Source organism: Python bivittatus, unplaced genomic scaffold (assembly GCF_059951505.1).
Source record: "Python bivittatus isolate LINGU-HERP-01145 unplaced genomic scaffold, Pbiv_v1 ctg000410_np1212, whole genome shotgun sequence".
NCBI lineage: Eukaryota > Metazoa > Chordata > Lepidosauria > Squamata > Pythonidae > Python > Python bivittatus.
The window spans coordinates 4484242-4556330 of record NW_028277067.1 but is presented as its reverse complement, the minus strand read 5'-3'; the positions used below and the strand labels follow the sequence as shown (position 1 = coordinate 4556330).

The following is a 72089-nucleotide window of genomic DNA, read 5'->3' as shown; positions in this document are numbered from 1 at the left end:
CTTCTTTGCTGACAGTATCTTGTAGCAGATTTATCCTCTTCTGGAATAGATGCTCTGCAGTCAGGAGAAAATGAAGCAAATAAATAAGTCAAGGGAAGCGACACTTTGGTTGGGGGTGAAGGTCCTTGAGAAAGAGAGAGAGATGTTGGGGCAGGGATCCAGGACACCAAGGGTGCTCCTCGTTTGCCAAGGCGGACAGGGTGCTAAGAAGCCGTTTTGTAGCACTTCTTCCTACGCAGCTTTCTGACTAAGGAGGTTTAGCAAAGGCCATGAAGCTAGGAGAGCTCTAAGATGTGTGAGTCATAAATGCTGCCATACATAGCTTTGGCAGTATACAACTGTCCTATTATTTTGTTTGGACAAAAAGGATGATCTTGGACTCCAGATGAAGAGGATGGATGATTTCACTTCCTATGACTTTGCACATATGAAATATGCTATTCTGGTGACAGCTAGATACAGCAGAGTTTAAAATAAAGCTTCGGGTTTCTAGGCCTCCAATCATTCACAACCACACAAGAGGATTTGGTGATTCAAGGACAGAGCTGTGTTTTGCTTCAAGATTTCGTGGCCTCTTTCAGGGAAACTCCATCCTGAGAACAAATGGGGCTGTGCCCCACTTGGGTCCAGTCAGTGCCCACCTGTTGGTCTCCTTCCTCACAACCAGTCCATATGTGGTATAACAGTCAGACCCACCTTAGTCATCCTCTTGATCTTCCCTTTGTGAAGTTCAGCAAACAAACCCTTCCTTACAAAGATGCAGCCTCGAAGAGTGTTTCTTTCATCCCCTCCCCTTGAAAGAAACTAGAAGGACAGTGGTACTTTTGGCTCACAAAGAAGCCACAGAGCAACAGGAACAGCAGCAGCGTGGAAGCCTGTGTTGAAAAGAGCAATGCTTGAAACTGTTGGCCACCAGGCCATCATGGTTGCAGAAGAGGAGTTGGTGCGTCCTTCTCTGGGTAATAAGCCCTCATGCCAGGGCTGGACAGAATGCCTTGGCCTAAGCCAGGGTTTTCAACCTTGGCAACTTTAAGATGCGTGGACTTCAACTCCCAGAATTCCCCAGCCAGCCATGCTGGCTGGGGTATTCTGGAAGTTGAAGTCCACACAACTTAAAGTTGCCAAGGTTGAAAAACACCGGCCTAAGCTAACCGCTGAGGAGTTCTGCTTTTCTTTTGGTTTTGATTTCTGTGAAAGGAACAGCTTCCTTCTGCTCGAAAGACTCCATTTCAGGGCATAGTGCTCTCTGCTGAAGAGGCTAACGCCTTTTTATTTATTTTGCTGTGCAGTTCAGGGATGCAAATCGAAAGAAACCTGCCTTGAATCGTTTTTCATTTATTTTTGGGGGAGGCGAGAAAGGAAGCAGAGGAGAGAGTTTTGTGTGTGTGTGTGTGTGTGTCTGGGCAACAGAGACATTGTGTTCTTAATTGCGAGCAGTAAACTTGCAGAAAGGCAGTGCTGAATTTCAAAAAGGAAAGGAGAAGGAAGGAGCGGAGAGGAGGAAATCTTGCAATCTGTTTTTGCATTTCATGCTGAGCTCAGGGTGTGTGAGGGAGAGGGAGCTTGGGGTCCACACATCATGCTAGGTTTTAATGTACATCGCTTCATTTAGCATGCTGGTTTAGCAGTCACTGTGAGGTGTAAATGATTACCATGAGCAGTCCCAACTGACTGTGGTTTCTTTACTATATCATGGTTAAGTAAACCAAGTCAAAAAGGCGGGGGGAGGGAAAAGGAGATGAGGTGATGCTGACTGTACTTTCTAGTCAGCTGGGAACCCAGAAAAGATGAATGAAACCATTTCTAGACTATCAGCCCTGAATCAAGCTTGGGCCAGCAGTAACAGCTGCCTGAGCTAGCACTACCCAAGTGCAGCTGCAAATATCTGGGTAGCCGCTATATTGCAACAAAGAGGGGTTGTATGCTTCTGCTGCCCTCTAGTGCAGTGTTTCTCAACCTCTGCAACATTAAGATGTGTGGACTTCAACTCCCAGAAATCCCCTAGCCAGCATGGAATTCTGGGAGGTGAAGTCTGACACATCTTAATGTTGCTGAGGTTGAGAAACACTGCTTGAGTGGCCATCCACACCTTTGCAGCCAGAACTGCCAGTCTTATGCAAGTGCGGCGTTCTCAAAGTCAGTTTTAATTTTCCCCTCATGGCCATACAGCCAACCCCTCCTGGGTTCTCCATGGCCCATGCCCATCTCTCCCATGAACTGGATCCTGATAAAGACCTTTTCCTTCAGGGAACGCTGGCTTCCAGCTTTCCTCTCCTCCAAACTGAGAGGAGAGGACGTCAAGCGCTGCAGTCTTCCAGCGCTACTGACCCATTTATCTCCATTGTGGAGCTGAGCACAGAGAACACCGCAAATCCATCCCCCGTTTTTCTTTATTACACTTGTAAAAGGAAAGAAAATGTGCGTGCAGATGCAAACCTCAATCAGTTATAAGTGGTAAATGAAATATGACATAAATGAAAACATCCACAAGTTCAGTACCTAACAAATCAGGTTTAAACAAATCATCCCTCTCTATTTGTTCTTTGTACAGTATACAAAATTATAGATTGCACTTGAAAGTCTTCCAGCCTGCCTCACCATCAGTCTATAGCCAATTCCAGTATCGAGAGGGATTACATATCAGCTATTCGCTGTCAGAGATCAGATTTCTGTTGAGATGCTGTGTAATTATTTGTTTAGCTGGTTCTCCCACTCAGGGGCTGACAACCCTTAATATGAGCGTAGATTCTCTACGTTAGGGAACGTTTCTAAGAGAACTGACGTACGAGCAAACAGCAATAATTGGCCTTAGCAATTCTTAATACCAAATGAAACAGTAATAAACTATATGTGTGACTATTTTCCCAAATTACAGATGGGGGTTCATTACCAGTATTAAACAAACTCAGATGTGCTCTATAAATATGAAATAAATGAAACAGTAATTAACTATACGAGTAACTATTCTCTCAAATTACAGGTGGGGGTTCATTAACAGTTATGCTCTATAAATATGAAATAAATGTTCTTGTTGTTGTTGTGATAATCTTATTTTAAGAAAGTAGAACATCAAGTATGATGGTGCATAAGCCTGCTGAACCAAGCTAAGAGATTGTCTTTATGCTTAATGAGATGTTAAGCCTTAAGGAATTGGCCTGTTGTGTTTATATGTACTTGCAGTCATTGCAAGAGGGGAGGGCAGACCAGAACTAGGTCCTCCTATTGCTGGCCATCTTTTCCTCTGCTCAACTACTTTCAGAGGGCATCAAGCCCATTGCCTGTAACTTGTCTAGCCTATATCCCTTCTGCCTGTTCCTCTCCTGTGGCCACTGCTGCAGCTTGCCATTAAAACTAAAATCTGATTTTTGCAGAAGTTGAGAACTACAGCTGGAATAAGCCATGCCAAGTCTCTACAAAGAAAAAAAAACAGAACAACTACTGATTTACATCAGAATTTAAGGAAGGATTTGGGTATTACAGAATATGATACACTAATTGCCCCTGGAGAGACTTAACCATTATTCAACAGCAAGGTGTACTTGTAATATGAGGCTTTTTGACATGGCAACACCCCATGCAGCTGGCTGTGCATTTTAACCATCAACGTAAAAAAAAAAAAAAAAGATATACAACACAGTGCAACAAAAACCTGACTTCACATTTGTAGGTGCAATTGCCAAGCAGAATTCAGAAGTGTACTGAGCAAATGGCAACCACTGTCAACTTTGGCAGCAGCAACTCATTTATTTGAGGAGTTTCCAGAAGGGTGGTCCTACTCATCTGTTGCAACAGTGTCTTGATTTCTATGGATTGTGTGTGATCCTGATATACAGAATGTTGCTGGATTAGATCAAGAGTCCATGTGATAGAGCTTTCTGTAGTAGTAGCTTGCCAGAAATGCCTGCAAGAAGAATCTGTGAAGGTTGTGGTGCCATCAGGGGAGGATTTTAGGGCAGAAGACCAGGGTCTCCCTCAGTAGAGCAAGCAGGACCAGTCTACCAGCATACTGTACATTATTTCAGTATACACTGAATTGTCTAATACAATATTACAGTAATGAGATTAAGTGATCTAAAGGTGCCTTCCCAATCTCAAACTCTCCAGAAGTATTGGAATACAGTGCCTTTAATTCCCAGCAATAGGTGTTATAATCCAACACATCAAGAATGCTAGGTTCAGGGAAGTTGATCTATAACCATGTTTCTGTAAACTGTTATTTTAGAATTTACAATGATCTAACTGCAGCTCTGCATGCAATCAGCAATCCTCCCTGGTAGTAGTCAGAGCTTCACTTGCAGAGAGTTGGACTAGATGATCCTTCTGGATCCTTCCAACTCCACAATTCTATGATTCTATGATTTTGCCATCACAACTAACAGCTAAAACAGGATTGATGTTTGATTGATATGTGCCATCAGGTCATTTTCAACTCCTAGTGACCACATAGATTGATTTTCTCCATTACTATCTATCCCTAATCTGATATTTCAGTCTTCCAATGGTGCACTTATTGCCACTGTAACTGAATCCATCCACTGGTCATCCTCTTCTCTTACCTTCCATTTTTCTCAGCATTAGAGCCTTTTCCAGAGAGTTGGATCTTCACATAATGTGTACGAAATAGGATAATTTGAGCTTGGTCATTTGTGCCTCGAGTAAGAATTCTGAGTTGTTTTGATGATCCATTGGTTTGTTTTCTTGGCTGTCCACAGTATTCTCAGGAGTCTTCTCCAACACCAAAATTCAAAGGCTTCAATATTCTTCTTATGCTGCTTCTTCAAAGTCCAACTTCTGCTTCCATAGAGTGTCACAGGGATTACCCTGGCTCGCATGATTCAAAGCAGGATTTTATGGGCTAATTTCAACATTGATGTCATTGCTCTTACTATACCCAGATATCGGGGTCTGGCTGTAGTTATTTAGGGGTTGACCAGAGGATCCTTTGGAATAAAGGTGAGTCTATTCATTCTCTCTTCTTTCATCAGGTGTGGAGACTGAAGTTAGCTAGAAATGGAAGCCTTACCAAATGTAGTATTTGCAACAGCTCCTTTGTGCTTTCCTTCCATTGTAACTTTCTTCTTTGCTTTTCCTCAGTAATGAGTTCAAAACAAGGTGAAGGAAGGAAGGGAAGAAGGGAATTTTACTTATTGGGTTTATAAGAATCATTTTTGAAAAAGAGGATGTGGGATGGGCAAAATTGGGCAACGAGGCAGAAAACATCCATTAGCCTGAGTTTCCATTGTACTGAAGATGGTTGGTATCTCCCCAAACAAGAGAGGTCAAAGCAGTGTCTAACTAGAACCCTTTTTTCCATGGACAAAAGACGACTATGCATTCTCCTTCCACTAACTGCCTTACAATAAGGTCGATTCTATCTAGGTCTTTGTGAAGACCACATTCCAAACAGTAGGAAGGTAGAGCAAAAAATGGGGCAGGACCAGCCAAAAATGTAATTGAAACGTAATTAAAGCTGGTAATTCAATTCATGATTGCTCCCTCTGTACTTAATGTCTTTTTTTCCTGTTAAATTAGAAACTATAGTTCTGTAGTAACTTTTGGAAGAGCTTGGAAGCTACATCTAAGACTTTCAGGGAATGGAAGTAGTCCTGGGGCCTTAAATTAAGCATCCTTGGTCAATTTAATGATGGCAGTTGACTGTCCTAGAAAGAAAACTTCCCCAGCACTACAAACACCTTCCTTCCCCACCCACAGTGTAGAATGCCATAAGAAAAAAATGTGGGGCTGTGGGAATATGTATGGGGTGACTGTCAATTCATAAGGAGAGACAATACGGCCCAGTGAACTGCACAAACACTTGAATATGACACTAAATCCTTGCAACATGTATGGGTCTTACTGTGCACACACCTTGACAGGGCCACCTGGATATGTAAAGTTTCAAGCATTCTAGTCTGTAGCCATAAAAGAAGGGTTCATGAGAAAGCAAGATGGCCGTCTTTGTCCTGGCCCAGCGGGGATGCAGGGACTGGAACTAGATTAGTGGCTGTTGTGAACACATATTCAACATACCTCCAACTCATTTAAAATCTAAATCTGTCTTTTGCAAAAGTACTCTTCTTCCGTATATTTTGTCCAGCTTGCTTAAGGAAGTGTAAGTTCTGAAATGTTGTTGATTTATAGGATAAAAACCTGCCTTGGGAATTTTATATTGGAGGGTGTCTCATAAATTATCTCATTTAAATAAACAATACAGCAGAAGGGTTCGACTTGAACATGTGAACAAAATGTATTTTTAAAGATGTTTTTGGACTTTGTAACTATTTTACACAGCACTGATCACCCCATCCTCTAGGAATTAGCCTTTGAGTGAAAGAGCCCATCCTATAGTTGAGGTTTAGATCTGTGCCCCCTTTCTCCCCGAGGGAGTTTTTGGCACTTTCCCATCTGTCTCTGCTGAAGTTTATCTGTAAACAAATAAGCAAAGGGTGTCTGGCATAAGTTGTACCTCTCTCCCTACTTTTAAACCCCCAGCCCCTATTTCTCTTGTTTATACAGTATACATCCCAGAGGCTCTCACGCTGTCCTCGAAACTGGGCATGTGTTTGATGTCAAAACATACAGAGATCAAAGGCCTAAAGGAGAACAGTAGAGAGAGGAATTCATATCCGAAGTTGAGATGCTTGGATTCCAGCTGTAATGCCCTGGGTAATACAGTATTGCTGCTGATTCATTGCAAAGAGAGGAAGAGTGTGTATCACAGTAAAAAGGAAATAAACAGGTACAGATTGGCATAACATTTCAGTTTGATATATATGCAACATTAGAAATCATTATCTACATTTAGTAAAAATCTCACTATAGTCATCTGTCTATCTGCTCAATCTGCAGTCTAAGCCGCCCAGAGCGGTCCTTTAAGGCGGGCAGCCATACAAATCTTTTAAATACATTAAATACATAAAAACAAATAAATAAGTGTACCGTCTAAGTGTTCGCAGATGACGGTCAACTTCTTGACCGCTGCCACTGCTGTCCCTTCTGATACTTTTTGATCTTTAAACAGGACTTGAGTTGGAGATGCTTTCACAGAGAGAAACGAACTCAGTGAACATCACTGAAGAAGCCAGATGCAAAGTAAAAAGCGTACACAAAGATAAGTTCATTCTGGATTCCCCTCCCCCACCCATCTGTGTCTGCTTCTTCATTTACTTTTCATGCTTTTTCCCTCTGCTTTCAATGTGAGACACAGTGCAGTCTTCTGCTAACTCTGATTTCCCCATTTCCTACTCAAATGGATAGGTTGACATTTTGCTGCTGCCTCTCTCCAGGTGACTTTCAGGTAAATTGAACAAAATAATTCTCATTGCATAGGCGTTTTTTAAATGGAAGGACTTTCTATTACCATACCATTATGGCCCATCCATATTTCTTTATAGATACTCTTATATAGTAGTTACTGTTTTGCCTCTGCAAAACATGTGACATTTCAGGTAAATAAGATAAAAGGCACTTATTTTATAGGCAATTAGAGAGTTCACTATTCTAAACTGCCAGTTTTGATATACTCTAGCTTCTCCTACTTGGTAACCCTTCTGTGATGTGTACAGATCTTTTAACAGAGATTTATACTTTGTCAATGCTCTCTCTCTCTCTCTCTCTCTCTCACACACACACACACACACACAGAGTCCCTGCTCCCCGTGACCTTTCTGTAAACCACACATAGCTTCCTAGTCAAGTGTGTTTCTTCCATGCAAAGCAATTAAAATAAAATTTCACTTTTATCCCCAGTGTTTCTATTGTTATTATAGCAGCACCAGCATGTACTCAGTTGTGTAGGCAGTGCAAATATCAATTTGCACACTGCTGCATCTAAGACTTTGTTTCTTTTCAGCTGAAGTCAGAGAATCTGTGGTCCTCCTGACATTGCTAAACGACAGCTCCCAATACTTTCAGAAACTGTGGCGAGGAATCCTGGGAGTTCATAGAATCATAAAGTTAGAAATGATTGTAGAATTTACCTAGTCCAAACTCCTGCTCAGTGCAAGATCCACTACAGCAGCATTTCCCAACCTGGTCGACTTTGTGTGGACTTCCATTCCCAGAATTCTTAGAAATGGTTATGCTGCCTGGGAAATTCTGGGAGTTAAAGTCCACACATCTTGAAGTTACCCTGCTTGAGAAACACTGGCAGTAGAGCTCTGGCAAATGACTACAACTTCTGGTTTGAAGACATCCAATCAAGGAGAACCTGCTGCTTCATGTGGCAGCTTGTTCCACTGGCAGACAGCTCATAAAGTCAGGAAATTCCTCCCGACATGTATCTTGGACCTCCTTCCTTGTAGTTTTAAACCACTGCTGAACCTGGCTTATATGCCTCTTCTATGTAACAACCCTTCACATATTTGAAGACTGTTATATCCCCTCTCAACCATCTCTTCTCTTGGCCAAAACATGTCCAGATCCTTTCTTTGTTCTTCATAGGTCTTGATTTCAAAGACCCTTCACCATCTTGGTAGCTCTTCTCTGAACTTGCAGTGAAATTTTCAGTTTGGGGTTTTTTTTCAACTGTGGTGGCCAGAACTGGAGACAGTACTTCACATGAGGTCTGACCAGGGTAAAATAATTACTTCCTGTGCTCCAAACTCTCTGCTTCTCATAATGCACCCCAAGATAGCATTTGCTTTTTTTAGCAGCTATATCAGGCTGCTGGGTCACGTCAACTTTATGATTGCTAAGGACACCCAGATCCTTTTCACATGTTCTCCTGGCAAATCTGATCTTCCCCATCCTATACTTATGCCTTTTGTTTTCCCTGCTCACACATAAAACCTTACAGTCCCATACTATTGATTTCAGCCCTTTGCTTGTCCCCATCTAGATCTTTTTGAATCTTTTCTCTTTTCATCTAAAGCATTGGCCACTCCTCCCAATCCTCTGTAAACTTTATAGGTGTCCTCTCAACCTCTCCTATCCAAGTCACTGATAAAAATATTCAATTGAGCCCTGTGGCACTCTGCAGGTTACTTCCCCCATGCTAAAGTGGAGCTAGTAATGAGTTGTAGCTCAGTGACATCTAGCAGGCTACAGAGTCTCCATCTGTGCTTTTCTTGCAGGCTGAAATGGGCTGTGCGGCTGTATTTGCATAACACACTGACTCCACGGTTAAGTGATTTTGATCTAATTGCCTGGGTTCACAAGTACAAACTGTAAAGACGCCACATAATCTGGGTTCATGCTGAATGACAAACTAGCCAACTTAAGCCAACCACACTTCAGCTTAGCAAATTGTGTGAATTCAGTCCTTGTGTTTGGGCAAACATGCATTTCCCAGTCCCAAACTTCACTCAGCCCGTCTCCTGCCTCTCTCCAGTCCCCAAATGTTTGGAGTCAAAACCTAGCAACTGTGAGTAGAAGAAAGGTGAGGCAACAATTACAGGCCTTGGGTGTGGGGTGGGTAATTCTGTGCTTTGGATGTTTTCTATATACACATGCCCAAGTTTTCCTATCTGTTTTCAGTAAATACTGCTTCAGGTACAATGCTAGTAAAACTGCAAAGTCCTGCCTTTCTGTTAGGGAGGAGGAGGATTTTATGGATAGACACATAACATAAGAAAGACTGTTTTTTCTTTAACGGTTAACCCTTGACAGCCATTTTTCTTGGCCTGAAGCTGAACTACTTCCTAATTTGTAGGAAGCTCAGTCATTTTCACATGCAAGGCTAAAGCTGATCTTCACATATCTGTCACGCAGGTAGATCATTATGGCCGGTTGCTTCCTGCCATATTACTATTTCAACTGTGAAGCAGATTATTTTCTGTCTTTTCCTACTACCACCATTGCTACTCCAGTTTTACAACAGGTTCTACATTGATGATATTTGTTATTTGTTTTGGAGATTTGTATCTTGCCTTTCCTCTAAGAGCTCAAAGCAATATGCATAGTACTTCATCTTCCTTTTTTTTTTTAATCGGTAAAACAACAACTTGGTGAGGTAAGCAGGGGGAGAGGTGATGACTAATCCAAGGTAATGCTGACTCTCTCCAACACATATCCTGAGTGTTGGCCAACCTGATGTAGAAGCAGTTAATTGTGAACGTCCAGTTCATGTAAATCACAACTTCTGCAGAAATATAGGAATAGCATAGAGTCTTCTTCTGCCTGCTTCATGCTAAGTCCATTGGCTTAGAAATAAAGCCATTTTGTTGAAGAAAGGAACATATGGAGCTTAGGAGAAACAATATAAGGAACTCATTAGTTATATGTTTTAACTGTAAGAAGAAACAAGCATAAACTATCAGGGTTAGCTCCAGTGGGTCACAGAACACCCATGTCAGCCCGGAATTTAATGCCACATCTTGGTCTGCGGCTGGCATCATCTGCTACTGCAATCCTAGAACAGTTATATTAGCTGTTTGAGTGGGACTTCCCATTTTGATATCTGCATTTTAAATTCATTCTTGTTTGCCCAAAGTCTCACCAGGAAGATGGGCTTCTCAGAAAAGTTCCAGGTGGAAGGAGCTTCAAAGAATTGTAGTGCCCCCTGCAGCACAGGAAAAGAACAGCAGGTAAAGCACCACCTCTCACATCCAAATTTTTCACAGAGGGTGTTGATCGGATGCCTGTCCAGTACATTGTCCCCAGGATCTGTAGCCGAACACGGTTCTTACCTTGGCCATGGTGATTGGGGATTATGGGAACTGGAGTCTAGAACATCCATACGGGGAGATAAATCATCATGTTGCAGCCCTACTTTCTTTAACCAACCGCTGTCCAGATATTTGGGATTGTATTGGACATCCAGAGGGATTTGAGGCATTCCAGCTATGGGGACTTCTAGCTAATAAAAAATTAAAATGACAGCATGTGAAAACATAAGCAGTGTTTCTCAACCTTGGTAAGTTGAAAATGGGTGGACTTCAACTCCCAGAATTCCCTAGCTGGCTGGGGAATTCTGGGAACTGAAGTCCACCCGTCTTCAACTTGCCAAGGTTGAGAAACATTGTAATAAAGCATATACACAAACCCAAATGAGACATAATTTGAACATTTTTAAATTAAAAAAAAAAGAGCAAGTATCTAAAAATAGCAAACATCTAGGAACTTGATGCTCAGGCCAAATTGTCCTTCTGATTCCCCCCACTGGGCTTGCCTGATAAGAAGAGAGGGTTAACAAGACGGTGGGGTAGCAGAGATTTGCTCTATATGTTGGCCTCCTGTCCACAAATGTGCTGGTAGGGTGGCTGGCCACGAAAGCATTACAATGAGATTCAGCTGTCAATCCTGCTGGGCTTTGTATGTGAAATGGGGAGGGGGGTCCTGTTATTGTTCTTTCAGATAACAACATACCTTGGCCTGATTCTGGATAGTGATGGGCAAATCAGACAGTTTGGGTTTCTCTTATTTTTCCATTTGTACATATGTCTCTTCTCATTTACAGATGAGATGTTTTAAACATGCACACACACATGCACACACTCCATTTGTATTTTATCTAGTTTTCTCAAACATATTTTTGTTTACAATTATACCTAAAGTACAGTTTTTCCACCCAATGTTGCCTAATACAATGAATTTTCATATCATTTTCATGAATATATGTGCTATGCGTGCATGAACATCTTTACATAATTTAACATTGATTTTGTTCAGTTTTTTCCTAATTATTGAACTGCTTTGCATATCCAGAAAGGCATGAATTTTGAAAGGTACCTGAGTTTCAATTCATGCATATTGGAATGAAAACATGACATTAGGTGAAAAGTCTTTCAATCATGAACTAAATTAACGTCTCTTCATCCCTAGTATAAGGCTCCCATTTGGTTTTTACTAGGAAACATTTCAAGGCCCAAACTGTGCTTTATCTTTTTTCCCATCGTGCCCACTTACAAGCTCTGGAAAAACTCTTTCTGCCAATCCTCCAATCAAGAAATTAAGAGAGTCAGCCAAGAGAGACCCACAAACAGAGTTATTTCACACCATTATTGCCTTGCCACTGAGGTCTAAGAACACAGGCAGGTAGATAATAAGAAACGGCTGGGCCCAGCTGAGCCACCTATCTCTTCCCTAATGAGGCCACATTGCACAAAGGGATTGGCGTGTGTCCGCTGGCAGTTGTGGTGTCTCGGAGCTCTAATGCTTCTCAATGCTCGCTTGCTTTGCTAGTGAATCTTAAAAGCCTTCTTAGGGGGAGGGCCCAGTGTACTCAACATTAGTTTTTCTGGCCAGGAATGGTGGGCCTTGTGATCCAACAACTCTGAAAGGCAGAAAGTTAGAGAGGCTTCCTCATTCAAAGGACATCAAAGAGATCCCGCACCCAAATTCTGCGAATTAGATGATAAAGTATGTGACAAATAGGCTTACTTTTAATGTGGCTGACATAGAATCATTTCAAGCTGAAAGTATGTGTTACTATATTATTATACTGCTATGCCAAAGTGAGAGCTATTGCAGGAATGCAGGAGAATGCGCTAAGCCAATGTTTCTCAACCTCAGCAACTTTAAGATGGGTGAACTCCAACTCCCAGAATTCCCCAGCCAGCATGCTGGCTGGGGAATTCTGGGAGTTGGAGTCCACCCATCTTAAAGTTGCTGAGGTTGAGAAACACTACACTAAGCCAATCAAAGGCATCTGTGGGGATGTCAAATGGCAGCTTCAATCACTGTGGTCAATACCCTACCTTGACTTTTTTGACCTCCTCTATGGATACCCTAATACCAATAGTTCACTACCTGTGGTCTGATCTGTAGACAAGGCCACTGCAGGTGGCCACTGGTAGTGGGGGAGAAAATGTAACAATAATATAATCCTATGTACCTGTTATGTTGTCATAGCAGGTGGCTGAACTTCACAGATTTGGCTACCTCTGAGAAGCTAAACAGAGCTGGGCCCATTTAATTCTTAGCAGGAAAACAATGAGGAAATACTAGGGTTGCAAGGTAGACTGGGAATTCAAAGAAGATCCAGGAGTTATTTTTAACTATTTCGTATCATATTCAACATTAGATTACTATTCCTAGTGTTGTAGCTTGAAAATATTCTTGGGTAAGATGACATTCTCTAAATTGATTTGGCATGATGTCAGTGTGAACTGATGCTCTCTGCGTAGTCAGCAAATCCAAGAATAGATCCGTGGCTTTTATCTAGCACCCTCAAAATACAGTGTGTTTTAAAGTGTTTACCTGCATGGTGGTCTGCAAAGGTTATGGAGGTTAATGTAGTGGTTTACATAAAGGAAAAAGTTGGGAACCATGCCACCATGTTATAACATCAGAATATAAGTAGGTTCTCGAATCACTATGGAAAAGGATGGAAGGAATTAAATATGAAGTTACATTTATATCACTAGTGGCTATTGCTGTATTCATATGTTCGACCAGGTCATTTAAAAAGTAACAGCTGCATTTATACAACATCCAATGTGTGGTTAATGTTAACTTTGGGTCTTTTTTGTGGCTTAGCATGTTGGGTGAATGAAGATCATTTGGTGAGACTATGTTACAGTGTATTAAGCAAACCCAGAAAATGGGTTAGTTCAGTAACTAGGTTAGTATTTTTGGTGGATGCAGCCTTAGGTTTCAGAGAAATGGGCCATTCTTCAGTCAGGGATAGGCTTGAGTTATATATTTAAAAAGACGGGATAAACATATCATCATCATCTTCTTCTTCTTCAATTCCAGCTTCAGCCAGCATGACTAAGGATGAGAAATAATGGTAGCTACAATGCAGTATGTATCTGAAAAGACTCAAATCAGGCTGCCCTGGCCTAAGTGATTGACCTAAGCAAAACTTTAAACTAGTCTTTGCTGTTGTCCAGCATTATTTTGGTTTTGAAAATTTCACCAATTCAGTAGACATATTTTCAATCTTTGCTAACGTTGATCTAGCCTTTCCCCAGTCAGGGACTCGCCTTGTTGGCTGAAGTTAATACAGCACTTCTAGTTTGAAACATTTTAAGTCATCAGCTGAGAAAGTTTGCACTTCTCCTTTTATCTCCAAATTCTTGGCACTCCTGGAAATCACATGTGGTCTTCCAGCTGGAAAGTCAGGGTCAAATCTACTATTTAGTGATAGTAAAACAACTGCTTTATGGACTTTCAGAATACTGCTCTGCCTTGATGTTTATGTTCCCCACCACCATAAAATAAAAGCAACTTGTTTTAATGAAAAAATACAGCTGCACATCAAATCACATACTTTATATCAGACTCCATGATTTTGTGATAGCATTAAAGCTGTCAAGAAATACTGCAGGTCTTGAAACTTGGGTCAATCGGGTAACTGCCTAAAAAGTGCAACCAAATTTTGAATTTAAAAACTGCAATACTTTCACATTTTTAATTATGGTTTTCCCTCCCACTGTTCCAAAGTGGCTGGCATTTTTCAAAGTAGCCTGAATTCTTTGCCCACCACTCGTGGAGCGTGCCATTTCACAGCTATGCAGATATGCTCCTTATCTAAAGGTTGCCCACATAGCTTGCAAGACCCCAGTGAGGAGAAGGACATCTCAGATTTGGCAACTTGGTTACTCTTGTCTAAAGTAACGTGTAGTCCTTCTGTGCCAGATGGCTGAGCAAAGCTGCAGGTGGGGTTCCTCATTCCTTGTCTTCCTTAAACTTCCACCATCATCACTTCCATCTCAGCAGCATTTTTGCATACACATTTTTCTAACCCTTCATCCTGAAACTAGCTGCATTGCAGCTTCTTAGCAGCGGGTAATAAATCCATGCATGGTAATCAACTGCTAAATATAGCCAGTGCTAGAAGCTTTTTATGCCCAAGCACACCTGACTTAGCTGAGAAAAGAGGAGAGGCTAGGAGGTTTGTAAGGAGGTTTGGGATATGCTTCTTCAGCAATTACTTGGGCTTCATGACCCGGTAGTTGTTGTTATTACTACTATTATTTCTTTGTGTGTTCCTCAGAAATAAATAAATAAATAAGTCACCAGCCAGGCTAGCATTATATGCTCAAAAGCAAACTAATGGGTGAATCTGGAATTAATGACCACACTTGGTTTCCATCCAAAGCCGCAATTTAGTTCTGTGTCACCGCCTGGGCTGGCGGTCTGATGTTTTCCATACTTATATGGAAATAAGCCCCACAGACTTCAAGGGGGCTCATTGCCAAGGAAGTGGCCAAGGAAGCAGCCCACTTGCAAATCACTTTGATACAAATATGAATTCCCAGTGAATGTTGTTCTGTGTGGCACGATCTTTTCTATCTAAGCATCTTTTGATTTTGTATATTCTCCAGCTCTCTGTAACACTGAATGCATAAAATGATAACAGTCCAGAATACAAGCCAGCCTATCTGCTGAATGTTAGGACCCAGAAACCCTCAGAGGTTTCAGCGTTGGGAGCAGCCATTCATTAGTGAAGTACGGTTGTAGTTCATATATAGTTATTGTCTTCTGACATTGTTATTTCACCTAGTTTATCCTTCCTTGAACTGAGGCCCTGGACTATACTCTCCCATCATCTCCTGTCATTCTGTTGTTGTCTAAGACAATTGAACGGTGTGGGGCCAGGGAAGGCTGAACTAATTCTATTGTCAAAAAAGTGGCCCTTTGATTAAATGGAGAGCCGGCTGTCTCAAGCCCTTCGCGTTCCCTGCTCCCCTCAATTTTTCTCTGAGTACCTCATCTCTTCTTATTCCTTCTCTTTTTGCACGTCTTTTTCTTTCCTTTGATGTCACTCCAGATGTATCTATTCCCTGCGTGCTTCTGCTGTCTCCCTCTGTCACTCTTCATCCCCCTTGCCTCCCCTCTGCCTCTATCTCCCCAACCTTCTCCAGTCTCAGCCTTGTCAGTTGAACCACCACACACAGCCAGAGAACAGCCTCATTCATTTTAAATGAAACAGCATTCTTTAAAAAGCAAAACAAGCCAAATCCAGTTGGATTTCCTTCTGGGATAAGAGGTCAGAGATCTTTTTAAACCAGCCTGAGGAACAAAACCTGATGACAGCCCCCTCGCTCAGTTTCCTAATTGAAAACACACACAGAGAGGTTATTCAACCTAAATGTTAATTCACTCTGACAGTCATCGAGAAAGGAATGTCTTTCTGAGTGGCACTGTAGAACAATAACAATCTATATTTATATAACATGACTTTATTCAGTTAGTTTTACAACAACCAACTGAATAACTTACAAAAGCCGTGTTATATAAATGTTGTTTTACAACAACTCTTTGAGACAGACAAGTAGCATTACTCTATTTTCCAAAAGATATGTGGCCACCTGGATTGTTGCCAGGGCTAAAATGAGATCTGCGCCAGTTTCTTCCAGACTGTAGCAATACAGGTAGACAAGGTCAGCTATCGGTTTCCTCTACCTGTCCCCTTCCTTTGCTCAGGTCAAAGATGGGACAGATGAGGGTGAACAAGCTAAAGCTCACTGCAGATGGCTAGATAGAAATGTTGCTGGGGGTAGGAGCAGGAAAGCTTTTTTAAAGACCATCCCAAGCCAGCAATCAATTGTTATGAAGGTGGCAGCTTGATTATTACCAAAACTGTGTTATAGAAAGTACATTATTGCAGCCAGAGTCAGTCCTACCGTGAAGCAAGATAGAGCAGGTCACTTCAGACAGTGGGTGGAGCATGGTTCATATCTGAATGGACCAGTGAGACCTTCTGAAGCAGCTTTTTCCATCTGGCGCCTTCCAGGAGCATTGGACTTCAACTCCCATCTTTCTCCCATCAACGAGAACAAATGCCACTGTTAGGTATTGTCGAAGGCTTTCACGGCCGGCATACGATGGCTGGTGTGGGTCTTCCGGGCTGGTGTGGGTCTTCCGGGCTGTGTGGCTGCTTGTTTTGGTGTCTGTGTGTATCTTCCTGGGGATTAGGCAGGGTTTTTTTCTTCTATTGAATTGTTAACGAGGGGCTGCTGGGGGTGATTAGCAAGTTCATTGTGTGAACTGTTCACATGTCCTGTTGGTTGAGCTGAGTTCGTTAACCCTGCCTGATCCCCAGGAACATACACACAGATTCCGACACCAAAACAAGCAGCCACTCAGTAACCCAACCCCCCCATCCCCCCAATCCCCCCCTTTCCCCCACCCCTCAGATCTCTATAAATACCCACAAAAGGGCCACATCACCCTGGGCACAGAGAGAACTGCTCCTGTCTGTGCTCCTGCACTCTGAAGGTGCCGGTCACAGGTGCTGGCAAAACGTTAGGAAACAAAACTTCCAGAACACGCCCACACAGCCCGGAAGACCCACACCTGCCACTGTTATGTTGAGTGGCCATCATAAGTATTCAAGTATTTCTCACCAGTTTGGAGAGAAATACTTAAAAAGTTTGGCCTCACAAATCACGATCTGATGTCTTCATTGAGTACTGATTCCATGACCGGGTCTTCCCCCAAGTTTCCATTATTTCTTTTAGAACAAGCGCATCATTCATATATTTATGTGCTACATCTATATTGTTGCTGTTGTTAAAACAGCAAAATATGTCAAGTATTGTTTATCAAGCTACTCTGCTATGGATAACATGGAAAGATTATGTGTATATACTGAAATGCTTTTTTATTTTTAGACTGCATTCCTAAATATATTAGGATGAATTCAAAATTAGTAACAGCATACACCCACTGGAACAATTAACACTGCTTAGTTATGAATAACTTCAGTCCTATTAATTTCAAGATCTTTTCTAAATGTGTCCAAATTTGAACTCGAACCCCCAGGTGTGTCAGGTTTTAAAACTCTCAAGATTGCTGTACAAACTGAAACTTCATCTTTCATTCCAGATGCTGCACAGGAAACGGAGGGGGTACATTCTTTCGTGTTGTGGACCAGGTTGAAATTATTTAGATTTTTTCTGAATAACAATTCTGTCTGTCTGTATGTATGTATTTAAACAATTACTTGAAAAGGTACTGTGCTTTCTGCTTACTTCAAAGCCAGGCAGGTTCTAACAGTATCTTTTTCCATTGTTATAAAATAAGTTGATTAACTCTTTGGTCTAGTAGGTATATGAGAGCATTTTGGGGTGGGAGTGAGGAGATACAAGTTACCTGAGCCCTTGGGAGAATATAAATCTACTAAATCTAATAAATAGGATTAGATTCAAACTAAGAAAGCAATTGGCTGGAACAGAAGAAATTAGAAGGGGGTGAAGCAGCTTCTCCACAAACTGAGAGGAGGTCTGCTAATATAGTAGGACATCTATTCCCAGCAAGGCTAGCCTCCAATATTTTTTCCCTGAGGCAAAATTCACTAGTTCTATGTAGAGAAATAATTCCTTGAATTTTATTTTAACATTGGTAATGAACCAATGTTCTCCTTCCCACCCAAAGGCACCAGACTATGGAATGCAGATAGCAAACTTTCTCGCACCCCCTACCTATCCTCCAACCAGGGGTGTCTGCAGGGAGGGGGGAGTCAAAAAAGGTCAAGATAGCAGGCACAGCCATGTGGTTGAGGCCCCACCCCCTCTTTACATGCATCACACATAAAAGAAGTGGGGCTTCAGTTGCATGGTTGTGGTTGCCATTTTGACTTTTTTGACCCCCTGGGCACCCTTGCCTCCAAGAGTGGGGAGTGACTGCCCTGACAGCCCTTGTAAAAATCTATGGAATGCTCCGGAGGTGTTTCTCCCATCCTAGGCCCTGAACAAGGCATGCTGGGATACTGGGAGGCAGTGTGGAGTCCATGGAATCCAAAGTTCAGTTCCCCAAGGCTCATCTCTAGATAAGACAGAAAAGTCTTTTGTTTAAATCCTGGGAGAGCCATTGCTGGGCTGTGAGAATTTCTGCACTGGCAGTTCAGAGCGTCACCCTGCCATGACTGTGGCGATATAAGCCCTGTCTGCGTTTATGATTTATTACCACTGCTGCGGCTTGTTGACACTATAAATCATTTGCGTGGAAATCCTCAATGTAGAGGCCATATCGCCTGAGACGAGGGAAAAGGCTGCCAAGGCATTTTGTGTGCTTCTGATCTTGGGTAGTTGCTCAATTAAGAGATTTAATGTTAAGTACTTACCAAAATAACAAAAGGTATACTCAAAGCTGAAACGACCATTTTTCATGCTCAGCCAGCTTTACCCTGCGTTCTGAGTGAGCAATCATTTCAGCCTCTCGCAGCAAAAAGAACCAGAAGTCTGACTGGATCTGAACAGCTGACCAATTTCACAGGGTGGAAACTTTTGTGGGTTTTAAGCCTATATTTCTCTGTGAAACTCACTTCCAGGAGAGTGAGCAAAGGGACCAAAACAGCAGGGGGACAGCCAAGAAGACAGCAGCATTCATTTCTCCTCCTGGCTCGCTTGCTTTTACCCACCTCCACGCAGAGACATTGTTGAGCTTTACATCTGCAGAGGGCAATCATCAAAGCTACCCAGCCACATCCAGTGTGGTGACATTTGGGGTTCCCTTCATTTGGTATCTCAATATGTCACGAGACAAACTTCACCCCTTATATAAGTACCCATACAAAGGAGTGGCCCTCGCGTGGCAATCTTGCATTGTTCATGTCATTATTTGACTCCCTGTTCCACCTCTGTGGGTGCCCATGGCAGCGACTGGGCAGTGTTTGGGATGTGAAGGGAAAAAGGTGTTTCAGAGCAGGGAATGTATCTAGCACTTTCAGCGACCCCTTAAACCAGTGTTGTCCAAACTTGGCCACTTTAAGATGAGTGGACTTCAACTCCCTGAATTCCCCAGCCAGCCATGCTGGCTGGGGAATTCTGGGAGTTGAAGTCCACTCATCTTAAAGTGGCCAAGTCTGGACAACACTGCCTTAAACCCAAAGGGCCTTTTTCTGGGATCACGCTGCACCTGGAGAGGGCAGCCACCAGATCTTGAAAAAGACACAGGGGCTCCAGGGAGCCACTGATAGCTATTATGTGAGCATCCCCAGACACTCCAAAACACCGTCTCCCCTTCGAATTCAAAGCAACGCACAGCTCTGGCACATGCCTGAAGAGGAATAAGAAGAGAAGCTTCCTTCTTTCAGCTGTACCAATTTACTTGGGGGCCAGGGGGGAGAGAGAGGGCACCAATGGCCTGCTGGCCATGTGTACCCTCAAGCCTTTGTCTTGTAACCCTGAGCCTTGAAATGCCTGGGTTCGGTGCCTGATTTTTAACAATTGTGTGTTTATGGACTGATTAAGTGGCTGGCCTAAGGGACTCTGTGGTCAACTGGGGACTTCAGCTTGGATCTCCCCACTCCTAGGCCAACAGCTTAACTACTAGACAACGCTGGATCTCAGGAAAATAAAGGAAATATATATGCTAAGCTTCCTACAGTGTCAAAAGTAAGTCCCTACCAAAGAGAAAAACATTAACCCCCATCCCCTTCAATGACACTATAATTTGACCACCGTGCCCCAGACGGCGCTCAGGTCCCTCACGCTACCCCTCCACACACACACATATCATTTATCTTAAAAAAGATGGTCTACTTCTAATTGTAAATGCTCATTTCAGCTCCATTTCTTAACAAGAGATGCAAATGTCATGTGTTTAATATATTTCAGTGTCCAATTGAATATATTTGTATTATAATATTATAATATATTCATATATATTTAATATAGTTCAGTGCCCAAGTAGCAACTCCTAGTTTTACCTTGATTATTTCAAAATGCTGGGGGGGAGGGGGTCAAACATGGTTAGCACTTAAATGAGAAATACCAGTATACTACACTAAACTATAAAATGTATATTTTTTAAATGGAAAGAAAGCAACATATTTCTCTGTTTGTTTCTTTACTAGATGAATACCCTTCCTTTCCTCCAGGAGTTCCAGGTGACATACAAAGAACTCTCTCTTCCATTTTTTCCCACAAAAACAACCCTGTGGGCCAGGTTTGACCCAAAGATGCCCAATCAGCTTTCATGGCTGAGCATGGACTTGAAACTGAGTCTTCCCTGTTTTAACCCAACATCTTAATCACAAGGCCACACTGGCTCTCAAAGGCAAATCTCCCTCGCGCTGAATTCAACTCTTGATAGCTACATGGCTATTGCCTTCTTCTAAAATAGTTTTTCTACTTTCTTGTGGTCAGGAAAACTCTGTTGATGGGCCCATGAAGCTTGACATGAAGGAGACTTTACCTTACTTTTCTTGGTTATTTCATGTACCAAACTCTGAAATTATGGTTGCCAGCCCTCTGTAATGGACAGAAGGAATAACCTTGAGGAACAAGAGAAAGAGCCCTACCAAGACAACAGTCAGATAAAAGAAACCTAAGTCCGAGGCAGAACTGTAACCTGAGAAAACGTCTCAGACAAGACCGTCCCTAGTTCTCACAAAGCTAAAGAGAGGGAGGGGGGAAGCATATTCAGACTTGCAAGGTTTTGTTACTGTTACCTTATAATAAAAGTAGTACTGGCCTGCATGACTTTGGTTCCCTGGTCTGGTCTATCTTAGGGGCTGACAGCCTCCATAAGATAATTCCCTTGGGTTTTGTTGGATAATTACTTACATTAACCCTAGCCAACATAATGAGGTGATGAGACTTGTACTTTAACTTATCAGGGGGTCACTGAATGCTGATTGTTCTCCTTTTGTATGTTTTCAACTGAATAACTCCATTTAAGGAGTCTTCAAGAACCATGTCTTGAAGCTTGCCCTCATGGGAAAGCATGGATGCAACACAGATCAGAAGAAAAATGATCAGTGTAAAGACACTTGGTTTCCTTTTGTGTCTTTCAAAAATGTAACACATTACTTTGCTCACCAAGTCACCAGTGTACTTTTGGAGCAACATTTGTTAATAAAAAATTGGGCTCAATCAGATTGATTGGATTCAAACATGGCTGGTGAATAAACTTAGACTGCAGTTTAGATACTGTGTCATCAGTGATGTATTATGCTACTTCACCCATTTGTTCCCATGTCAATGTTTATATCATATTTACAGCCGGCTGAAGATGTACTCTCTCCCCTGTGGATAAACATAACTTGGTGTCCCTCATTCTCTGGTATGGTTGGAAGCATCTAATTTACTGTGATGGTTTCTTTCCTGATCACAGATGGGTGACCCACTTATTGGAATAAACTGTCCAAAGCTTTGCTGAACCTCCAAATAGCCCTCTGCCTGAGTGACCAATCTGACACAGGCTGATACTAAAAGTAACAGAGGCTTTTGAATCTTGGGAATGTTATCATGGCCAGCCAGCTGGTGGATAGAATCCAGAAAAGAGACTGAAGCTGAGGTGGGGACTGCACAAGCCAAGCATGGAATTTAGGTGATGTGTTTCAATAGGAACGTTGAAGAACATCTCAGAGAAAAGGAAGTATGATTGGGGGTGAGGGGAAAAAGATACAGTAAAGAATTAGAAAAGCAAGAAAACCACCAGAATGGAAAGTCAAGGTCTCTTCTGCTCCTATCATTCTCTATACCTTCTGCCAAGTGGTTCCCTTAGCTAGAACTATCCCCTTTCAGTCCATTCTCCATCTTCTTGGAAAGCTAAGCTGTATCTGTAGCTCTTATCAACATCCCCACACATGTTCTTATTTGGGTGGCTTCTAGTACATAATGTGAAAAAGATTCTGCAATTTGCATGGGGATCAGGTGTATCCATGTGAAGCTTACCGGGCGCAGAAGGCCACTATGGGCAGATTGAGATGGCTGCCTCAGATGGGGGAAGCTGAAAGGTGCCAACAAAAGGAATCTGTTCTTGGCAGTTCCCTCTTCTTGAGCTGGCACCCCAATATCAGTGATGCCTACTTGCTACTGGCCTGGACAGAGTAGCTAGCCAGCTTCTCCTGAGCTGTTGTAGACAACACCTTTGGAAAAAACCTGAGTCAATGCCTGAGAGGCAGCTGATCCAGGCTGCACAATCCAGGAAGCACTGTGCGTGCACAGGCATTGCTCCGTTGTTGGGATGTGTGTTGCTGCATTGCAGCACTTACCTGAACAGGTAGGGAAGGGGTACTAAGCACAGCAATGAGTGAGTAGCCACAAGTTGTTGAGAGCTATGTTGTCTGTATGACACAGGACATCCTGCATCTTTCTAAGCCAGCGCTCTACTGCTTCCATTTTTCTGCCCTTAGGTACCCTACGCCAGTAGGCTGCCCTCTGGGAGGACTCTGTCCCATTTCCAAGGTTGCACAAACAGCTGCCAGTTCAGCCAGCACCTATATGTTAAAGAGGGCAGCAGCACCATCTTGTATTTTTTCCAAAAAATCCTTGGATCAGCCATGACTATGAAGAATAAGGCCCTATAGAGTGGCTCTTTAATATGTGGAAACCCAAAGGACAGAAATATATGGTCCTAGGCAATCCAAATTCTGTGCAATCCAAAAGCTGAATCATGAATCTTCTATGAATAATGCAGATTGTATTACTGCATATCCTTGGGTACTTTGAATTATTTATTCAGAATGTACAGGGACTAGAAACTTGCTTATACAATAGTTTAAAAAGCTGAACTCCATACGCACTCTTCCCAAATTCCACACTTTTTCTACTCTCCTCCAGAAATATATACATGAGGAACTTAATGCTGGTATGTTTATTCTAGTCTGAAGGCCAAGCAACGTGACGGTTGCGCAGTCTGGTGCTAATGTCACATACAGTAGAGGTTAACATATTTCTTTAGTTTCACTGATGGTTGTATATCAGTATTGCTGAACTATTTCTACGCAGTTCCCTTTTCTGGCATTGTCAGCTGTTGTTCAATGACATTTTTCATGGAGAACACAAATGGACATCCTTGCCAAGGGTCAGGTGTGTCAGGTGGAGCAGGAAATGCCATTGTCCACCCATCAAAGTATACTGCATCCAAAGCCAGTCAAGTCACTTTGGCACATGAGACAAAAAATCCCACCAGAATTTCTCCCCATCCAAGGCAATAAAAATAAAACAAGAACAAATGAAATAATACTGTAAGTAGCAGTTTGCTGTCCCATTTATGTTGCCCGAATCTTCTGACCTGATACAGCCAGCCTTGATTCCAAGCATTTCCTCCTCCCTTTTAATTTTTATCTATATTCAAAGTAATCCCAGTGACCGACTACACATTCTAACAGCTTGGGGTGAAGAGCAGTCTAGTGGTAAATTTGTTTGCCCATCCATTGCATCAAAGACCAAGCTTAGGAAGAGAGCATGATTTGTAACTGTTCCTGTGTTTCTGCTTGTCATCCAGCAATCAAGGAAGAAAAGGTTGCAATATTATTTTGGATGTCTCGTATCAAAAGTGGCATTTTGGCTCCTATTCCTCTGCCTCCATTCAACTTAAAGGCAGATTCACCCTTTCCCTCGCCACAAATCACTTGAGATACTAAAAGCACTTTTCATTTTCTGCAGCTTTCATGATCGCTGCGTCCTGATCTGCTTTCCCAGACTGGTATGTTTTCATCTTTTCTCTGTTAATCTGGTTTTCCAAACAACCCCTTTTATTTGTTTTCTATGAAGAAATTCTCTCCCTCCCCCCCGCCCCCACCATTTAACAACAATGATGCCAGTTCCAGGGATTTCTTGCCTTATGTCTTGGGGGGGGGATAATCTTCCCTTTGAACAGCTGCTCTAATTTGCCAGGAAAGTAGGGGGTAGAAGGGATGGGGAACGGGTGTTCTTGTGTTCATTGCAAGGTCATTGGTGCAGACAATGGCTCATTTCCTTCCTACACACTCATCTTAAAAAAAAAAAAAAAAAGCACACTCACATTTCAACAGAGTAAGATAATTTATGGTTTTCTTCCCCCAGAATTAAGGAGGGAAAAATACTTTTGGCTGTTCATTCCATCCGCCTGATGACTTCACCCGACCTATTCATATGCTTCCCACCACTTTTTACTCATACAGCTACCACCAACCCTGTACACTGATTGTGCCAGATGTATATTATGCAGGGATCATGCACACCCATTCTCCTCCTTTCTCTGACCTTCATCTCGGCATCTCACAGTCCTAGCCACAATCCCCAAAGGGGCCTTTGCTCTCCCCCAGAAAGCCTGGCTGGAGCCAACAGAAATGCGAGACCCCAAGATGGAGGTGAAACAAAGCAAATGTTTCCCATAATTCTCCTTACTCTTAGGTCACGCCCTTGCTTACAGTTTACTGCAGCGCCATCCTGCCGACAACTGCAAGCTTCCCCCTTGTTCATACAATGTTGTCTTCATCCCTGGCCTAGAATGAAGCAGCCTTAAGTTGTCACTAAATGAACCAATGTAAAGCTAGTCTTTTCCCCCTTAAGACAACACTATCTCACCATAACTCAAGGTTTGTAAAATCCATTATCTTGGAGATGAGGTGTCAGTCTTGTGAGGTAGTCCGGGCAAGAAGCACCCCCAGAAGTACTAACTCCAACTTTATTGCAAGGTTACATTAACAGAATCTGGCAAGTCTGAAAGTACATCTCTGCCCCCCTCCCCCTCTATTCCAAGAAACTAGAAAGGGTCCCTTCTGAATCATTCCCAAGCCCCCATTCCTTCTGCAAACTCAGCTGTTGCTTATCTGACCACTGTCTAGTCTGTCGTTCTTCCTCCCGTCTCCCAAGGTCATTCCCACACATCATTACATGAGGTCAGGTAATCCACTGTGGTTATAACCAGAGGTGTGTTGGGGAGTGCAGGCACAACCCTCTCCTCTAATCACTAGCCAGCCTCCCCGCAGCTATTTTTCTCCCAACCTTTATCCTCCCCATTACATTGCATTTCCTGACTTCCTTTTATCGCCATCACCTTCCCACCCTTGCTCCTTTTGAAACCCACTTCTCTCTAGGCTTCCAATGACCTCGAAGAGGATGGGCATCCCGTTTTATTTGGGGAAGAAGAGGAGACAAACTTGTTCAATTTCCTATGAACATGTTTGAAATGCCGTCAGGACATCTGTGCCATGGGGTGCAGCAGCCCCACTTTTCTTGTAGCAGCATCCAGAAAACTAAGAGAGCATTGAACTGGTTTCCAGTATGTATTTGTTTATTCTCTATTTCCCTGTATTCATCCATTTCAATCACTCCTGGCACCCACTTCTCTGGAATGAGAGAGGTAGTCACAAGGCACTAGTCAGTTTCAGCTTCCCCACTTTACAGGACCCAGCTTCTGTACTTGCACAGGCACGGCAGGCCCTGGGACGGTGGCTTTCCCCATACGTTTCATTATGTCACATTTTTAAAACTTTTTTTTTTTTTTGTCTGTGCTCAGTCATTGCTGACCCTGCAGGGACTGCTTGGACGAGTCCTTGCAGTTTTCAAGGCAATTGTTTTTCGGAAGTGGTTTGCCAGAGCCTCCTTCCTAGGGCAGAGCCCAGCTGGCGAGCGCAGGAGGCGGGGTTTCCGTTGCTTCGCGCCCTTTTCGGGCGTGCACGTTTTTTTGCGCTTACCGGCAACTGCTCCCAACTCCTTTTTGCAAGGCGCCGCCAGCATTTTTCCTCCCACCAGAGTGAGAGTACCCATTTATCTATTCACGTAGGTTTTCGAACTGTTGGGTTGACAGGAACTGGGGAGGAAACAGGAGCTCACCCTGTTTAACGCGAAGGCTGGACTCGAACTGCTGAAGCGTCGACCATTTCTGGCCGGCAACTTTCAGCATCATTAAGCCGCTGCGCCACCGCGTCCCCCTTTTTAAAACTTAGTGATGACCAAATGGAATGTGAAACAGAAGTCTGAAGCTAACCAAAATGACTGTGTTGTGACGTTGTGGCAGAAGCTCAAGCTTTTTGTGCTGTGAGTTACATAGGTTTGTAGGGGGCAAAGTTTGCATCATGATACATGTTTCATCTGTTGCCCCTCGTTACCTGCCTGTGGATGCTCATGATGTGGGACAACCAGCCTAGAGAAATCCAAGCAGAGTCCTGAAGGCAGACCCACTCCATTTCTGCTATAGTGCCCCAGTGATAGATGTTTTCCCCACTGGCTCGTCATATGCTGAAGGGGAACAGCAGAAAATTCAGAGGAGAAAACTAGCACATTTTATGCTAGCGTTATGTCCTGCCCACTGAAGGAGCTGTGGATAGCTTTTTAACTCAATTGTGGGGAATAGCCACACTCTCGCTAGAGTGTAGTAACTTCCTTATGTTGGCCTTCCATACTACACCTTTAACCGAAGGGCACAAAGAATCCCCTGAAAGGAAATAAGGTTCCTCCTTCCTAAAGATGAGTCTCAGCCCAGGCAATGACTGAATGGAGGGTCACCTGAGAGATTCATGTAAACTTTTCTGCAGCCCTAAAACAAGCTTAGTAGGGCAGACATGAGTATGCTAGGAGCTGAGCAAATCAAGCCCTCCATGTGATACCCTGAAAAGGAAGAGAGCTCAGAGCTTGCCCTCACTAGGGTTTCTTAAGGCAATTAAATTAAGCTCTTGTTGTACTGAAAGAATGTTTTGCCAGCTCTCCTGGCTCTTGCTATTGTTTTGGCTGCCCTCCACCCCCCAGCATTATCTTCATTGTTAAGCATGGGTGGGGGGAGGATATCTTAAGGCAAAAAATCACTAAGGAAGGGTCAGTCCGCTCTCCCTCCTAAAAGACAGGTACATCCTCAAGAATCTACCAAAAATAGATCAAGGCTGACCTGATCACAGTTCTCAAAAAAGAGGAGGCAAGGTAAAACACAAAACAGTTGCCATACAATTGCCCAAAGTCATCTTAAGTAAGTTATTTTCTGACATACGAAGGGGCAGCATAAGACTAAATCTTGGTCTAAGGGCAAGAAAAGTTAATACCATGAGAATAAGGAGCAACATGGGAGTTGCCACAGCATTCTGATCCTATCATAAATGGGAATTGAGAAAAAGTCTTTTATTTGCAAATGTGTCACAGGGAAGTCTACAATTTGTAGGAACAAAGAAAACTCAGGGTAGTGCTACCTGATTACTGGGTCGATTAATACTGTAGAGCAGTGTTTCTCAACCTTGGCAGCTTTAAGATGGGTGGACTTCAATTCCCAGAATTCCCCAGCCAGCAAATGGTGGATAGATTAGTGGACTAGCATCAAAATACAGAGTGTTTCACACATGGAGACTGAGTGAAGATTGTAGGCATCCAACAGACCTTGGCTATCTTTCCTCCAAAGAAAAATAACCCCATAAATAGTCACCTTTATTAAATCACACTTATATTCAGATTTAAACGTGGAAGGAAAAAGAGAAGAAGATGACCAGCAGCAAGGTGGATGGGCTCAGTTACAGGGGCTATGAGTGCGCTGTTGGGAGACTTGAAAGACCAGGTGAGGGATAGATCGTCATGGAGAAAATCCATCTAAGAGTCATCACAGACCTGATGATACATAATCAAGCAAAAAAATGAAAATATTCAGATTTGTCCAATGCATCTGGATGGAGTGTCGTTCCTTTTGAGGGAGTAGGTGCATGATGTGGGAATCTTCCTGGGATCATGGCCACAAGTGGAGCCAACGGCTGGTGGAGCTTTTGTCCAGCTGCTGTGCTGGTTGTGGCTTTAAGTGGACCAGAGGCTTGGGAACACTATCTCATGCCCTTAACACCACTAGTTTAGACTATTGCAATGGGCTTTACATGGCTGTTTTTGAAAACTATTTGGAAACCACAATTGGTGCAAAATTCAGCAGCCCTCTGGTGGATTAAAGATGCTACAGCCCTAAGGCACCTATATTGCAAGCACAGAACTGGCTTCTGATAGGATTCTGGGTTGCACCCAGAAATACTGGTTATTGAGAGAAGATCTACTTTGGGTCCCACCACAATGATATTGAGGAGGGGGCTTTTTCTGCAATGGCACCACTGCAGACTTTTTGATCAGGAAACCTCTCCTTGGCTCATCTCCCACTGGATTTCTTCACCATATGAAAGCTGTCTTGCCCAAACCAGGCTACAAATATAATTGATAGTTTTTGCATTGGCTCCTTGGAACAATCTTCTGTTGCTGTCCTTAGCTGCCTTGTTTTATAAAGTATGTTTGATTATCATCTGCTTTAGACATGGCTGTCTACAGGAGAAAGGCAGGATAAAAATAATTTGTTTCTTTATATACTATATCTTGGAGGGCTTTGGAGGTAAGAGGAAGATGCCAGTGCTGAATCTGGGAAAGCCAACTAAGTCTTTCAGGGGAGCAGAGCCCCGTATACCCCAGAGCAGTTGCCCCAGCCCAAGTCTGGGGGCAAAGGTACATGTCAGACTGCATCTCCGATGGTCATGCAAGAAGGTGCTACTCCGAGGTGGCAAAATCCAGAGATATTAGAGCTGAGAGGGACAGCCCTCTAGCTCAGAAGGTGAAAGAGGCCAACACTGAAAAGTGGGCGGGCGATCTGTTTCTCTGGGCCTGTGAGGCAGAACAAGGTGCGGGTTTCGCCCTCTTAGTCTTAGAACTTATTTCTCTTTCTGTCACATTTAGGTACGTGTATAACTTCTCAGCGTGGATCCACCCCTTAGTGAAGAGTCTCCGTCCCTCTATTTCCATTGGGCGTCAAGGCCAATGGGAGATGGTTATCCCACGTTCTCTATTACCATATCAAAAGGAAAAGGCGAGGTTAACGAGCCATTCGTAAAAAAAGTGATGGTGGAGAGAGAGAGAGAGAGAGATTTGGTGTTTGTGTGTATGCGTGCACACACCGTTATGGCAAGAGCCAACGCCTCCTAAAAACCAAACTTGCAGGACGAGCGTAGAGAGTGTAAAGGCGAGAAGACTTCACCCGCACTAGTCACCCGCGCTAGTCAGTGGGGAGGGGAGAGTAACTACGTGGGGTTGTAAATTCTGTTTTGATTTGCATAAAAGGGGAGGTCCGAGTGGTAAAAAAGACCCATCCGCGTCGGCTTCAGAAGAGTTCGCTGGAGTGAGGACCGAGCGTCGTCGCTTTAGATTACGAGTCGTTTCTTGCTTTCCTAAAGGGAAACTAAGTGGAAGAGGAGGGAAACCCTCCAGTCATTCTCCCGGGGGGGCTGGGAGACCAAGGCTTCCCGGTCCGGCGCGGCGGGAGAAGAGGCGGTTTTGGATTTAAGGTGGGAGGGGAGGGGCGGAAGAGCTCCGGTCCGCAACCCTGCTGGAGAGCCGTGCTCGGCTGCTCGAGCTCCGGACCCCCAGCTCAGCCGGACGCGTCCTAGGCGCACCATGACCGAAATCACCGAGAAGGAGAACGACCCCCAGCACAGCACGGATGCGCAGCAGACCCCGAGGACCGGTTCCTGCCTGCAGGAAACAAAGGTAGCCATGTCCCCGGCCCCGTTTTTTGCCTCTCTTTCTCTCTCTGTTTAAATTGAGCGAGTTATTGATTGGCGCACTTTCTGACCGCCTCCGCCTTCAGCGCCGCGCTCTCCTTTCCTAGGGCCGTCTCTCCGGATCGAGGGGGCAGCGAGCGCTTGTATACTGTGGGGATGTTTGCGCCCCGGTTGTCTCCACAGAGCTTCCCGTCCGTTCTTCCGCCCCACCTCGCTCCGTAACTAGTTCTCCACGAGCCCCGAGCGAGCGCGTGTCTTCCCGTCGCCCGGTTCCTCCCGTCTTCTCCTTCAGCTCCCGGGCTCAGCCGTGTTTTCTCCTCTTTCGCCCGCCTTTTCCCCCTGCGGTAGCCAAGCCGCGTGCCATCCTCCCGACTGTTTCATCACAACCGCAGTACAATCCTTTTGAACTAAGTGCTAGCGCGCTCTTGCTGCCACTTCGCCAATCTGGCGCCCTCTAGATATGTTGGATTACAGGACCAAGAGTCCCCGGCCGACAGTCTGCAGCCCATCTGGAGAGTAGCAGGCTGGCGAAGGGTGATGTAGATCATTGCTGGATGTAACTGGGATTCCTCCTAGGCGTGCACCTGCTCTCTGCATGTGGCTGGTGGGGTTACAATTGTCTGGGAGGGGTGGGCGGGGAGAGAGAGAAGAGGGAGCTGTTTACGATCAGGAGACCCTTCTGAGTCTTGTGACTGATTTTCCCTGTATTAATCTGAACGCCGGATATATGAGTGGATATAAATGTTTATTGGCATTTAAGTTGAGAAGCACTGTATTTTAAAAATCTGAGTTAAGTATATATCTTCTGTGTCACATTTATAAGCTGAAGCCCAAGTTATACGACAGATAATTATATGGCTGGCAGTAAGAGATATGGTAAGTAATGCAATAATGTGATCGCTTTAAAATTGGGTTTTTAAAAACATAATCAGAGCTGAAAAATGGTTGTATATCCCCATTGTCATCCTCCCCTCCCTATAGCCTTAATGTTCAACTTAAAAGGTAAATAGGATTACCAAGAAATATTTTACAGTACATAAATGTTTGTAAAATATCAGTTGGATCTTATCTGTGAAATAAGTGCAGGAAGATGGGAGATCAGGGCACTGCCACTCAGTATACACGTGTGTGTGTCTGTATGTAAGTAACTGGAAGGGGGGTGAGTTTCAAAAGGTTACTATCTGGAAATCATAATAGCTTCTAATTATGAAGGGAGGCGGTCTTGGGGAGAAGAGAGGCTTTGGAAAGTAGCAACTTAGCCTGACGTGTGTGTGTTCACATGCATTTTTCACTGCAGCAGGGTGACTTATTAGAACGTGCTTTAATTACAGGCTTTATGTATAATACTTGTGTTCTTTTGTGTCTTAGGATCACACTTTAGAGGGGAGAAGGGGAAAAAGATTGGGGGGCAAAACGATTTTGCTATGGAAGAAAAAAAACGCCTGGCTGTCTCAGCATTTCATTGCAAGAGCAGCAGAAAAGGCCACTAGCAGTGCACCTGGTGGGTACCAGTGTTCATTCTTTGTGTGCCAGAAGCTTCTACAAAATAAGCAGCAGAGGAATATTACTTCTGCACATGGAGGTTCCACTAGTTCTTGTGGCTAATTGGCCTTTCTCCCGTCATGAGATGTATGTGTGTTCCTATTTTTTATTTTTTTTTTACATAGGTGATAATGTTTCCAGTTTGAAGAAAGAACACATAGCCAGTGCCCACTTTACTGAAAAGAAGTGTTGACTTTCCTAGAATTCAGTTTTGGCAGCCCAGTGCTTACTCCGTCTTTATTAGAGTGAAAAGGCACTCAGCAACGTCAACACTTCTTTTTCCTATTCTTACACTCCTGAGACCTGAAACCAAAAATAGACATTAGGGACCGCTACACCTAGGATTGTGTGGACTGAAATGAAGCTTGATATAAGTATTAGAAACCAGGATCAGTGTTGTCCAAACTTGGCCACTTTAAGATGAGTGGACTTCAACTCCCAGAATTCCTCAGCCAGCCATGGCTGGCTGGGGAATTCTGGGAGTTGAAGTCCACTCATCTTAAAGTGGCCAAGTTTGGACAACACTGGCCTAGATTAACTTTTCCCAACCAAGCACTCTCCACGTATGTCAGACTACAATTTCCATAACTCCCAATTCATATGGCTGGGGACAATGGGAGTTGTGGCCTAATACATCTAGAAGGCCCTTGGCAGGGTGGTTTTCCCAAAGCCTGACCTGTTATGACCAGTTATGCAAATCTGCAAATGCAGTCCAGAATCCTGCATGTCAAAATTTGGGTTGTGATGGAAGAAATAAGAGTTTCGGTTGTCAAAAACAATGGGTGTTTTCAACCCACTCCAGTTGTTACTAATGTGTACTGTGATGGGGGAATGTGCAGGCTTACTTTGCTGCCTGTTTTGATGTCTGAAGACCTGCTGATGTCGAAACGGTGACGTTGGTTGCTAATGTACGTAACATCTCAAGTGGGTTTAAAATTACAGAACAGGCAACATGTGCAGTTCCAACACTGATGCTGCAGCTTCCACCCTTGCCAAATTCATATTACCAGCAAAAGATGCCTCTGTGTGTGTGTGTGTGTGTGTGTGTGTGTGTGCATGCTTGTCTCTGGCAAGCACAGCAGAACATATTCCTACTTTACTCTGCAATTCATTCACTAGGAAGTTACGTCTGTGTGGCAGGAGAGAGACGCAGTGTTCTGCAGGGTCCCTCTGTGGGTGAAGAATTCCCACATGTCTCAGAAATCTATGTAATGTCTGGCACTTTTCCCCCTCACATTATAAATTGCTTGTCATTCATTGGTCAAGCTCCTGGCTAGTCCACTGCCAAGTCTGTGAGGTGAGTCCATGGTTGCTTCAGAGGCTGACAGAAATGAAGAAAGGCTTTACGTCCTGCATGTTCTGGACCATGCTGCTCCTGCCACGCAAGCCAGGGATTTTGGATCGCCTGAGTTGGAGTCATTTGAGGCTGATCTGCACTGAAAGCAAAGAATCCTACGGACACCCCTCTCCTGTTTTGGCAGCAAAAATGTAATTACCGTCATTGAGTAATTAACCATTTGCTGCCCTTTTATGGCACTTATAAGCAGTTGCCTGGGGCAGCGGCCTCATTCTGCCCAGTGGCAGAGCCCCCCACGATTCGAAGTACTAATAAGAAAAGGAGTTGCATCCCTGAATGCTTCTGCAGTGGGCAGGAGAATCGTTCTCTATATGAAAGATGAACCTTATCAGTGGAATGGCACAACCTAGCTTTCTGCCTGATAGTCTATATTTCATTGCACAAAGAAGCTGATAGGGGTATGTATTTGAAAAACGGAGAGAGAGAGAAGAAATGATCACGTATGTGTCCTACCCATCCGCAGGCAGAAATAAGGCAACTTGATTCCATCAGCTGGATAAAATTGGGCGGAAACAAGTGAAAGGATCAGTAGGAATGTAAAGGATTGTAATAAGGGGCAAAGGGTATAATGAATTAGGAAGGGTTTCCCCTCTACAATTTTTCTGGCTAATCCCCATTTCCTTGAATGTGCTATTTCACTTCCATAGAAAGCAGTATAGGATATGCCACCGGAATTTCCATTATGGAAGAAATAATAGCAGGGAAATGTGGTAATGTTGAAGTGGAAAAGTGTTGTGGGATGGGAGAGAGGAGAGTTTATTCAGGCCCCTTGTCCGTTCCCTCAGTCACCCTTGAATTTCTCATCCCATCCCTGAAGCTGCCTGGTTGTTTGTTTAAAGACACACATGGATGCTTTTAGAGGTAGGCAGTTGATGGGAATTGTAGTTTAACGCTTTTAAAAGGCATCATTGGGGGAAAGCTGCTTTTGAGGATCCTTGATCCAAACTTTTATTTCTGTTTTATGTTGCTGTTTTAACTCTCAGAGGAATTACAAAGCCTTGGTTAAGCAGCTCCATCCATTACCTTTTTTAGTAGTTTATTAGTAATTTGTGGGGATAGCCTTAAAATTTTAATAGTTTATTAACCACAGTCACATGCCACAGTTGCCAAAACTAAACAAGCCACATCATAGCTTTGTGTGATGCATAAATGCAGACCTAGATTGTGAGTCTGGTTCTTAATCACCTGTCTTATTGGTGACTGTCGTTATGATGGCCTAATTCATATATACCATTGTACCATATGTATTTATGTTCATAAATATATTGATCCCATTCCTAGTTCATAGGTATAATGTGCAATTATTTGATATTTCATCTTGACTATTCGGGAGCCAAAGATAATCCCCTGAAAGGCACAAGTTGCCTTTAGTGGGGGGATGCTGGATCTGAGCTGGCTTAGTAAATATGGAAAATTTTGTTTGAGTGGATTGATCTGTGATCATTCACATATGCATCTCTTCATTTGATCCCTCACTTAGCAAGTCATAAAAGGTACAGCTGAACTACTCCCTGACATTTTAAGTATATCTGTGCAAATTTAAAATTTGCCCAGTTTTGTAATATGTACATTACAGCTCTTTAGGCCACAATATGTAGAGAGGAAGGGCCACACTGATAAATCCTCGCCAGCTGCAAAGGGATACCTGGTGTGCCAATCAGCTGTTCCACAGCTAACAGAAAGATGGCAATGCCAGAGCTGGTGGTAATAGCAAGGCTTGGGGAGGGGAGAAATTATTCCTTTTTTTAAAAAATGCTGGCAGGTTTCCACAAGGCTGCTTGGTGGGCTGCATGTGGTCCGTGTATGTTGTGCAGGCCTGCTTTAGTTGCAGACCAGTTGTTGTTTCTTCATTTGTGAAATGTTGAACCAGCCCAACAGATGTTTGTAGCTCTCAAGCAACCAGGACTGTCTGCAGAGTGGGAGAGGGAATCAAGGTGGTGGCTACAACCTTTGTTTTGCATCGCACATAAAAAAGGCAGAGCTTCAATCACGCCATCCCGGCCACCCTCTTGACTTTTCCAACCATTCACTGCAGACACCCTGTAAGCAGCAAAACCTTGGGAGCTCTTCAAGTGAGAGAAACTCTTTGTCCTTTGACGCTTGACTGGCAACCAAAGGAAGGAGCAGTTGGGTGCATTATTTTGGGTAGCTGAGCTAGCCTTGGGGAAAATAGCCCTGAAAAGCAGTTGGCTGGTAGATTTAAGAACTGCTTGCCAAACTGACTGAAGGAGCCTTGGTCAGTTGCAGGGAATCAAAGTGGCACCTGTTGGATGGAGACAGAATGGGAGACCCTCTTTCCAACCACCCCTCCTCCAGCTCTGCTTCTCAGTCCTTATTTCAGCCAGAGGAAGGCATCCTAGGTCAGCAATAGAGCCCATGCTTTGATGCACAAAGTCTTTGGTTCCTGAGGCTGAGAATATTGAATGTTGGAGCTGAGGAGGATTTGATCCAGAATTCCAAAACCCAGGACAAATTAAAGTGTTTTTTTCAATGCCAACTCTATTAGCAGTTACTTTCCTGATTTAGAATTGTGCTACGCCATGGTTTGAATAAGCTACAGTTGACTAAACAGCACATGTGGTAGTTTATAAACTGCAGTTGCATTCAACCATAAATGGTAGTTTATAAATTAGTCACATACTACAGTTGCCAAAACCAAACATACCACTTTATGATGTTGTATGATGCAGAGTTAATCTGGATTAAGTCTGGATTCATGCAAGTGTCGTTCTTAGTCACATTTCCTATTGATGACTATTATTATGATGACCTAGTCTTAGTTTTCCTCCTCTACTCATTCGTGGGTGAGAAGTGGCTGCTGTACAGGTTTTTTGAGACTCTAGAGCAATGTTTCTCAACCTTGGCAACTTTAAGATGTGTGGACTTCAACTCCCAGAATTCCCAACCTCCCAGGGAGTTCTGGGAGTTGAAGTCCATACGTCTTAAACTTGCCAAGGTTGAGAAACATTGCTCTAGACTGAATGGTCCTTTGCACCACTCTCTCCCTGCTCTTTAGAGAGCTATATAGCAGAGGTTCCCAAACTTTCTTGGTTTATAGTGACCTTAGTATCTCAGTAATTTTTTCATGGCACCCCTAGGCTCATAGTTTGCACAGTGTCGAACAGATGTCAGGTATCATTGTGTTATCCCACAGTGCCCCTGTGAGTTTGCCATGGCACACAGTTTGGGAACTATGGCCATACTTACTTGGAATTAAACACCAGATGGTGACTGAATATGTATACATTTAAAGTAGGTGCAATGAAATAGGCATCTAGAACTATATAATGTCCAGCTAGCTGTTCCATGACTATAAAACCTATTCTGAAAGAAGAAGAAGAAAGGAAAAACGCTTCAATGAACAGCCTTTATCCTGAAATCATACCATGTCCAACTGTTGGTGCTGGACAGAGAAAACACTCAACACTGATCAGCAGCAGGAACATAGCTTATATTCCACAGACTGTTTCCATCAGTGCCTCTTCTACCAACTTGGTTTTCCTGCTGAAATTTCACCAAGGGCACGGTGATCACATTTCCCTTTGGTAGCATTCCAGGTGAAATAAAATTAAATTTCCAAATCATCTGGTTGAATATTCTTCTTCCATGCTTGGGTGTTGTCCTTTTCAAGAGAAGCCTATGCCACAGAATTGATCCACAGTTGCTGTTTTGCTCCATTCCTTCCTTGCTCATTTGTGGGAGAAGAAATGCAGCCTAGTTCATAGTTGCCCTAGAAAACATCAAATGTTCTGTTTTGTTCAGTCACTTAAAATTCCTTATTTTTGTCACGGGGCATCTTTCCATACAATCATTTTGATACAGAAATTGGTATTTAGAAACATTAGTACAAACTGTCCTATTCACAGCATTCCAACTGCCATTATCCCCATCCAGGAGTGATGGGAGCTGTAAACCAACATGTCAAGGTATCCAGTTGACAAAAAGAGCTGGTCTATTGCCTTTAGGGAGCCTTTTTAATCTATTTTGCTGGCCTGCTAAGGGGCAGATATGAGTGAATAACTAAATTAAAAAATGTATACATCAGATGTCTTCTCCCTGCTGATTGGGGATGTTGCATGGTGGAGTCCAACTCTTCTGGAGGGCTCCATGTTGGGTAAGATTGGTGTACATTGCTATCATGTTCAAAAGGGACCTCCTATCTGCCCCCCAAGGCGAAAGGGGAGAAATTAGGGCAACCTGATACCTTTTCTTAGGAATGGGAGTGATCCTTTTTAAAGACATGCCAGCCTCAGGCCAAAATATCAGGTTGGCTTTGCAGAATTGCCATGAGCAGGAATGGACAATAGACCTCCTTCCCTCTTTTCTCTTGTGATTTCTTCCCCTTTTTAAGACAAGCTATGGATTTGGTTGCAGCTCCTTCTAAAGGAGCTCTGGGTTTTGTTTTGTTGGGAAGGGATGGTCTAGCAGCCCCCCCCCCCAAATGGAAATGAAGTGATTAACCACCCAAATACTCTTGACATTAGAAAGTTTTCTTTAGCTTTTCCCATCTCCAGGGGAAGCAGTTTGGCCTGTGCAAATCTGATAGAGTTTTCTAGCCAACTCAAGAAAACTTTTTTAAAGTATGATACTTTGCTTGCTCTCTTCCCATTTAGAAAACAATTTTTCCCATCTTTTAAAATCTTATTTAAGGCCAAGATACCTCAGCAGAACAGGCGTCATACATCAAGGTCCTGCACATTTATGATGTGTAAAGGGAAATCTTTTGGTGGCTTTTACAATAGCACACTGAGTAGGATGAAAAATCCAGTGGAGCAGACCCAAGAGATTTCTGCCAATCTGTACTCTTTCTTTTCCTCTTTCCCCCACTCAGGTTACAGGAAGATTTATAAACAAAAATCTGTAAAATTCATACACAATTTCTGTAATTTACTTTTGAGAAGAGGATTTGTAGAGCTCGAGCCTATTATGTTATGATTCTCTGTTCTTAACAAAAAATAAAATAAAGCAGAGTTCCAAGATATTTCCACACCACTTTAGGATATCTGGTTTAGATCTGAACGAACTCAAGTCATAGTCTCCTGGAGTGAAATTGATTTATTTCTGACTCTAGTCCAGTTTATTGGAAACCACTGAAAACTGACATTTTCCTTTGAACTGCTGTAGCTTTGCAGACTTCATGGGCAATCTGTTTTCCCTTTGGCAGGAGGACCCTGGCTCCTGGGCGCAAGCTGTCTTTCTCATCATGGTTAAATGTCTAAGGGTCTTATTCCTGGAGCTTTGCTCTCATTGCCTCCCTCCAGCGTAGAGTTAGTGAAGTTTTCAGCAGTAAAACCTTGGGGAATGAACTGCTCTCCAATCTCTTTTTTGCCTGACCCCCACCTCCCACCCCTAGAGCAGAGAGATTGGAGAGGGATTTCAAGAGAGTAAGTTGTTTGCTCTTCTACACATCGAAAGAATTATGATCAGGGTCAGGCAAAGGAGAGATTGCCTACAGAAAGCGTATGCTTTTTTCCTCCCCCACCTTCCACAGAGAAGAGAGATTGGAGAGAAAGGGATTTCAAGAGAATAAGCTGTTTGCATAGCAAGTCCACAGCTCCCAGCCCTAGGCTGAGGTACAATCACATTGCTTTGGATGTATACAAGAGAGTAAGCAGGCACTCAAGCACTCCAAAGGTGGGGGAGTGGTTAAGAGGCAAACAAAAGCTGAAGGTGTGAAACAGTAGTCTTGACTCTTTCCAGCCAGAAAGCAGTCACAGTCACGTGATTTCCCCACTTCACTTAGCAGTGGAGTTGCCAGTCCCAATTTGGGTTGTTATGTGAGGACTACTTGTAAAGACCCCCAGATCATGCACCAACTCCGTAAAAAGGAGCACTATCCTGTCAAGAGTACCTGCCAGAACCGATGTTAAAAGAATGCCATGATGGCACCAAGCAGCTCAGTCTTAGCAGGGTTTAGTCTGAGCTTCTTTCATGCCTTCCAGATCCTGCCCATCTCCAAGCACTGATTCGGGATTTCCATTTGTGTCAGAAAACCATTTGTCCCTCAGTCCAGGACTGCCCATGATGACTCTTCAAATAATGAATCAAGAGCCTGATTAATCCTGCTTTTATTAATCTGGAGATACCAAGGATTGTTATCTTCAGCATACAAATCATAGCGTACCACTGAATCCTTTAAAAATGATTACCTAATGCATTTCAGATTATTTATTCAGAACAGATTCTAATCATAAGCTCTGATGAGGTCTGATTTAATTTAAGTTCTGAATGCTAAGTCATGAAAGATTTAGCTCCCTTAACAACAAGATGTGAGAAGACTTTTACTGGTCAAGAACCACTCTCATCATCTCTTTCCAGCCAAGGCAATTCAGACTGGAACAAAAGCCAGGGTGAAATTGTGGGCAGGGCATATAAGTAATGGAGCTGAATCATTTGTGATAAGTGTATTCTTTACAAGCTTCATCATCAGTGCTTGGTTGCAAAGGAGGGATTTTTGTGAGGAATGTGCCAAATCCTCTGGGGAGCTTGGTGTGTGATTGCAGACCATGAGTGGTCCAGCTCGCTTAAGAGCAACTGCAGGCAAAATATGCAGCTTGGACTTGAGGAAAATTGTGTTCAGTCCTCAGCTCTAAATGTTGAAGGCGCAGTGGGGTGATGTTAACAAAAGTTAGGGTTGTTGGATGATATTTAAGAAGAACTTGAATGGAGATGATAGAGCTGTCTGCCTTAGACCCTTCCCCTTGCAATTGTCTTTCCCTCTCCAGCTTTTCCCTTACCACCTTCGTGAATGGGTCATTGCAAGAAATGGAACTAGGAATTAAAACTGCTGGTAGAAGGGAGGGAGGAACTGAAAGCTAGAGATTTTGATCTTGTTAACAGCACATAGTTAAATTGTAGGATTTGCTGCAATCAGATATGTCTATTAATTTAGATTGCTTTAAAAAGGATTGGACAAATGTGTGCAAGTTCAGTCAGTCAATAATAGTCTTGATAATTATTTATAACTCCAGGATCAGGGTAACATACCTTAATACAAAGTGACAACACGCAACAGTAGAAGAGGACTATTGCACCTTTGTCTGTGTTAGCCTTCTGAATGCACCTGGTTGGCCGTTACATGACACAAAGCTGGACTGGAGGGGTCATTGGCCCGAACCAACAGGGTCTTTTCTTACAATTTTGTCACCAGGAAGGAAGGAGAAGCCAGCTTGGAAAGGATGACAAATCTTGGTAGCAGCTGGCAGTGCCAGGGAGGCTCCTGGAGAATCTTGCATCTCAGGAGCTCTTGTTATACCAAAAGGCTTAAAGCGAGTAAGCCAAACAGTTGATGTGCTGTGTTTAAAAGCCCAGGCCGTTTGCTGGAGAAACTGAGATCATTTATGTCAGTTCTCAAGCTGCATGTCAAAGTGCTCAGGGGGCAGTCACAAGGAAAATAGAGGGGCCCTTCTCTCCCTGAACATGGGTAGCTTCACTGAGTGGTTGGTGCTGGACTGGACCATAGCCAGGATCCAGGTGCCAGGGCTCTTTTCCAACAATCATTTTGCTTGCAATAGCAACTTCCTCCTGCATGCTGGCCAAGACAAACCAGCCAGGATTGAGTGCTCTTGCCTTCCCCTTCCAAAAGCAACTCTTCTTGGGCTTCTTTCTGCAAGATGTCCTGCTGGATGTTCAGGTGGAACCTGCCTGACTGCTCCAGGCAGCCAGAGCTGGCTGGTCTCCCCTTGCAAGGTGCTGTAGTTTTGCAAAAAGTAAAAATGGCACCTTGTTCAGGCTAACTGGAGAAGGAAGGCAGACCAGGACACAGCATGGCACTCCCCAGAAAGAAGTCCAGGAAGAGCTAGCTTTGCTGTTTGGGAAGGAAAAAACAAAAGGGAAATTAAAAGATGTAAAGTTCCTGCTGTGTGCACTTCAATTCCCAGAATTCCCCGGCCAGCCATGCTGGCTAGGGAATTCTGGGAGTTGAAGTCCACACATCTTAAAGTTGCCAAGGTTGAGAAACACTGGTGTAACCTATAAGGAAGTTGCACAGTTGTTATATGTATAAGAACTTGTGTAAATGTAAGAAGGACTTTTTCTTTTAATTGTTCATTCTGTTTTAGATAACATCTGGAGCATGTTTATGAAAGCCAAGGGATTCTGTTGTTTAAAGCCCATCATTTATTTATTTGTTTGTTTATCGAATTTGCACAGCTGCCCAACTCCATAATGACTCAGGGCAGTGTCTCCTATTAAGACTGTTTGGAAGAATAAAAAACAGAAAAGAGCAACAAACATCTGGGAAGAGCAAAACAAACACATCCCTTTAGCATAAAACATTCCCACTATCCACCCTAGTCCAAGGCCTGGGGAAAAGCTAGATTTAAATGAGGTCAGAGTAGGGGTTACATAGATCTTGGGGGGTGGGGGTGCTGTCCCAAAGGCCACACGCTGCAATAGAGAAGGCCCATTTCTTGGATCCCATCAGATGACACTGTTTAATCAAGCCAACTGTAGAGAGCAAGGAAGTGACCTTGAGAGAGATATGCAAGGACTGTTACCTCAGCATATGGAAGTCTCCGGTTCTAAGCGGTCCAAATACCTTCAGGCACTTGGTGTAGTTAGAGTTGATCCTGAGTCTGTTCCACCCCATCCAAACCCCACAGCCTCTACACACTGGTACAAGACTTTGACAGCATCACTTAGTTGGGCCGAGGTTGAGATATGCAATTGGGTATGATCTGCATACTGATGATACCTGATCCCAAACTGGTAGATGACCTCACCTGGCAGTCTCATGTAGATATTGAACAGGAAGGGCAAGAGCGCTGAGCCCTGTGGCATCCTGCATGTCAGAGGCTTTACACTCAGTCTCTCCCCCCATGCCATCACCTACTAGAACCAACTACAGAGAAAAGAGGAGAACCACCATAATGCTGCATCCACTTCTGATCCCCATAGACAGTCCAGAAGGATACTATATTTGATGGTAGTAAAAGCTTCTGAGGGATTGAGAAGAACTAGGTGGTTTTACTACCCTTGTCCTGCCTCTGCCAAAAGCCATCAACACCTGTGGCCAGTGCTGTCTCAGTATTGTGTCCCAGTCTGAAACCTGACTGAAAAGGGCCTAGATAATCCAGGACCCTCTGCAGCCACAACCAACCACCTTTTCAAGGTGGCTGGCTGGACGAAAAGTGTCGAGGGTTGTCGGGCCAGGCGATAGTTTCTTGAGAAGAGGACATACCGCTGTCTCCTTAAAGGCAGGTGGAACCACCCCTCCCTCATTGTGGCTTTTTATTCTCTCTACCAAGAACTATATATAACATGTAGTGAAGTTAAATGCTTAAGAAGGAAATTTACAGTCAGGAAGAGGAAAAGCGAGAAGCTGAGTGACAGCAGCCCTAAGGAAAAGCTACTACCTCAAGCATTTGAGCGTGTGATGCTTTGTGTAAAGTGGAGGGAGAGAAAAATCAGTGGAAGGCATCCATGTCTCCTTGAGTTTAATTCAGGCGTGAATCAGAAAGCCCTTTAAACAGAGAATTTCTTCCAAGAGAGGACTGTAAAGGAGTATTCTGGCATCCTAGTGGGATGAAAGAGTAGGACAGAAAAAGGGGAAAGAAAGAGAGCCTGATTAATCTTTAGGAGTCATGAAGAAAAGAGAGTGGATGTGAAAAAGACAGGGACAAAGAGCTGGGCTATTTACCTTCATTGAATATTCCTTACTGCCTCATTTACAGACCTTGGCTAATGAGCCAGGATGTGTGTCCTGTGTGAGCATGTATAATATATAACACATGCCTATTTCAAGCATCTTATCTTGTAGATCTCAGAGTGGGAAGGAAGCATGGCTTTATTTTCAGTGTTCTTAGCTACCAAAAATAGACTGAGCACCCTCTCAGTCTGATGTCTTGTAGGATCAAATTAAATTGGACATTGAAGATGCTTCATTATATCTCCCTTCTCTCTTCATTTCTTCTAAGATCAGTCAAATGGGGAAGCAAATTTGATCAGGACTGCAGTATTGGAGAAGAATACTTTAGTTGTTTCTTCTGTTCCAGCTTCTTCCCACCTGACCTCCTCATAATAATAGGTACCAAAGTGTCAACTTCACCTTTTTATCAAATACTTCAGGCACCTTTCAGTAAGAAGCAAAACATGATGGCGAGTAAGGCTGTGACCACAGTGACTTACCATCTCATGTTCGGACTATTGCATTGCACTTTACCCAAGGCTGCCTTTGAAGATTGTTCAGACCACTGTTTCTCAACCTTAGCAATGTTAAGATGTGTGGACTTCCACTCCCAGAATTCCCCAGCCAGCAAGCTGGCTGGGGAATTCTGGGAATTGAAGTCCACACATCTTAAAGTTGATAAGGCTGAGAAACACTGCATCAGACACCGCAACTGGGACAGAATGCAGCAGCCTGATTGTTAGCCAGTGGGAGCCGGTAAAGCCATGTGTTATGCACACTGCACTGGTTACCAGTAGGTTTCCAGATATAATTCAGAATGCTGATTTTGACCCTCTGTGGCTCAGCTCAAGATAGCTCCAGAATTGTGGCCATGCCATAAAGGAGGGAATGCTTCCCATCCCTCCTCTCTAAGAGATGGCTGGGGAAGGCTGGAGGCGCAGCTTTTTAAGTATGGAATCATCTCCCTCCAGAGAACTGAATGGCCCTAAACTTGCTAGCATTCAGAAGGCAGTTAAAACTGTTCTGTTCTGCAGGGTGTTCGCATTGTGACTGATGCATCATTCATGAATAGGGGTTCTAGCTGGCTGTTATGTAGGTTATAGGTAATTTTTAAAACATTTTATCTTTGAAGGTATGATTGTAGCAGTGTTATTGTTTTGTGGCCTTGTTTATACATAACAAGTGTATAAAAGTGGAGTATAGTGATATATAAAATAACAAAGAGGAATATCTAACAGCAAAGAAAATGACTGGCCTTTTTTTTTTTTTTTGGCCATTGTTTACTTAAAACTGGGCAAAGATACAGCCAGGCAGAACAATGTTGAGAGATGTTCCAGATCTTGGGCATCCCAGCTGGAAAGACTCTTATCTCGGGTACTGGCTTGCAAAATATCTAACACAGTCGTCCCAAAGCAAGGTATCAGAAATGGATGGAGTTCCCATTCTGGCTCATATGCAGGAAGATGACCCCTAGTATATCCTGGTCCCAGGTCATTTAAACCAGAGATGTACAATCTAAGAATTCAAGCTGTGTATCCACCCCCCCCCCCCCAAAAAATATACAGCCCTACAGATGCTCCAAAAGTTGGCAATGAATTGTACTTTACAATATCACAGAAGAGAATATTATGTGCAAGGAAAAAATGTTTAACTTTAAATTAAATGTAGGGTTTTACCTAGCTCTAAACCATATTTGTTCTGAGCTCTCCTGTTTGTTTGTGTACAGCCCTGGGCACATTAATCAAAACCCCTGTGAAGCTCTTAGTCCTGGGTTTCACCAGAAATAATCCAAACTGCACACCAGTTTTGAACAGGGAAGTGCAACCCTGTTCAAGGCTAAAGATGGAAAGTCTCCAGTTCTGGATGGCCCAAATACCCACAGCCACTTGATGTTGCTAGAATTGATCCTGAGTCTGTTCCTCAGGCCCTAATCCTTCCAGACCCCCCTTCACAGCCCTAATTTATGCCTTTTCCGAAATGCCCTCTTTGATTTGAGTCTGAATGGAAGTTGGCATCCAGTGCAATGATACAATCGGTTAAATACCAGGCTGGCTGAATTGGCTCCGCTCATCCCAATGGGAACTGCAGTTTGTACCAATTTAAGCTTCTGTAGGCTAGTTTCAAGCCTAACCATTGAGAATGCCGTATAGTAATCCAACCTGAAGATGACCACGTGAATGGTCAAGCCAGTTCTGTTTTTGCCCACTTCTGCTACATAGAAGCAAATTCAAACATAGAAATAATTGCAAACAGCAACCCCCCCCCCCCCAAACTGTGACCCCAGAGTAATGGTGTCTCTTTCTGGCTTAAGTTGCTGTTTGTTCACCCTCATCCAGAGCATCTATACGATAGCAGTCCTGGACTCCCATTATTCCCATGATTTGATTAGATGAAAATGAGAGAAACAGCTGAGTGCCATCTGTATACAACCCAGCCCATTCCTTAGCAGAAAACAGGCACAGATTCTAGTGTGATGTGTACCCTGAACACATTACTAGGTTGGCACATTTTACTAAATCATACTGTGATTTGCTTGCTTTTAGCTAAATATATTATATCAGCCCAGCCACTGTGGTTTGTAAACAGATTTCTGTGCCTTAGTGTGATATGTATTCCCATCCAATAGGTTGTGGCAGCCGTGAATATCAGGGGAGAAGGAAAGAGAGTTGCTAAAGACATCCCCAAAGTTGTGAACTTGTGGTTCTGTGCTTGAAGCCTGTGGAGGAGGTGCAGCGGGGATGGGGGGAGGTAAGCACAGCAAAAGTTAAACATTGTGCATCTTCTCATAAATACGGGGGAAGGAGAGTTTTTGGAAAGGCTGGGAGCTGAGTCGCCAATGAGACTTCTATTTGCCAAGCTGTTTTCACAGCAGCTGTGTTAAAAATAGCTTGCAGGGGCTGGAACTACATGTCAAGAAATATTAGCCTTTTTTTTTTATAGTGTCTTGGCAGGTTCCTTGAATGTTGCAGAGGGTGAAAAAGTGAGAAATGGCAACACCTTCTGTTCAAGCAGGAACCTGAAGTCTGCACTTTTGAACATCTCTTTCAAACAGCATAATAAAGGTTTTGGGTGAAGGGGAAGATCTCATCCTCCCTCAAAGTCATCCCTCCCACCGGATGCTCCCCAAATGTTGTGAGGACCACAGTTCCTATAATGACAAGTGTCCATACTGGCTCTGTGTGCTGGAAGTTTTGACCTCAACATAGTCTATGTAGTAGTTGGAGGGAAGACTCTCTTATGGGGAGAAAAGTCCAGCCTTATCCCCCAACAGGCCGTCTGTCTTCAGCACATGTGTTCCTAAAGGGTGTATGATGCCTTCAGAAAGCCACAGCTGTTTCTGGCTCATCTGTCCCATATTCCTAGCCATGCAAAGCTATGATATGATTTGTTTGGTTTTGTTTTAGGGTGTTGTGCTATGTTGTGGTTTACCATTATAGCTGAGGGCTTAGCATATGTTTGCCAAGCTTTTGTGGATTATTTAGCAAACCCGGGTTAAACCAAACCAGTGATGGAACTCAGACAGACTCTAAAACAGTGTTTCTCAACCTTGGCAATTTTAAGCTGCATGGACTTCAACTCCTAGAATTCCCCAGCCAGCCATGCTGGCTGGGGAATTCTGGGAGTTGAAGTCCATGCAGCTTAAAGTTGCCAAGGTTGAGAAACACTGCTCTAAAAGAATATCTTTCAATCCCATTCCACTATTCCTATGCTAAATGTTTTGCTGTTTATTTGTATCTCTTCTCTGGTAGCCATGCTTCTTAGAAAAATCACTCAACTTCTTTGTCCAGAAATAATAACAACAATAACAATTATTGTTGTTATCATCAGCATCACCAGTACTTTGATGTGTCTTCTTTGAGCAGTGTGAATTTGAGAGCTTCCTTTGCAGAATTCTCTTGTTTAAAGACAGGGAATGAGATTGGATCCAGACTTTGCTCTGGAATTAGTTTTCAATCTGAGCATATATACCGTACGCCAGCTTTTCACAAACAGAATGACTGGATCCTCAGTGTTAATACTAAGCCACAAACCACAGTGGTTAGGTTCACACAAGTATTGACTTAGCATGTGGTGTGAACCTAACCGCTGTGGTTTGTAAACAACAATTTATGGCTTAATATGGTATTAAAAACTCAATCAGTTGTATTCATCCAATTATGGTTTCAACATCTAGTGTAACATGTGAACCCCCATCATGGCTTGTAAAGAACCATGGTTAAAATAAATGATAGTTTAATGCAATGTGTGAGTCCAGCACATATCTCCTTGAATATAAGAGGCCTGGTGGTGCAACTGATACTGTATGTGCTCTGTGATATTTCTCCTTCTTTATAATTGCTGCCTTACAAGGCTTAGTCTGGAAAGATGCATCTCTTTATCAGTTCTAACCTTCTGGTCCTTTATATTTTAGTGATTTTAACTTTTCCACTCTAATAACAAGCATTTTCAGATATTAAGTAACCAAAGAGCACAAAACAAGTGCCTGCTTGGGTTCCTGAACAAATGCAATGATGGCAAAATGATGGTACGTGTGTCATGATGTCATCCTGCAAATGACAGTTACGTCATTTGTAAAGTCATGCCTTTTACATTGCGATGCATGTGCCATTTATCCTCCATGGCCTCCCTTGTAGATACCAGTGGAAACAGCAGGCTCTTCTGTCTGAAGAACTTTCATCCTCTCCTTGCAGATTGTCCCCCCTCCCCAGTGCAAGAACTTCTCCCTGATACTTTGAAAAAAGTATGCAGGAACAGCTAAAGCAAAATCAGTCCTGGGAAAGGAGATGGTGTGAGAAAGAAACTCAAGATAATTCTGCCTTGAGTCGCTGTGATATAAGAGGGGGCACAGGGAAGGCTTCAAGATTCTGTTGTTATATCCTACAACAGTCTAGTAGCATTTCTGGAATCCTTGCATTGTTTGTTTCCTGACCTAGCCTGCCTCAAAGGGCTGACGTACTCAAGCTTACCTAGCATCAACCTTCTGTTTTGTTCCATTCTTCTCCCTCTAAAATAGCTTTCTTTTTCTTTTTTTAACTGATCCTGTTTCTTTTATATATTACATTAAAGCAGCTGAAAACCAGTACATTTGATATATGAAAGTTTCTGCATGCCATGAGCTTGAAAAGGCTTCCCTTATTCCATTTCCACACACTAGACCAGGGTTTCTCAACCTTGGCAACTTTAAGACGTGTGGACTTCAACTCCCAGAATTCCCCAGCTGGGGGATTCTGGGAGTTGAAGTCCACACGTCTTAAAGTTGCCAAGGTTGAGAAACCCTGCACTAGACTGCTGTTGCAAACCCAACAGCAACACTGTTTATGAAAGGAGGAAAGGGAATGAAAACAATCAAATATCACTGTACCATCTGTGTGGAGGGGGTATACATATGTACATATAAACACATGAACAGTTTTTAGAAGTCATAACTGCAAGTATGACAGTGAATTTAAAAAGAACTTTAGCCACAAGTTATTTGGCTCTGTGACTTCTTTTCAATTCTAATATAGTTTTATCAGCCGTTTAGCAGGGGCGAGTTCACTTTTCAATGTTGTATACAGAATTTGATCCACAGTAAAAGCTATTGATGATTTATTTCAATTCTAACATCCCCCAAGGGAAATAAATGGATGACTTGGGATTTGTAGTCCGTCTATACATGGACAAACACTGGGGCCCAGTGCAGGCTCCAGGTGGGTCTCAGGCACCTTTTTACAAATATCCTTCTTGAGCTAAGATAGATCTCGTGCTCCTGGATTGTGTGAAGTGAGGCAGCCTCTATTAGCACACCCGATTTGGAAGCCCAGCGGTATTTTTCGCTGCAGAGGTCTCAGCTCATCAGTAGTTAGTGGAGCTGAAACCTTTTAAGCTCAGACTGCAGAGACAGCTGGGTCCCCCCCCGCTCCCCCTAAACAGTAAAAAGCCACAGCCAGTGAGGTGTACAGACATGCTCATTTCCTCTCTCTCACCTTGCACTTCTCCCACCCCCAGCTCAACTTTCTCTATATTTCATGTCCTTTTGCTATTCCCCCATTTTTCTCTTACAAGGCTGAATTAATTTCACTCCACAGCCCATTTTAAAAGCCGGACCTGGTACATGCAAACTCATGGTAAGTGGGAGTTCTCTGAGCTTTTCCAGAATACTCTCTCTTCACAGGCATCCCAGAATTAGGAAACAGGACATCCACACTAGAATCATGCATTACTCTAAACCAGGGTTTCTCAACCTTAGCAACTTTGAGATGTGTGGACTTCAATTCCCAGAATTCCCCAGCCAGCAATGATTGAGAAATACTGCCCTAAACCAATACTGTGGTTGGCTGGGTTGTGGCTTGCTGCATTTATGAAGCCTGCCACTGTGATTTCTAAACTATGGTTTGGGGCTTAGCCTCGGTGTGAACCCAAATATTGGCAGTTGTTTAATAAATAATGACATGAGTACAATGTGTGAATTTTGCAGGAAGGGGGGAAACAGGCAGAATTTGGTACTGAGCGCAGAATTTAGCTTACTATTTGTAATGTAATAACATGTACAAGCAAATATGATGGAAGCAACTAAGGCTAGAGCAGCTGCTGATCCTACATCCCCCAACATCTCTTGTTTTCTCTCCATTTAACTTCATCATTTGCTCCAAGCTCTTGCTGCTCCTTTGTCTTTGTGGGATAGACTACCTTTTTTGAGCTGATAAAACCTGGGACTGACAAGTAGGGACCAGCCATTCACCCCCAAGCATCAGGGTTGAGTGAAAACTTTAACCTAGCCAGCTGTAGCCAGTGTGCCCAGATAGACCTAGCTGAACTTGGCAGATCTCTAAAAGTAAAGCAGGTTTGCATCTCGTTACAATATGGATGGGAAACCACAGGAAATCCAGGACAGTAGGTTAGTCTGAGAAGTTTAACAAAAATCCCAGAAGGGAATGAGAAACCACTTCCATTCTGTTGCCAAGAAAACTACGTGGATGGATTTCTCCCTGAAGTTGCTGGAAATTAAGTCAGAGTCAAACTTGTTGCTGAATACTACACCAGAGAGCCTTGTCTTTGCTGGGACTCAGGTACATCCAAAGCACCTAAGAAAGCCCCTGTATGTAACAACAACAACAACAACAACAACAACAACAAAAAGTACACATAGACATATTTTGGAAGTTTTAAGAAAATAATATTGGGGCTAGCCCTGGAGAATCTACTATCTCAGCTGATCGCAATCTACCACCTCCCCCAATTTAAAGTGGAAATATCAAAAGGTGGTCAGTTGTTTGGAACTTGATGCAGAAAATCTCACAAGGACTTTTCCCCCTGCTGGCAATAAATGTAATTAAATAAATAACCAGTCATTTGTAGTCCTTATAACAGGCAGCTAACATGGCTTGATGGGAGTTCCAGCCCCGTGGATTTTTCATTGTGTCAATGCTCTTTTCTCCTTGCAGATATGTGCAATAAAAATGATTATTTGTAAGTGTTAATAATGTAAGTCTCTAGCTTTTGCTGCAGCACAGAAGCTGGTCCTCGTTTCAAGAGCTGAAATCCCCCAGAGATTTCATAAGCAAAATATCTTCCAGATTTTATTCTCGTTGAGCTTACTGTCACTCTTTCCATTCACAGGGGAAGCTGTAAGAGGCACCCTGCTCCTCTTTCCAGATCCAGTAAAACACAAAACACTTCTAATTACCAGCCAACATCACACCTTTATTACCTTGCTTTCAGGACTGAAGACTGAGATCAGTTCTGTTGTGTTCTGTTCTATTTGCATCAAACAACCGTACAGACCTAGAATCAGGTTTACACTGATATAACAATAACTTTATACACCAGCAGCTATTTAAATCAGTGTGAATGGCTCGGTCCCCTCACAGTCCTGAGATTCTTGCTTGGAGAATGCAGCTCCTCTGAAACCTCCAAGACAAGTTAAGCCCCAAACATATTCAACAATCCTAGTTATCTTGCCAAGTCTTACAGAGAGCAGTTTCCTCTCCCCTCTTCTTAATTTCTCTTGCACTGCTACATTGCTGGGCTCGATTCAAATCCAGATGGACTACACATCGCTCTGTCCATCGTGATCTGCTCTCCTAGCTGTTCCACACCCTGGGCATTTCTTCTGCTCGTGGTCTCAATCCTTTTCCTATTGGCACATTGGGTTGATTTGCCTTATGGGACAGGGTAGGGACTTGCCCCCCACTCTGCTTCCCTGGAGCCCAAGCTGCAAGCAAGGACAATAGCAAGGGGGACATCCCTTTGTTTGTTTGTTTATGTATATTCAAATTTGTTATAGCCGCCCAACTCCAATGGACTCCAGAAAATCCATAAAAACAAATAAAATATAAAACCACACAGACTGGACTAAAATAATCTTAAAGGCAACACAAATAAAAACAAAGCAGGGGCCTCAAAATACAGTAATACATTAACCCCAGCCCTAGGATCAAACCAAATCCAGGTTTTAAAAGCTTTCCAGAACCCAAGGAGAGAGGGCATTTTCGGGGGTTTTGGGGGGGGGCTGTGCCAGAGAAGGCCTGCTTCCTCAGTCCTGCAAGATGATAACATTTAATAGAGGGGACCTGGAGAACATCCAGGTGAGAAGAAACAATTGGACACGTTATCTTAGGAAAACTGTTTATCCCACTCACTGTAAATCTAATTCCTTTTTTTTTTCTCAGGTTGCTTCGTTGATCTAACCACTTCCTTTTCTGCCTCCTAGCCATTTCTTCCAGGCTTGCGCGCTCTCTGAGCCAAGTCTTGTTTGTGTCTAGCAGAATCCCTGGATCTGTGGGTCCCCGGCTGTATCACTTGCGCCCCACAACTCCACACCTTTTATATCCTTTTCCCCAAACTTTGCTTTCAACATTCTCAGGTGATCTCTCCCTCCCCACAGAAGGTCTCAGTTCATATGTCCTTGTACTTCATCTTCTAAGATGCCCCGAATCTCATCCTTTGATCCCAGTAACTTATTTTCTCCTTGTTTATCTTTGTATCCTCACTCTTCTGTTTTGCATCCATCCATTCTATTACAAAGTTATTACTCCTAGCATTTTGCTCTGGCTTCACTCATTTGTTCCATTTTATTGCAACCCCCTGAGTCCCAATAAGGTTTGGTGTTGGCTATATTTATTTTGGGTTTTGGATGGTATCCTTAAGCATTTCTAATTCTTAGAAGTTTAAATGATTTTGCATTTGTTCATTTGAAAAATTGCTTTGGGGTAAAATCTACATTTCCTTTCCCAGACTATAACTTCAGTCATGGCCTTTCCCTAATTACAGATCCCATAATTTCCCATGGCCATGTTAGTTGGGGATGATGGGAGCTGAGATTATGGGAGCTGAAATGCAGTGCCACTAGAAGATGCCACACTGGGAAAGATTATGCTGTACCCCCATTGCCTGCTATGGGCTCCACTGATGTCAATCCTTTTAATACAGTAGCTGGCTGGAATTTTGTTGCATAGCAAAGTTAGCGTGACACAAGGAGAGTAGAAAACATGTTAGCAAACAGATTACTCAGAAAAATTAACACAAGCCAGATTACAGTAGCATGGATGTATAAAATATTGGAACCGAAAAGTAAAAGGCTAAATTATGAAGTTACTGTAAAATACTGGAGTACTAAACTACTAAAACTCCAGAACACTAAGGTACCGAGACCCTAAATTACTTATCCCCGGAACATCCTCGTTCTCCAATATTGGCCATACTTTGTCCAGATATAGCTGCTTCACCAGCAAATTGATTCAGCTTTCACTTGCCAGAAAGACCTAATGAAAAGAGCAGTGAAATGGAGCTGAGGTCTAGCCAGCCGTAAGCTCGCCTGTGTCCAGACATGCTAGAGACTGCAGCATCTGTGGCAGTCCCCTGGGCCCAGATGTTACCCAGTGGGTTGCTGTTACACCGAACAGACCTTTTCCTCCAGGCCTAGAATGTACCTTGAGTGTGGTTAGTGATGGCCTCTGCTCTGTGTGTTCACGGTCCTATTCTCACAACAGCAGGTCAGTGGAAAGTTTTCCTAACGATATGTTAACTACTTTAGGATCTTGTTCCACTGTTGACAAGCCTCTTTTCCCCAGCAGGAAGGAAAACAGTAGAGAGAGGATGGTTTTTCTAGCACATAAATGGCCTGCAGCCTTAAGCAATCTCTTTGCCTTTTTTTTTCTCTCTCTCTCTCTCTCCCTCCCCCCCCCCATGCAGCCTCCCTTCCAAATCAGATTAAAGTAGTTTTTGCTTGCTTTTTAAAATAGGAAACTTTTTCCTGATTCCCATGGGTCCTCCTCAAGTTTATTTAAGGCTTTTCTGGGAAATATGGAAAGAGACTGAAGCTTCTCTCTCCCTCAGAAATGGGGAGAAGAATTGTGTTGAATTCCCCTTTTGACCATTTCCTCAACATGCACCAAACAGCACTGCCTTCATTATTCTTCCTTTCTGGAATTCTGCAGCACAAATGGGATGATTGAAGGGAAAGGCAAAAATGAAGTTTATAAAGTATAGGAGAGCCAGTTTGGTGTAGTGGTTAAGGCACCAGGCTAGAAACCAGGAGACCGGGAGTTCTAGTCTGGCCTTAGGCACAAAGCCAGCTGGGTGACCTTGGACCGGTCATTTTCTCTCAGCCCTAGGAAGCAGGCAAGGGCAAACCATTTCCAAAAATCTTGCCAAGAAAACTGCAGGGATGAGTCCCAGCAGTCACCAGGAGTCAACACTGACTTGAAAGCACAAAAAACAAAAAAACCCATTGGATACTTCACCGCACCCAGCAGACACTGGGCAAAATTCACGGTGCTAATGTAATATGCCCCCTCCCCAGTGCCTGGTGTTATGTCTTTCCTTTTTCTTTCCCCTTGTCTGCTAGCTGCAACGGTTCAAACGCTCTCTCTCACTCAAGACCATCCTGCGCAGCAAGAGCATGGAGAACTTTTTCCTGCGCTCCAGTAGTGAGTTCAGGCTGCCCTCTGACGTCCTGCTCAGCCCTCCTGATTCCGCGCCACCCCCTTCTCCACCCCCAGCTCCCACCGAAGCAGAACCCTCCCCCAGAGCCCTCCACAAGTCCTTGGGGACCCTCAAGCCCATGAAGACCCACAGCTTCCAGGAACACATCTTCAAGAAACACAACCCTTGTGAAATTTGCCATCAGCTTATTGTAGGTAAGCAGCTGAATGCCTTGTTTCTCCACTGTCTTGATAACATTAGCTAGCCCTTGCCATGCACGCTCAGGAGCTGAACAGTAGCCATTCTTTTCCAATCCATGTCTGGATCACCTTAAACTCTAAAGGCTGAGCTACTGGAAAATCAGGATGACTCTTCTCCCCTTCCCCAAATAGGTGTACACTTAATAAGGATTAGGCATTGATTCTAGATGATGCTTGGACAAATATGCGTTGATGGCATTGGCTGCTGATGTACTTCATCTGCTTGAGTACTTCATCTGCTGCAGGGAAAGAATAGAACAGCTGGAGCACAGCCAGTGAAGGAGCAAGGAGACACATGCAGGCCTGATTTCTCTTTTTTCTTTTTTTTTCAAGCAGACTGACAAGAAGCTATCGGAGGTGGGTTGAAGCTTTAGAGGCCATGAAGTTTGATTTTCCTTTGCTGGAAAGCATTGTTGCTTGCCGATTGCTCCGGACTCATTGAATATACTAGTAAAATAATGTTTTTTCCAATGAATGCAGAGGAAAAATAACCCAGAAAAAGGGATGGGGAAAAAAAAATGGAAGATGATTGGGTCGTAATGGGCCACCCTCCAGATATGTTGACTAGGGAGGATGTGAATTTTCATCTACCTCATTAGAGGATATAGAGATGGATATATGGCCTGCTCCTTTCTGTCAGACATCTATTTCCTATCTTTTATCCTCTCTTCCCTCGCCTCTCGATATTATACCAACCAACACACATCCATTATCTTGACAGAAGATCTTCTAGCTCCCTTGTGTCCTGGTTTTACTTTTAGGAAACTCCAAGCAAGGCCTACGATGCAAGACATGCAAAGTTAGTGTGCATCTGTGGTGTTCAGAAGAAGTTTCTCATCAGCAGTGCCTGGGCAAGACAGTAAGTAGCTAAGCAAAGCTATGCGCGGGTTAGTATGGAGAGATCCAGAGAGGGAGAGCATGTACTGTATTTTAAAGTCTACACAGGGCAGATATAATGCAGGTGGTCCTCGCTTAAGTTACAAAGCATTACACTTACAATGGTGCTAAATGAAGGGACTTACGACCGGTCCTCAAAGTTCCAGCCATTGCACCGCCCCCATGGCCACATGAACAAAATTTGGACCCACTCAGGCCCACCCGCATTTGCCACCTCCTTTTGGCTGCCCACATATGTACTGCCGCCAGCTGCCCCTGCCTGCTACTGCCACACCACATACCATTAACGTACCAGCCAAGGCCTTCTTTTGCACTGCCTGCTTTCACGCCAGTGTAGCCAGGGCCTTCATTCGCATGCTGGCCAGGCCTTCTTTCACCAAAAAAAAAAAAAAAGGTTCTGGCCGCCATGTGAACAGAGGTCCTGGGTGGGGCACAAGAGAGAAGCCCCAGCTGCGCCAGCACAAAAGAAGTGCCTGGCCGGTACAGTAGTGGCACGTGGTGTGGCAGTGGGCAGGGCTGGGCGGTGGGGGCAGCGGGTAGGCAGGCAGCCAAATGAGCACAGATGTGGGGGAGATAGGTGGATGGGGGGAGCTGAAGTGGAGGCAGTCCCTTACCTTTTTCCAAGAATGGCTTGGATCCAGGTGGATCCTTGCCTAAAGACCACATGAGGTTCACTTAGCGTCAGCAACTGGGATTGCCAGATCTGCTGTTCTAAGCGGACCGGTCGTGTGACATTTCACTTAGTGACGGAGTTGCCTGTCCCAATTAGGATTGTTAAGTGAGGGCTACTTGTACCACAGACAGTGGTACATTCATACATATTGCAGGAAAAGGATTGGCAGTGATATAGGGAAAAGTGAAACAGAGGAGGGTGGATTCTGAAGTGCCTACAAAGTGTTCATTGGTGCATGTTGGATGAAGTTCTGTGTCAAGAGTACTAGGAACTGGATTTCTTTACACAGGCTTTATCTTGCAAACAAATCACTGAAGTTTGTTTTTTTTTCCAAAACATATCCCAGGTATTCTAAACAGGCATATACCTGAATAGGTTCTGTGGTTATAAAGATGTCCAGAAGGATCTTTCAAAACTGGATGAATGGTCAATCAAATGACAAATGTTCAGTTTAAATAAGCATAAAGTGATGTACCTTAAGGCAACACATAACCCTCCCCAAATTTCAGATATACACTGATAGGATTTGAATCGTCTTTAACCAGGCAAAAGATCTTTAGGCAAATTCTATGGTAGGAGAGAAACCATAGGGAACTGAAAATAAAACAGCCAGCATTGTAATGTCTGGAATATCTGCACCTGGAATGCAGTTCTGGTTGCCACAATTGAAAAAGGATAAAACAGAGCTGGAAAAAATGCAGGGCAGGGCAGACCAAGATGATCAGATGTCTTTAGCATCTTCCTTACAAAGAGAAGCTGGAACATGTGAGAATCTTAGCTTAGGAAAAGAAATGAGTGAGGGGGGCATAATTGAAGTATATAAAATCAAGCATGACATGGAGAAAGTAGACAAGATTTTCTCCCTCTCTCAAAACACTAGGAGAAGAGATCATCCAACGAAGCAAACTGAAAGGACATTTAGAACAGGCAAATGAAAGCATGTTTTCACTCAGCACATAATTTACTTGTGGAATTCATTATCACATGGCATGGTGATGGCTACTAATATGAATGGCTTTAAAGCAAGATTTGATGGACACAAAATCTAACAAGGTTTGTTAGTCTTGAGACCGAATGTTGCCTCTGGGTTGGGGACAGCATGCCTCCAAACATTAGTCTTAGGGGAACGAGGGCAGGGGAGGGTATCAATAGAAGAGAATATATGTAGCTTGGAGTTGCATTGTGGAGTCCTTGGGGTTCTCTGAGCTTGGTTGTTTCCTTACAGTTGTTTCGTCACCCGGCTAGGTAACATCTTCAGTGCTAACAAAACATCTGCAAGAAAGCCACCAAGCTCAGAGAATCCCAAGGACTCCACAGGGGGAGGGTGTGTCCCCATCTGCTGCTTAAGAACACCAGAGTCATCTGGATGGCCACTCTGGCAAACAGAATGCTGGACTAAGATAAACTTTGGCCAATCCAGGAAGGCTGTTGTTATGTAAGATCAAAACCAGCATATGTGATCAGGTTTGGTTTTAAAAATTGCCCCAACAAAAGAGAAAGTCTTTACATTGTATAAAACAAAACAAAACAAATCAATGAAGATAAATTCATTTTAAATTCATCCGCATGCTAAAAATACATATTTCTTGCAACCCATATTTTTCTCTACACTTACTGCTAATCCCAGCTGCCCAGAAATACTACTTTGTAGATTATGCAAGGAAAATAGCCCACTTGTTTTTAGAAGAACATGTTCCTCAAAATAAAGTCTCCTAAAATTAATTATCTCAATTCTTGCTTACCTAATACGTTTTTCTGCTTACACTGGCTAAATCAACCCATTCGTCCTACACATTCTACAAATCGAAAATAAATTAAAATGTTTTATTTTTAAACACTTGTATTTTTTTTTCACTCAAGAACATTCCAAAAAGCACTTGGCCACTAATAAACACTTTTTTAGGTATTTCTGAATCCACCTCCTCTGTTTTTGTTCTTTTACATTTGCCCTTAACAAATTGTGGCTTATGAAACCATGCTTAAATGAACAATGTCTTGCTACATGCAAACAGTTGCTTGCATTGCAGTCCTTCCTCCATGTGAGCAATAAACTAGGAAAAGGAGAGGTTTGATATCCATTCTAAGAATACAATTAAGAAAGAAAGATTGGAAAGCAACTTTAAAATACAATTTGTTCTAATTTGTGAACATTATGACATGCTAAACTTGCATTATTTATTTAGTTGTGCAAAAGGAGAAATCAATAAGCTGCAGGCACTAATTAAATTTGATTTCCTAGTTTTATCATGATGCATTGAATGTGCTTTCTGTGGCATACCAATTGACGTTATGAAACAGAAAGTGAAGGTTTTGTACCACTTAGAGCCAGTTTCTATAAGCTAATTTTGCTTTTCTGTATGCTTCAGATTTCACAACTTTTGTTTTATTATATTCTACCTTTCCTCCAGGGATTTCAAAACAGTAGGAGCGGGTCTCCCATTTTGTCTTCACAGCAGCCCTAAGAGATTGATTGATTGGTCAGATCAGATCAGATCAGAGTTAGTGAGTAACCCAAGGCCAGTGGATGAGTGGGAAACTTTCTTGGTCGGAGACCAAACCCAAACTACTACACTATACTGCTGTGATTTTGCAGGCAGACTTCTAGAAGCAGAGAGTAAATCCAAGGATCACCATTTTCAGAAGCTGATGTGCAGAGGTCTGGACTATTTCCTGTCCTGTTTTACTTTGCTTAAAATTTCTCTGAGGGTTAAGTGATAAAGAGGAAATAGAATATAAACTGGTCCTTAGCAACCTTTCTAGAATGGGGCAAAACATGCTTCCTATATTAATTCACTCTCGTCTTAGTAACGTGGCAGAGGGCCAAGCATTTGGTCCTCCACAGTAGGCCAGGGAAATATTCTCCTGTCCTTTGTTCCTCAGCAGGCAACCTCTTTCCGCCGTAATCTCAGTTCTCCTCTGCTGCTGCATGAACCACAGCCCCAACCAGCCCCAGCCAAGGAATCTCCCCCTGCAGGTAAGAGTTCAGTCATTCCCAAAGGACTTGTGGGTAAAATTTCTGACAGAAGCTCAGCCACTGAAGAAGGACGATGAGGTACTCCCAGGCTGCTGACTCCTAGCACTGCCAGCCATGGTTCTCCAAGGGGTGGGGTCAAGATGGCAGCCATGCATGTGCGATGCATGAAAAAAAGTGGCCAGGCGTCTACTGCATGCTCACAGTTCCTGTCTTCTGACAGCCCACCCCACAAATGCCCCTGCTGCCTCCTTAATAAATGTTCTGGGGTAAGAAAGAAGAAGCAGTGAGAAAATGCAGGAGGGTTATACATGGAAGATGACAGCGGTCCTAAGGTCACCAAGTAAAATGCCATCATTGAGGCAGGGCAGTTGCACAGAGGAAAAAAATGCTTCATTGTGGAATTCAAAGCCTTCCAGATCCAGTTTAGCAAACAGAGGTTCTCTATCAGAGGGCCAGGGAGCTAGCAAGAATTTGACTGGTCATTGCAACTCAACTCAATCCATCCAGATTGTAACTAGAAAGCATGGTGGGTCAATCTGACTGATGGAAACTCATTTGGCTCATTACACAAGCAATTTTACAAACCACCCAGGACAGCATCTGCCAATCAGAGTACAAAATAATAAAGTGACCCTGCTTATGACAGCTTCCTATGCTTCTCCTTCATGCTTGACAATCCAATTCTGAAGTGTCTCTTGTTCATCAGCAGGCCCCAGTGGAAAGGTGGATCCCATTTATGAGACTTTGCGCTACGGTACTTCTCTGGCCTACATGAATCGCTCCAGCTTCAGCAGCACCTCAGAGTCTCCCACCAAGAGTCTGGTATGGTCCCTTAATGCAAAGATTGCATTTTGGTAACATTAACAGGTCCCTGATGAATATACTGGGATTGTGGGAAACCTGTTTAATATCTAGAGGGAAACAGTGGGGGAAATGTTACTGGAAATGGGATACATGTGAAAAAGAATAGGAGGAAAGATGGAAACTATGAGTAAATCAAGAAAGCAATACACACGTGTTCTTGTATCAAAACTAATTTCAAGGCTGCTAGATTTTTCTTTCACTGGTACTCATGCCATAAAGAGTCAAGCTCAACTTGAGGGAGCCTCTAGTCAAAACAGGTAGCAGCATCTAGCCAACCTTGGTTGACCTCAAAGAAGCTAAGCAACATTGAACCTGATTTGTACTTGTATGGAGGAGTATTTGGAATCCCAAGGCTCTGAGTAGATGGAAAAGTTGAAAAGAAATTGCAGAAGAAGGCCATGACAAGGCACTTCTGTGCTGTTTCCCCCCCAAAAAAAATACATGAACCCTAGAATACCTCTGAGGGTTTGGATGATGACAGTCACTGCAACTATTCCTCTCCCAAAGTCCTTCCCTGTTCCTAAGCCCTTCCCTCCAGAGCCAGTGATTGTGATGGAACTGTTTAAATTGGCTCTTGAATACACACACACACACACACACACACACACACACACGTCCATACATACATGTATTCTAGACTCCCGCCTGATTCTTTGCTTCAGTACATCTTTCTCTCTTCCAGAATGAGAAGGAGGAAACAGCTCAGAACACAGAAGCAGGTGGATCAACAGCAGAGGAAAATATGACTGATAACGGTGAGTAGAACTTCCATTCCCGCTTACAATACGACATATGTAAAATAACTTTTTTTGTCAACCATGCTCAGAATTTACCTACCCCCACCCCCACGCACACACGTGCACATGTGTAAGACATGAAAGGAGGAATAGGGTTGCACATGCTGGCCCTGTTATCGATTCCTGCTTGCTCGACCTGCATTAGCCTTTGTGCACAGAGATACATCCACACACAGACACATACATCAATCTCTCTTTCTCTCTCTCTCGTTCTTTGTCAAATGCACAAAATTAGGAGGAAAAGATCTATGGGGCAAAGGCTAACCTGTGGTCCTGCTCTCTGCTCTCCCTTCCTGTGCGGAGAGGTGTAATGTCCAAACAGAGCTATTGTCTAATTCAGAATTTCCGTGGAAGCGTACATCTCCTTCTTTTGGTCTGTTCTGGGCTGGAAGTGAAATTCATCCCAGAAGTTTGTAGGGTAGACTTCTTGCTCTATTAAAAGCAAGAAGTCTTGCTCTTTCTGATTATATCTTATTTTACATGAAGCATATTGTGTCTTTTGTTTTGAGTTACTCAATGCTTGCTTACCCATAGGTAGGCTGGTACAATCTATCTCAGAAAAAGAACATTCTCTGCCAAAAATGGTTCCAATGCAAATTCAGACTTTCAGTCTTAAGTTATACTGTGAAAGGCAAGACTGGCTCAGAGAGGGAGGCTTGTGACTTTATAAGGTGTTCAGCTCTTAATGTTATGCTAAAGGTGAGGCTGAGGCTGAGGCTGTTTTAGAACCGTAGCCAAAAATGTCCCCTGTACAAACACTCCTCAAATTGCAGCAAAGATCGTTGTACTTAAAATTTCCCCTCAAGGCTAGGCATATCAGATCTGGACTGCAAAAATTCAACCAATCACTTGTTGTTCAGTTTGGTCACCTCCTAGTCTTTGTAACTCAAAGGATATCATTTTGCCCAGATTCTCTGTCAGTAACTGCTTCTCTGATTTCTTATAAGTTCTTGCTTGTGCCATCAATTATAATACCTCGTCACCTTGTCTTCTGTTGAGCTCTTTTTCAATTGCCTTTGATTTTTCCAAGCGCCACAGTCTTCTCTGAAGATTTTTCTCTTCATGTTATGCATCCAAAATATTCAAGCTTTAACTTCATTATTTCTGCTTCTAGCCAGCAGTCTGATTTTACTTCATCTGGCGTTGAATGACTTATTTGTTTTTGTGGTTCAAGTTATTCTCAGCAATTTTCTCCTGCAACACAACTCAAAAGATTAATTTCTCTTCCTTCAGCCTTTTAATGGTCCAGCTTTTACAGCCATGTTACAACTGGGAAAACCATTGGCTTGACAATATGTGCCTTTATTGTCAGTGTAATATCTCTGAACTTTAACATTTCATCTAGATCTGTCATAGTCTTTCTCCCTGTGAATGTATGAGCCCAGAAAGATAATGTTTGTTCCTACTTAAACTCTTACTTCACTTATTTGGATTGCATCTGCATTGCCTCTAGATATAAGCAGATTTTTTTTTTAATAGTGAGCAGAGACCAGCCTCTGCAAAATCTTGGATTCCTGTATTATTTCTATAAGTAGCTCTTATTCTTCCCTGGGGGAGGAAAAAAGGGATGCCTACAGAAATCAAGTTAGGGCCATGTATGAATCTAACCATTCTCTGGTTCCTGCATTGTATTAAGGCACAGCTTATTGAATAAACCACAGTTAGCCGGATTCACAAATACACTCAGATATAAACCACAGTTTAAAAACTTTAATGGATGCTTTCACACTATATGCTGAGGCAGTGTTTCTCAACCTCAGCAACTTTAAGATGTGTGGACTTCAACTCCCAGAATTCCCTAGCTAGCTTGGGAAGTTGAAATCCACACATCTTAAAAGTTGCTGAAGTTGAGAAACACTGTGCTACGACAAAACCAAACTTGGCTTAGTAAGTTGTAAGAATCCAGTTGACCGGATGTTGTTTTGTAGTGAATTCTCCAGAATCTCCTGCCATCTCTGATGCTGGATTGCATCCTTTTCTTGAAAAAACTGAAGGAAAGAAAGAATGTATGTGTTGTTGCATATGGGAATGTTGAGCCTTGATACCCTTTCTCTTTTTTCTTTCAGTTTTCTCAGTGGCAGCAGAAGGCGAGGGCCCCGTGTTGGAAGAAAAGAACTCAGGGCAACAGGTAGAAAATTTACCCACTTCATATCAAGATTGAGGAAGAGCAAAGATCCATCCAAAAAATGTGGGATCCAGCAACTTGAGAAAAATGGCTTCATGAATAAGCCCCTTCCCCAGTTTTTTTCTCTCCAGAGAGAGGGGGGAGAGGGAGGAAGGAAGGCAGGCAGGCAGGGAAGGGGAGAAATTGCACATGATAAGGTTATACTTTTTATAAAATTATATTTGGTTTTATTCCTTTTTAGAATTCAAGGGCAAAAAAAAGATAGTATAGTACAGTAGCTCAGCTTTAAAAATAGGGTTGCATGGGACAACATGCCACAACTTTCCATTTTTAAATAAGCCTACTTGATTACCTTCTGTTTGGGGATAATTATTTCATAGTCCACTCCAGAAATTCTCTACCCTTTCTTGTCAAACTCTGGTTATTCAGTGATGGTGCACTCTGAGAAAATTCCTTAGTGAGTCAGGAAGGAGGCAGGCGTTGTATATGCCTGTAGAATTTCTCAAATAAAAAGTATTGAAGGACAATGAGAATGACTGGCAAAATAAATCCTACTAGACACGTTTAAGGGAACTGTGCTTCGTGTTGAGAAATGAAGACTGAGAAGGCCATGACTGCATTCTTTGGAGAGATTTTATCCAGAAGAAGGCCCTAACCTGTTCTCTGTCAGGAAGACAGATTCTGTTTGAAAGTTAAGAAAAACTTCTTGACAGCTAACGCAGTTCAGCAATGGGTTCGGTTTCTTAGGGAAATGTGCGAGACATGTTTGGACAGGGTGGGTCAGACATTTGTCATGAATGCTTTAATCTGGGTTTCCTCATTGAATGGGGGTTGAATTCAGTGGCTCAAATGGCCCCTCTGTGATTCTGTGAACAATTTAAAAGGTTCAGAGTCCAGCTTTTTAAGGAACAAAGTGTTACTTTCAAAGAAAGGAAAACTGTGGAAAAAATACAGCCAAGCAAACGAGCAATTTCAGGATGGATAAAATGGCTGGGAAAAGGCCCCTGTCAGCTGAGTGCCTGGCTCTTTCACACAGCTTCACTTTTCGGCTGCCTTCTGCCCTGTCCCTGACCTGTTTCGCCCACCCTGCACCCTTTCCCTTTCACAAATTCTTTCCAACAAGCCTACACCATCCCTCGTACGGAAAGTAGCAAGTTCTGGAAATCATGAGATCTTTATCAGTCTGTCCCAAAATAGCATTTTGCAAAAGCTGTAAAATGTAGGAACAGTTTGCATCAAATGGTATTTTGTTGTTTTCTTTTTAGTCCAAAGCTGAACACAGCCTCTCATGTATCAAAATCTTAGGCGTTATTACTTAGAAATATATGCTGTTGTGTTCACTGAGCGGATACCATATGACTGCAGCCAGAGGCTCTGGTAGTGAGCCCCAGTGAATTTAGTAAGATTTACTTCAGAATAGATCCTTAAAGACTGCACTGTGTATCTAAAGCCTGCAACTTTTCTTCTTGGCTCATTCCTTTTCCTCTAGCCAGCTCAAGGCTGTACGCGCAAAGAGGTCTCACCCATGTACTCTTATGTTGCTCTCTACAAGTTTCTGCCTCAGGAGAACAATGATCTGCCACTGAAGTAAGTCTGCCCTGATCCCAGATTTCCAGTGTAGAAGTCCAGAGTATTAGATGGGCATGGAATGGTCAGTTCTTGGGCTGGGAGAGCTTGCTGATAGGGCTTAAAGTGGTTTAAAAAATTTTAATTTTTAAACTTTTTGGTAACATTGCATTTTAATAGTCACTTTTTAATCTTTTATGATGATTGTTTTTACCTATTTGTTATTTTATTCAATTGTTGTACGCCACCCAGAGTCGCTTTGTGTGAGATGGGTGGCTATATAAATGTGAGATAGATAGATATATAAAAATGAAATAAAGGGGCTACCGCTCACAATTAAGGCTGTGGTTGCTGGTGAGGACACCTGCTAGTAGTGGCTGAAGTATTACTAGTAGGGTATATTTTGTTTTGCCCAATGATGCCATACAGACATTTTTTATACTGTGACATTCCCTGCATCTCATTACCCAAAAGGCAGCTGGAGGTAAACCAGACTTTGTCTGTCCCTGCAGGCCTGGAGACCGAATCATGCTGATAGATGATTCCAATGAAGATTGGTGGAAGGTGAGCAGAACATTCTGACAGAACACAGAGATCTGAATATGTATCTCCCATGTTCAAATAAAATATCCTCTGCTATCAATAAATAAATCAAAATGCAAAACACAAAACACAAATAAGCCTATCCTATATTAAAAAAATATCAGGATAAAACAATCCAACTCCATATCTGAACAATTGCCACCAATTGTGTTTGATTGATCGATTGATTGGATTTGTACCCTACTTTTCATTCAGGAGCCCAAGGCAGCTTATGCAGTGCTCCCTCTCCTATTTTCCCCCCACAACAACAACCCTGTGAGGTAGGTTGAACTGAGAGATAAGAATTGGGCCAAAGCCATCCAGTGAGCTTCCATAGCTTAGGAAGAACTAGACCGGGTCTTCCTGATCCTGGACCAGCACCTTAACCATTGCACCACACTGGTGACAATGAGTTACAGCTCTCTGAAAAGAGCTTTGCTGAATGATAATAAGGAACAGGATCCTGAACAGCTCGGGGGGAGGGAAATCTGCAGCCCTCAGGTATTGGGTGAAAAGATTCTACCTGCAACCCTGAAGGGATGGAGGACCAGTGCCTCAATACTTTTGAAGGTATTAGAAACTGGAGATTCTATCATTATAATTGTATGATTTAATTGTAAACAATTATATACTTCTCTGGGTCTCTTTTCCTCAACCCTGATAGAACCATAGATAGCCTGTGCTTATCCGAGATACTGGAACAAGCCTTGTATGGTCTGCAGGCCAGGAGGAAGGCTGCCCTGGTATTTCTTTCTTTCTTTCAGTGTGTTTTTTTCCCAACTTTCCACAATGAACCATAGAATGGTTCTTTGAGCAGCAAAGAACAAAACCGACACAGTGGGCTCTAGTCAGATTTCTCACTCCTTAATGTTGCTACTATCATTCTGCCTAAGACCATCTGCTTAGCAATCAAGGAATGCAGATTGTTGGTCCTGCAAACCTTGGAAGTACCTGCTGTAGAGCAGCTTTTCCAAGCTGTCGCTCCAAAGCGGTGTTTCTCAACCTTGGGAACTTTAAGATATGTGGACGTCAGTTCCTAGAATTCTGGGAGTTGAAGTCCACACATCTCGAAGTTCCCAAGGTTGAGAAGAACTACTCTAAAGATATGTACATTGGGACCAAAATTCACAAAAGCGATGTTGGTTGGACATTCTGGGAGGCGCAGTACCAACAAATTAGTAAAGTACAGGTTGGGGAGAGCTGATCTCAAGAAAGAAGGTGATGAAGCTGAAAAGCAATATTCTGAAGAATCGCCTGCAGCAAACAATAAGGATGGTTCCCCAACCCTTATCGTGTAAAAGCAAGTGTAATGGCAGATGCTTTACTTGATTCAGATATTTATTTCTAAATAGAGATTGCCCCTCTACATTGCCCTTATGAAAACCCTCCCCCCAGGTGCTTCCCACCCATAACATACAATAAAAATTTGAAAACAACCCATTACAAAAACAAAAAAATGTAATTATATAGTGAAAATCAATAGAAACCTGATGAAATAAATACTTTTTTTTATTGCGTGTTGAAAAAACAGCAAACACATGATTATGCGTGTATTTACTGTAAAGTGAGCAATTCTCAAGGCACAGTTTTGCTTGCTATGGCTCTTATTTAAAATCCTGAAAATTACAGGTCTGAGTTTATAATTTTTAATTTAAGAGGCCAAGTTTCTATCCCTCTTGATGAGAAACGTATAATAGCACAAACATTAGCACAGACTTTTGTGGTATGGACCTTGCTGACGTTTTTGTTTTGTGACCTAGGGAAAGATGGGAGACCGCATCGGCTTTTTCCCAGCCAATTTTGTCCAGCGAGTTCGTCCAGGTGAAACTGTCTGGAGATGCTGCAGGACTTTCTGTGGGAACAAAGAACAGGGACAGCTGAGCCTTAAAGAAAACCAGGTAGGCACGTATGCCCCAAATATAGAGGTGGTCAAGTAAGGCCTTTGGCTTCCTTTTACAAAGCCCGTCTGCAAGCAGTCAGTTCAAGTCTGGGAAGACATGCCCTGCCCCTCAGCTGGCGCTTACCTGAGCTTGAAGAAGTGGGAGTAGAATGGGGTCGTCCAAAGGAGAAATAAAGTGGCAGTTTCGGTCATAACGTTTCTGTAGTCCTTGTGAGAAAAGGTTCCCTCTCCCTTAAGGTAAAAGGTGAAGACTTATTTGAGCCAAGCATGACTCCTGGTAAATTCATGGACAAGTCCATGTGGTTTTTGAGCAGCAATACAGAAATAGCTTGGCTGGCTTGTTTTCAAATCTAACCCATATTTCTGGTATTCCCTATTGAATCCAAACACTCACCAGGTTGACCCTAAAACAGAATTGTATTGTTCTTCAGTCCTTGTGACCTGGTGGACATTATTTTGCTGGAACAGTCTCTCAATAACTGCTTTATATTCTTGCAAGTTCTTGATTATGTTATCTGTTGATAGTACCTAGCCATCTTGTCTTCTGTCAGCCTTTTTTGGAACTATCTTTTATTTTTCCAAGAATTAGGGCCTTGTCCAATGACTCCCCTTCACAATATGCATCTAAAATATTTAAGCTTTAGCATCTTTATTTGTGTTTGAGTGAACAGTTTGGTTTTACTTCATCAAGTATTGTTCTTCTTGTGTGGTCCAGGTTGAACTCAACCATTTTTTCTGATGATCCAGCTTTCACAGCCATATGTTACACCTGGAAAACCATCATCTTGACAATACATACCTTAGTTGTCACTGTAATATCTCTATACTTTAACATTTAAACTAGTTCTGCATAATTACATAATAATAGGTCAGAACTACCTATCCTTAAAGTATTTAGGGGCAAATATCTGTGCTTCAGATTATGGTGATGAATTGGATGTGAATGTTTTATACAATCTTCTGTAATATTATTAACAACTGCACGGAAGCAGCCAAGGAGCACCTTGATTGTGTTTTGCTAAAGGACCAAAATCTTGGAACTAAGAAAGTTGGGCACTGTAGACATTTTGTAGAGTTAGGATTTTTCAGTGAATCACTATGTAATTAAATAGCAACACTTCATGGACACTTTTAGGTGGGTTGTAATTCAGCAAGATGAAAGGATTGCATGCAGCCCAGGGATTGTACAAAGAGATGTGCTAGCTTTTGCCCAATCTTCAGTTGAGTCAGGACTACAAGACTGGTTCCCAGTGGCCATGCTAGCTTTATGAGAGGTTAGGAAAGGGAGCAGATGGAGAAGGATGACTGATATATTCCCATACAGAACTGAATAATATTAGAGGTGAGCTAAATATAAAGGTCCTCGGTGTATAGAGCATCTTGCTCTTAGTGTCCCCCTCCCAAGGTTTTAGTAGAATCTTAGTAATGGGATTAACTTTGCAGCCTGTGCATTTTCCCTCTGGGCATTCAAAAGTCTCCCCCCCACCCCTTTTGAACTTACAAAAACCTACTCAGGATCTCCTTGGAGCCACTTTGTTCTGTCAGCCTGATGCTCCAGCATCCACTCTCAGTGGGCAAGATGCCAGCCGACAGAACCTTTTTGGCACATTTTAATAAGTCTCAAGCAAACAAAGGTATGCTGAGGCAGTTAAGGAAGGGCTGGCTGCCATGAATAATGGAAGAAAGGCATGAAAGCCAGTTTGGATGCCAAGCAGAGGAGGGGCAGTAGGTGGTGGATGGGATGGGAGGCAAGTCCAAGTGAGAAATACGGATGGTTCCCTGGAGCACAGGGCTAGTTCTAATGTTAAGAAACACAAGGCAGCTGCTTGGGGCACCTCGTGGAGTTTCCATTGAAAAGTGCTTTGATGATGATGATGATGATGATGATGTGAGCCACCCAGAAATATATCTAGAAAATGTATCTTGTTGGCAGGCAGATACTTATCCACACACACACATTAGTAAATTTTCTTGTTACTGAGTCTCGTTCTCTAATATGTGGAAGCCTACATAGAGTGGCTGGACAACCGCGTGTTAACAGCACAAATGCAGAGGAGAGTTATGTTCAAACTTCATATAAGAGCACTATGAAATCTCACAAAATTTAATCCAGAATTAGGGGATCCAGTCTGTTTCTCTTTATTACAGCAGAGGGGCTTGTATAAAACAGTGCCCAATGCAGTTCCCTCCTTTGTTTTGTAACCACTCTCTAATTTTATTTTTTCCATGCCTGTATTACTATAATATGAAGTTGAGATGTGCCATGTACAACGTTTCTCTCTGTCTCTTGACCAGTCTTCCAGTTATTACAGCCACTGATCAGTTTTGGTCATTTTTATATACGTTGTATACACCACTCTTTAGCTGCCACCTGAAATTTTGGATAGGTGGGGAGACACAGTAGCACAAGCCACCAAAGTCTTCAGGGTATTTTGGAATTTTTTTTTCTATGAATGTGACCGTCTGCTGTAGCTTTTGTGGTTTAAAAAGTGTAACTTCATGGCCAGAACAAGAAGATTCTTGCTGAAGAGCAAGCTTTGTTTAAGAAAAAGAAAAGCTGCCTATGATTTTAAAAATGCCCTTGGGAAGCATAGTTTTAAAATACTGTTACGATGGTCAAATGCTTTGTGACAGAACACAAAAACTGTCTGACCATAAATTAGAACCAAAAGTAACTAACTGAATAATGCTGAACCAACATCCAAACTGGATTTTTAATAATGCCCCCAACACACAAAAACAGACATTAATAATTATTTATTTAGTGCAATTGCATACTTGAAATGCCATATTCTGCAGTTAATAATACGAGTACACTTAGCAGCTTTCTTTTTTAACCGTTTGATAACATTGAGGATTCTCCCCACCCCTCACCCCTTCTCCTGCTTCTCCTAGATCTGTGTTGGTGTGGGGAAGACCAAAGAGAATGAAGGTTTCATCAAGGTGACAAGTGGCAAAAAACGAGGGCTGGTGCCTGCTGATTCTCTGACCGAAATTTGAACGTGAAAGGAGAGTGAAAAGCAAAGTGAGAGAAGTATAAAAGAGGACGCCTTGCAAGGCGAGGGCAGCTGCCTTGCGTCCCTCCAGGCCACCCCATACCGGAGCACCTGGACAATCACTGTTTCACGGAATCTTCCCACTGGATCCTGAGAACAGCTTTTGTGGAACGAATGAGAGGCTGGGGGGGAACTGGCAGGAGCACCACTTACTGCTTTTATCCATGTGGGGCTTGAAATTCACCCTGGTTTGACTTAGTTTCTCGTCACATTCACTGCAGTCTGTAAAGGTCTTTGGTGAGAGCTCTGTGTTGTGAGTGTGAGGGAGATTTCTTCTGCTGTAATTCACCCTTGTTCTTCTTGTCTTTGGACCCTGGCAACAGATGCCAGTTGATAATCAACTAGCCTTAACTTATTGGGAGGGGTCTATCTTAGTATAAGGCTCTTGTCCCCCTCCCATTTTCAGAAGTTCCCCAGTCATTCTGTGTTGCATGCAAGCTACCCATGGACATGCAAAGTCCTCCTCTGACCAAGGAGGCCACACTGGTGTGTTGGTCTATGTGTTAGTTTTCTTTCTCTGTATGTTGGTGTGACTGTTTGCTCACAATTGGTATCACCTTCTGTCAAAAAGATGATGTGGCAGGGCAATCATAGACAGCCTTTTATTGGTCACGTACTGAGGAGTCTTATCCTGGAGCCTCTTCTGCTTACCTTTTAGGAGGCCAAATGGTTTGCAATTCTGTTGTCCCCCTTCCTGGCTCCTGGGGGTACTCGTACAACTTTGTTTGCTCCTCAGTGTGTGGTGGATAACCCACCATATAACTGATGGCAGCATCGACCATTTCTCAGGGACCTTCCTTAGCCAGATGGTTTTTTTTTTAACTAAACTGAGAATGTTACTGCATTGCTCACTGGAGGAGTTCAAAAACCTTGGTTACTCCAAATTTCCTTGTTTTCCCAGCATGCTTTCAGCTACTTGTCATTTGCAGATGTATTTTTGTAAAAAAAAAAAAAAAGAGAGAGAGAAAGAAAAGAAAAGAAAAGAAGAAAAAAAGAAGGAAAATGAAAGAAAGAAAAAGAAAAGAAAGAAGATTTTAATTCTATGACTTGAAAAGAGTTATTTAACATAGTATTTGCCTAGACATCCCTAGTATGACTAAGCTGGTATTTTCCAGACTTGATTTGCTGGTTAAGAAGGGACTCCTTGTTAAATCCTATGTATCTAAGGCCCAGTTGGCATACAGGTAGTCCTCGCTTAACGACTGTTCATTTAACAACAGTTCAAAGTTACGACGGCCTCAAAAAAGTGCTTTATGGCCTGTACTCACACTTACGACCATCATAAGCAGTCACTCCCCCCCACAGTCATGTGATCGTGATTTGTGACCTTTTTTGTGATGGTTGTAAAGCAAATCACCATGGTCATTAAGCAAATCGTGGTCATTAAGCAAATTCTGGCAAAAAACATTCATTGGGGAAGCTGGATTTGCTTAACTACCATGTGATTCAATTAACAACCATCGTAAAAATGGTCATAAAATCAGGTCTGGTCACGTGGTGACTCACTTAACAACCACCCCACTTAACTACCAATTTTCTGGTCCCTACTGTGGTTGTTAAGCAAGGACTATCTCTATATAACAAGCTATGTATGGAATATTTGACCTGTGAAAGATGGCATGCATGAAATACTTCCAAGATGTGTGGTGGGTTATTCTCACCACACAAGTAATCAGTGACACAGGCCACTGATCACCATTAGACCAATACTATATATAAATGGTCCAGTACACTAGAACATACATTCAAACATGATGTACATGCATGCCTCGTTTACATAGGCAAGCACTTTACTTACGTCTCTTATAGTGTATAAATCATGCCAGAAAAACAGAGCTCTTTCTTAGCTCTTACACAATGACCCTAGCCTGTTAGTAGCTTAGCAATAGGTATTCCTTTGCTTCCAACAAACCCCCAGAAATGTCTTCTCTGTATTTCATTCATTAAACTGCCCAAATAGAGTTACAAAATATTCCATTAAGTTCTTAATTCATTGGGTATTTCAGAATAAAGCTTATCAACATCTTCCTCTTTTCAAAATTCATCCCAAGCTGCAAAGCAAGAAAAGTTGAACCAGTGTTTATGCAGTTGAGATTGGAGTGTTGTGCTAGGTATTTCCATATCACAAAGCCGTCACTATATTGGCCTAAATATCTGTCATGGAATTTTGCAACACTAAGTGATGACTTGCAAATATGACCAAAGACCAAATTCCACAAACAGGAAGCTTGTATAATCTGAAATGCTTTCAGTAAGTGAGCTTATGCATTCAGTTGCCAAAAACTAAGTATAATGAAATCAAATAATGTAAATGCATGTGTGAGTCAGCCTCTAGCTTGGGAAAATTTATTGCTTGCAGAGTTAATACAAAGACAATAGAGGTTAGAATATCTTTAAACATCAATGTCATCAAGTGGAAATTCTAGAAGAAAAGGAAGCATCTTAATATTTGTTGGATAATATGATGTACTAAAGCATGGCAGAGGAAATCTTCCACTAAGCACACAAGCTCATTTATGTTGCCTTTTCCGGACCAGGACCGTGAAAGTAGCTCATACAAGCAGCACGTGATCATCACAATACCAATTTTCCAAAATAAATAATGCTTAGATAGAGACTAACAGTTACAAAACCTATTTAGAAAATTGGTTTTCAGTTCTTGTTTTGTTGCATAGTTACATTTGTACTGTTTTCAAATTACTGTGGAATGGAACTTTTCCACTTGTTCTGCACTAGTTTGGGATTATCTCAGGCTGACCGAGCACACACTGGGAATTTAGCCATTGTCTTGGTGAACATGCTGGTTCTCAATGTATAGCGGCATTCTTGAGGAATTTTGCTAGCTTGCCAGGACTAAAAAAAAATTTAGATCCGTGACCTTATGATCACCATGTCAAGAGTGCTAAGATGGGAA

The 72089-nt window shown here is 42.8% G+C and overlaps 1 protein-coding gene across 5 annotated transcripts; it reads left to right on the top strand.

Annotated features, from left to right (window-relative positions):
• The first annotated feature begins 29677 nt into the window (after positions 1-29677).
• STAC2 (SH3 and cysteine rich domain 2) lies at positions 29678-70197 on the top strand. Of its 5 annotated transcripts, none has more exons than XM_088143396.1 (11): positions 29678-30035; positions 53405-53696; positions 54503-54600; positions 58195-58285; positions 58995-59107; positions 59832-59904; positions 62013-62074; positions 63561-63658; positions 64150-64201; positions 65980-66117; positions 69015-70197. In XM_088143396.1, exons 1-11 carry the CDS (start codon positions 29943-29945, stop codon positions 69117-69119), a joined length of 1215 nt encoding a protein of 404 aa, XP_087999522.1. In that variant the 5' UTR covers positions 29678-29942; the 3' UTR covers positions 69120-70197. The 5 variants fall into 5 exon arrangements, with proteins under 5 accessions (XP_087999522.1, XP_025033380.1, XP_087999521.1 ...); XM_025177612.2 differs by having other exon boundaries at positions 29679-30035; positions 58192-58285; XM_088143395.1 differs by having other exon boundaries at positions 29680-30035; positions 58992-59107.
• Positions 70198-72089: the final 1892 nt, after the last annotated feature.

Bases quoted from the DNA above. Each gene is read 5' to 3' on its own strand.
- STAC2 (XM_007422370.4), top strand. From the start codon at position 29,943: ATGACCGAAATCACCGAGAAGGAGAACGACCCCCAGCACAGCACGGAT. The intron at 54,601-58,191 runs GTAAGTAGCTAA...TTTGTTCCTCAG, and splicing joins AGCAGTGCCTGGGCAAGACA to CAGGCAACCTCTTTCCGCCG. The intron at 62,075-63,560 runs GTAGAAAATTTA...CTTTTCCTCTAG, and splicing joins AAAAGAACTCAGGGCAACAG to CCAGCTCAAGGCTGTACGCG.